General features: G+C 49.1%; 3 protein-coding genes, 1 long non-coding RNA gene and 1 pseudogene across 7 annotated transcripts; all 5 read left to right on the top strand.

Moving 5' to 3' along the window:
• Positions 1 to 11,499, top strand: part of LOC146299132 (glutamate receptor ionotropic, NMDA 3B-like) — a 49,968-nt pseudogene extending 38,469 nt beyond the window's left edge.
• A 5,539-nt stretch (positions 11,500 to 17,038) lies between these two features.
• plppr3a (phospholipid phosphatase related 3a) lies at positions 17,039 to 24,784 on the top strand. The gene is made up of 8 exons (XM_084684165.1): positions 17,039 to 17,119; positions 17,283 to 17,468; positions 18,921 to 19,050; positions 19,346 to 19,541; positions 20,389 to 20,446; positions 22,007 to 22,180; positions 23,070 to 23,942; positions 24,026 to 24,784. Exons 1-8 carry the CDS (start codon positions 17,039 to 17,041, stop codon positions 24,782 to 24,784), a joined length of 2,457 nt encoding a protein of 818 aa, XP_084540291.1.
• An 8,804-nt stretch (positions 24,785 to 33,588) lies between these two features.
• Positions 33,589 to 45,944, top strand: palm1b (paralemmin 1b). 2 transcript variants are annotated; one of them, XM_084684207.1, is made up of 6 exons: positions 33,589 to 34,021; positions 40,873 to 40,915; positions 41,205 to 41,285; positions 44,915 to 45,030; positions 45,134 to 45,204; positions 45,550 to 45,944. In XM_084684207.1, exons 2-6 carry the CDS (start codon positions 40,874 to 40,876, stop codon positions 45,942 to 45,944), a joined length of 705 nt encoding a protein of 234 aa, XP_084540333.1. In that variant the 5' UTR covers positions 33,589 to 34,021; position 40,873. The 2 variants fall into 2 exon arrangements, with proteins under 2 accessions (XP_084540333.1, XP_084540343.1); XM_084684217.1 differs by lacking the exon at positions 33,589 to 34,021 and adding an exon at positions 36,405 to 36,418.
• Positions 45,945 to 45,946: 2 nt separating this feature from the next.
• On the top strand, positions 45,947 to 48,180 carry LOC146299129 (uncharacterized). Its single transcript, XR_014734613.1, has 2 exons — positions 45,947 to 47,925; positions 48,036 to 48,180. It is a non-coding gene; the product is annotated as an uncharacterized LOC146299129 (long non-coding RNA).
• A 1,840-nt stretch (positions 48,181 to 50,020) lies between these two features.
• On the top strand, positions 50,021 to 67,002 carry ptbp1a (polypyrimidine tract binding protein 1a). Of its 3 annotated transcripts, none has more exons than XM_084684185.1 (16): positions 50,021 to 50,105; positions 51,518 to 51,571; positions 52,042 to 52,069; positions 55,562 to 55,622; positions 55,742 to 55,914; positions 56,628 to 56,774; positions 57,183 to 57,362; positions 58,105 to 58,215; positions 58,847 to 59,024; positions 59,591 to 59,671; positions 59,895 to 60,049; positions 61,594 to 61,627; positions 62,812 to 62,904; positions 63,513 to 63,729; positions 63,923 to 64,000; positions 64,132 to 67,002. In XM_084684185.1, exons 1-16 carry the CDS (start codon positions 50,098 to 50,100, stop codon positions 64,262 to 64,264), a joined length of 1,731 nt encoding a protein of 576 aa, XP_084540311.1. In that variant the 5' UTR covers positions 50,021 to 50,097; the 3' UTR covers positions 64,265 to 67,002. The 3 variants fall into 3 exon arrangements, with proteins under 3 accessions (XP_084540311.1, XP_084540321.1, XP_084540303.1); XM_084684195.1 differs by having other exon boundaries at positions 52,039 to 52,069; positions 59,600 to 59,671; XM_084684177.1 differs by having other exon boundaries at positions 52,039 to 52,069.
• The last annotated feature ends 3,537 nt before the right edge of the window (positions 67,003 to 70,539 follow it).

Below are 70,539 nucleotides of genomic sequence, written 5' to 3'. Positions count from 1 at the left end.
AAACTTCCTCTCTTTCAAACCCCGTTGTCTTCATCTCACAGGGCGGCAGAGACGCTATGCGGGCTCTGTGGCTCACATGTGAGATACAATCGCTGGGCGGATGGCGGAGATAACAAGCGCACCTCGTTGGTATGCACGCTGGGTAGCGGAGCGTGTAGACAGCCTCACAGCTGATGTATTGACTGTTGACCTGCCATGGCTATCACTTCACACAGAAGCTTGTTGAATGGAAGGATTTTTTTCTAGTAGAATAGAATGAAATAGATGAGACTAGAATGTGAAGTGTTGTGAAATGGAATGGAACAGCAAAGAATAGAATAGAATAGAAAATAAGAGAATGGAACGGAACACAATCCAACTCAGAAGAATAGAATGGGTCTTTCATCCGAGACAGAGAGGACTGTACTCTCAAAGACAGAGCGATGTGGGCCTCAAAGAAAGACAGATGTAGGAGCTTGAGGGTGGTGGAAGGCAGAAGAGGAGGAAGAGGAGGGTGAAGCGAGAAGAAGCGAGGAGATAGAGGGCTTTCATTTGCCCTCTGCCAGTTAGTGTCCTTCTGCACAGGAAGTGATAAAGGACCTCGGCGGTGGAGTCACCTAATCAAGACAAACCTTCACCCCGTCCCCGGAGAGAGGGAGCGATGGAGGGGGGGGCGAGGGCAGGAGGGGAGAGACGGAAGGAAAGTTATTCGGTGAGACAAAGAGGCACGAGGGATGTCTGAGGAGCGGGGGAAGCAGGTGGGAGGGAAAGCGAGGGAAAGGAGAGCACAGTCCAGGCACTGCAGGAAGAGGAAGCCTTCTGTCTCTCTTGGACGTCTGGAACTGAGAGAGACATAAGAAGAGGAGTTTGCTTCTATTTCCGGGCCACAGACATGTTTATGACAGCTCGGACACACCCCATTACAGTTTTGCCAATTGCTCAGACACAAAAATGTCAAATAGCACACAGTTAGTGCAACCTGACACTCAATGAGCCAAACAGCTTCCCAGATCTGCACAACTATAAGCACATTCTCAGCCTCACACTATTTACAAATCACTAAATTAGCTTTTTTTACATTAGACACAGAAATATAATTCGATGCCTTTTCAAGACACTGCCTTGTAAAATGCCTCACCTGAACGAATGGATCAAATACGGGCGTCAGGTGTACAAGCCTAAAGTGCCTACAGTTTTTTCCGATTGCTTAAGCACAATTTTGAAAACAGGGCTCACTTTGTCAAAACACAACACACGATTCACACAACAAGACACACAAGTAGCAGAAAACCTCAGATATTTTGCAAAATGAAACACTTCATTCAAAACTATACAGTCATTTATAAAAACCCATTTCTGTCACCGTATGCCACACACATGGTTCATAAAATGTGACTTTGTTTGAACCAGTTACACACCGTAGTGCAAAATGTAAAACACTTTTACACTAACTATTCTTTTCTAATGATATAACCTGCTTGATTTTGTCAGAGATATTGTTCCAGTAGAGTACGTACAAGTACATGAATATGTTGACACACAAGACCAGTACTGCACACTGATGAAAATATGTACTGTACTCTCCACATTGTCTACGTAAAGGTTGCATTTTGTTCATAAAATCTGAACATATTTCAAATTGAATCAAATCAAATGTATTTGTATAGCCCTTTTTACATGCCGGCATGTCACAGAGGGCTTCACATACGCCCATAGAACTGCCCCTCAACAACCTAAACCCTCAAGGAAGACAAGGAAAAACTCCCAGAAAAACTCCCAACAGGAGAAGAAATGGAAGAAACCTTGGGAGGGAGCAATTCAGAGAGGGATCCCCTCCTCCAGAGACGGTTGGCAAGAGAGAGGAGCAGAACACAAGCTAAACATAGTCATACAGTGTCAATGGGTTTTGAAACACCAACATCCATTGTTCAACTTGAATACCGTATAGTATTCAATTACGTAAGAGCGTCCGCTAAATGACTAAATGTAGTAGGCTACATACTGTAAACACAGCAAATACATTTGTGGAGACAAATGAAAGTATTCAGCAAATGAAATACAGTACATTGTTTCAATCATGGACTGCAGTGAATGAGTTTTTAAAAAGTACTGATGTAATGCATATGTAGTAGGCTACATTTGACTGTACTGGAGACAGTAGAGTGAAGAGGAAGAGGGAGGATGAGAGGGGGAGCTGTGGAATAACTTGGGATTTCCTGTGTGCTTACATTATTCCCTAATCAATAGAACTAGTCATTGGATACTAGATAGTATGTTCTCATGTGAGCTTGCTATTACGTAATATGTAAGAGTAGATTGTGTCTGTGTCAGACTGTTGTAACGTCATTACTGCCTGACTGTCACGTTTACACGTTTATCTATGTTTACATTCTTGTGCCCTATAAAAGATGGTACTCCGGCTTTCAGAGCTGAGAAAGACATGATTGAGACCTAAGCTTGTATGTCAAAGGTCTGGTTTTCTCTCCCAATCTGCAGATTGATAGTACTTACTGTATTAAAAGCCAGAACATTGGTTGACCATGTTGTGAACCATGAGGCAACATTGAGAACAGAGAGTTCAGCCCAACCTCAACAAATATACTGTTGCAACAGTAAGACAAGTATCAGTAACAACCATTTGGACATTTCAACAAGACCACAGATGAAAATTAATATCTACTGTCTACAGTACAGTACATTCAAATGTAGCCTACTATATGCACTACATCAGTACTTTTTATTGTACTTATTCACTGCAGTCCATGATTGAATAATGTACTGTATTTGATTTGCTGTATGCTTTCTTTTGCCTCCACAAATGCATTTGCTGTGCTTACAGTATGTAGCCTACAACAGTATTTGATTTGAAATATGTTCTGATCTTCTGCACAAAATGCAACCTTTACGTAGACAATGTGGAGAGTACAGTACATATTTTCATCAGTGTGCAGTACTGGTCTTGTGTGTTGTATTTGGTCAACATATTTGTGTACTCTACGTACTCTACTGTAACAATATCTCTGACAAAATCAAGCATGTTATATATCATATATAATTCAAAAAGAATAGTTTGTGTCAAAGTTTTTTTAATTGTGTGTAACTGGTTTAAACAAAGTCACATTTTATGAACCATGTGTGTGGCATTCGGTGACAGAAATGGGTTTTTATACATGATTGTATAGTTTTGAGCGAAGTGTTTCATTTAGCAAAAGATGGGAGGTGTTCTGCTACTTGTGTGTCTAGTTGTGTGAATCGTGTGTTGTGTTTTGACAAAGGGAGCCCTGTTTTCAAAATTGTGCTTACAGTAAGCAATCGGAAAAAATAGTAAGCAATCGGAGAAAACAGTAAGCAATTGAATTTTTTTTAAATATTACCACTGAGCTGTATGTGTTTGTGTGTGATGTTTTATATGTATGTTTTTTATGTGCGCGTGTGCTTGTGTTTGTGTGTGTGCGTATGTGTGGGGCGTGTCGGTGTGTGTGTGTTTTCCATCCCTGCCCAGCCAGGCAGAACAGAGTGTGTCTCGGAATGAGGCAGGCGGACAAAGCTGTGTTGATGCCAGGGCGGGATTGTTGTTGGCAGGGTAGTTGCTGCTTGGCAAGAGTGATAGGTCTGTGTGTACGTGTGTCCGTGTGCGTGTGTGTGTGTGTGCGTGTGTGCGTGTGTGTGTGTGTTTAGGTATGTGTTTGTTCTGGATGATAAAAGAGAGATCGAGAGTTTGAGTTGGGAGAGAGCGGAAAAACAGACCGGTTGTTTATGGATTTGGGGTGTGCGTATAAATTGGTGGCCATCAGTCGGAGAGGAAAAGAGCAAAAGAAATGACCCTGCTGCTCCTTAGTCTCTCACTGTCTGACTTGTCTACATTAGACGGGAGCTGACAGACGAATACTGTCTGTCCCTGCTCATCAGAGGAGAGTGAGCGAGAACGAGGGAGACAGAGAGAGGGAGAGAGATGTGAGAGAGAGAGAGAGAGAGAGAGAGAGAGAGAGAGAGAGAGAGAGAGAGAGAGGGAGAGAGAGAGAGAGAGAGAGAGACAGAGAGAGAGGAGAGATCAGGGCCGATCCTTCCTATAGGCGACATAGGCAGCCGACTAGGGCGGCATGAAGAGGGGGGGGGCATTTTCCGAAGTGCATCCATTACTTAACCCTCCCCTATTGCCGGCAAACGGGGCCCACCGCACCACGTCATAAGTCCATGTTGCAGTGGGGGGCGGCACCCCGGGGGGGGGGGTTGCTGGTGATAAATCATGCCTGGGCGCCAAATGTGCTAGGACCGGTACTGGGAGAGATAGATGGATAGATAGATAGAGAGAAAAGAGAAAGAGAAGGAAGAGAGAGAGATACATTGTATTGTACAGTGATCTACTGTCAGAAACAGTGTGCCAGTGTGATCTGGCCCTCAGCTGGGTCCTCTGACATCAGCACCTAGCCAGGGGAGAGCCCAGAGGACAGGAAGTGACCACAACAGCCACAGGAAGTCAGCTACGCAAAGTCACACTGTTTATTTTACCTGCTTACAAACATTTTTTTTTATTTTACCTCTTTTTATCCAAACTTTAAACACAAATCCCAAACTCCACACACAAAATGCAAAGTGCCTCGCATCTCTTGCAAAATAAAGCACTGCATTCAAATGATCACAAACACGTCGCAAACTTTATTCTCATGTTGCAAACACTTTTGCCATTATATGACATATTTGAATATATTATGTACACACAGTTATTCTAAATCTAAAGCTCTTCTTTCATGAGCTCCTTCGTACATGTATGCACAAGATTGAAAGTAAATGGCAGAGCTGATGAAAAATTCAGGGTAAACACAAAAACAATTTTGTGTTTTGAAACCAAACTCATTTTTTTACTATAAGCATTTGTGGTTGTGAATACAGTATTACACAGTACAAAAGAAAGAGTGTAGTAGTACAGAAACGAAACCTAATTTTGAAAAAGGTGATTACAGAATGGTGTGTGTGTGTGCCATGAATTGTAGCATACAGCAATATATACTATTTTCTACAATATTGTCGGAATGTTTTCTTACAGTCACTGTGCTGTTGCACGGTATGATACAGTAATCCACCAGACTGTGACCAATCATGCAGTGCACTGCAGTCAATGGATGCATGGATGCTAAAATATATGTTTGTGTGTAGTATACTGTGTTTTGTGCTGAAACAGCTATTATGTGTACATTAGAACATATGTAACATAGTCTATATTACAGTATATCGTATATACATGTTATTCTTTTCTACAGTAGAGGTTCAAATTATACCCACCACTAAATAATGGTGTTGAGTAAAGCAATAAGTGTTTGCACATGTGATGAGTTAGTGTGAGGCACTGATGAGTTAGTGTGAGGCACTGATGAGTTAGTGTGAGGCACTGATGAGTTAGTGTGAGGCACTGATGAGTTAGTGTGAGGCACTGATGAGTTAGTGTGAGGCACTGATGAGTTAGTGTGAGGCACTGATGAGTTAGTGTGAGGCACTGATGAGTTAGTGTGCCATTTTGTTTGTTTGTGTTTGAAAAAAGAAATCAAGATGCTTCCTATTAGAATGTTGTGTCTAATGTGGAGAATTGTGTTTTGCAAAAAGTGTTTTATGAAATTGAAAACTGAGTCAAGTGTATGGTTTTGCAGATTTGATGTGTGGTTCTGGTGTTTGAGTGTCAGGTTTCAGAAATTGTGTGAAAAGTAAGGAATTTGTGTGTAAGCATTTGAAAAAAAAACTGTGCACACATGCCTTTGTGTGTGCCTGTGCATTTCCATGTGTGTGTTTCTGTGTTTGTTTACATTTCTCTGTGTACGTTTACGTGTTTGTGTTGACGTGCAATGTGTGTTTATGTGTGTGTGTATGTGTATGTTTACATGTGTGTGTTTACATATGTATGCGTGTGTTTGCCTGTGTGTGTTTACGTGTGTGTGTTCCTGCAGGCTATGGGATCGGAACAGCCCAGGGCTCCCCCCTCACCAGGAATATATCAGAGTTTGTGAGTCGCTACAAGTCAGACGGCTTCATGGACATGCTACATGACAAGTGGTACAAGGTGGTGCCCTGTGGAAAACGTGTGTTTGCCGTCACCGAGGTGAGTGACTGTGTGTGTGTGTGTTGCCGGAAGGTGTGTGTGTGTGGAGAAAAAAAGGTGCATGTGTGCGCGTTTAGGAGACGATGTGTGTATCTGGTAGAAGGTGTGTGTGTATTTAGGTGTGTGTGTGTGTGTGTGGTAGTGAAAGCAGGCCTGTATCTAAGCCTCCCATTGGGACATAGAGGAACAGTCAGGTCTTGCTGCCAGCTATGCACATCCCAATATGCAGCCTATGGCTACAGGCGTAGACTGTTTGTGATTGTTTGTGTGTGCATGTGTGTTTGTGTGTGTGTGTGTTTGTGTGTGTGTGTGTGTGTGTGTGCGTGTGTGTGCGTGCGCGTGCGCAGGAGTGTTTATATTTCACTTTACTTTCTTCTTCCCTTGCAGCAAACTTGCGTCAGTGTTTTGAGTGTAACATGAGAGCATGTTAGGAGAGATTCTCATTCTCGTTTTTTTAGGGTGTCTGTGCTTGTCTCGAGTATTTCTATATCTGTCGGCGTTACTGTTTCACCCCACCACGGTTTGGAAAGAAAAGAGATGCTTCTGTTCCCATTCCCCAGGAGTCCTTCCCACACAGCTTGCTAAGGGAATCAAAACTGTCAAAATGAACTTGAAATGCAAACAGAGGGCACCTTGCCAGCTTGAACCCAGATGTCAGACAACATCTGCCACAGACAGCTAGGTTTCCTGCGTTCAAAGGGGAACCTCTCCCAGATTCTGGGTGAGCACGGTAGAACTTCCACACGGTGCCATGGGGAAGAGGGAGGGCTCCTGCAGCGAGAGGAAAAGAGGTCACAGTTTTCCCCTGGTGAACATGTCGAATCAGCAGGAGTGCGATTGCCGCGAGGGCCAGTGGAGATGTGGGGCTGTGAGGGGTGGGGATGGAAGGAGCAGGGCCCCCCTGTCTCTCTCCTGGCACTTCAAAGGCTGATGGGCCCAGATAGGAAGGGGCTGCCGTCACGAAACGGGAGACAAATAAGTCTTGGTTTAATCGTTTCTCCCTCTGCCCACTCTGGTTCCTCTTGATGTGGTTCTCCTCCCCCACTCTGTTTCTCTTTATCGTTCTCCCTCCCCTCATCCCACTCGCTTTCTCTGGCTTTGTCTCTCTCTCTCTTCCTCTCTCTCTTTCTCTCTCGTTCCCTTTTTCCACCTGTCTCTCTTCCTCGCCTCCACCACCCAGACTCTACAGATGGGGATCCAGCATTTCTCGGGCCTGTTTGTGTTGCTGTGTGTGGGTGTGGGCGGGGCCTTGCTCACCTTGGCAGGCGAACACACCTTCTATCACCTGGTTCTACCCCGACTCCGACGCACACACACTCTACAGTACTGGTTACACACCAGCCAGGTGAGGTAACACACACACACTAATCTAACCACACCTAAACACGAACACCAAGTGGGGCATCAGCATAATGAAAAGTTGCTCATCCGTTCAGACATGGTCTAGTGGCGTCCTCTGCTGTTCACTTTGCGTCATTACAGGACTGACTGACAGCAGCATCAAACGTATACTAGATGTTCCAATAGCAACTGTATTTAGTATGGTTTTTAGCACTCAGCACAGTAGTTTATTGTCAGTATAGTAGTATGGTTATCAGTTAGAACAGTGATTAGTAAAGTTAGTGATCAGTGTTGTAGTATGTATGTATAGTATAGTAGTATAGTTATCAGTTAGAACAGTGATTAGTAAAGTTAGTGATCAGTGTTGTAGTATGTAAGTATAGTATAGTAGTATAGTTATCAGTTAGAACAGTGATTAGTAAAGTTAGTGATCAGTGTTGTAGTATGTATGTATAGTATAGTAGTATAGTTATCAGTTAGAACAGTGATTAGTAAAGTTAGTGATCAGTGTTGTAGTATGTATGTATAGTATAGTAGTATAGTTATCAGTTAGAACAGTGATTAGTAAAGTTAGTGATCAGTGTTGTAGTATGTATGTATAGTATAGTAGTATGGTTATCAGTTAGAACAGTGATTAGTAAAGTTAGTGATCAGTGTTGTAGTATGTATGTATAGTATAGTAGTATAGTTATCAGTTAGAACAGTGATTAGTAAAGTTAGTGATCAGTGTTGTAGTATGTATGTATAGTATAGTAGTATGGTTATCAGTTAGAACAGTGATTAGTAAAGTTAGTGATCAGTGTTGTAGTATGTATGTATAGTATAGTAGTATAGTTATCAGTTAGAACAGTGATTAGTAAAGTTAGTGATCAGTGTTGTAGTATGTATGTATAGTATAGTAGTATAGTTATCAGTTAGAACAGTGATTAGTAAAGTTAGTGATCAGTGTTGTAGTATGTATGTATAGTATAGTAGTATAGTTATCAGTTAGAACAGTGATTAGTAAAGTTAGTGATCAGTGTTGTAGTATGTATGTATAGTATAGTAGTATGGTTATCAGTTAGAACAGTGATTAGTAAAGTTAGTGATCAGTGTTGTAGTATGTATGTATAGTATAGTAGTATAGTTATCAGTTAGAACAGTGATTAGTAAAGTTAGTGATCAGTGTTGTAGTATGTAAGTTTAGTATAGTAGTATAGTTATCAGTTAGAACAGTGATTAGTAAAGTTAGTGATCAGTGTTGTAGTATGTATGTATAGTATAGTAGTATAGTTATCAGTTAGAACAGTGATTAGTAAAGTTAGTGATCAGTGTTGTAGTATGTATGTATAGTATAGTAGTATAGTTATCAGTTAGAACAGTGATTAGTAAAGTTAGTGATCAGTGTTGTAGTATGTATGTATAGTATAGTAGTATGGTTATCAGTTAGAACAGTGATTAGTAAAGTTAGTGATCAGTGTTGTAGTATGTATGTATAGTATAGTAGTATAGTTATCAGTTAGAACAGTGATTAGTAAAGTTAGTGATCAGTGTTGTAGTATGTATGTATAGTATAGTAGTATGGTTATCAGTTAGAACAGTGATTAGTAAAGTTAGTGATCAGTGTTGTAGTATGTATGTATAGTATAGTAGTATAGTTATCAGTTAGAACAGTGATTAGTAAAGTTAGTGATCAGTGTTGTAGTATGTATGTATAGTATAGTAGTATAGTTCACGCTTGTTGTGTTTGTAGTGGTAGGTGTCTCATATGTGGCTCCTTCTGCAGAAGATCCACCGAGCTCTGAACACTACCTATGAGGATGTAGGGAAGGAGCTGAGTGGTATAGACCAGAGGTATCCCCTCACACACACCTCATACACACTTCACACACCTCACACACACCTGAAACAAACCTCACACACCTTGCACACATCTCACACGCACACAGCACACACACCTCACTTACTCACACACACCTCACACACACACCTCACACACCTTGCACACATCTCACACGCAGACAGCACACACACCTCACTTACTCACACACACCTCACACACACACCTCACACACCTTGCACACATCTCACACGCACACAGCACACACACCTCACTTACTCACACACACCTCACACACACACCTCACACACCTTACACACATCTTTTTGTAAGTATTATCAATCTGCAGAAAAAAAAGGAGAAAGTTCAATTGATTAGTCGATAACATAGGTACACAGTACATCTCATTCTCCTCCACACACCTCACACCTGTCACCTAACATACACTTCACACGCTTCTAGAACTATCTCATCTCCTTCTGGGGGAACTGAACTGTAAACTGACCTGAGCTGTTTGTAATTCTCTTTCTCTACTCCCCCCTGCCTTTCCTCCTTCTTTTTCTCTCCTTTCCCCCTCTGCTGTTCACTTGAACTCCCTTTCATCCCCCTCTCCGACCCCATGTCCTCCTTCACATCTCCACCCCTTCACTCCTCTCCATCCTCTCTGATCCCCCCCTCTTTCTACCATACTCTCTCCATCCTCCCCCCCACCCCCCTCTCCAACCAGCCCGTCCCCCTGTCTCTCTGACAGCTGCACCCTCCACAGGAAACAGCAGCCCCCTCCCCCCACCTCCCACCCCACCCCTGCCTGCCCTCCCTCCTTGCGGAGACGCCCACCGCGCCCCCTCCCCCTCCCAGGAAGCTAAGGAAAGCAAGCATGTGCACTTTGACCTGGAGACCCTCCACAGCTACCGTCTCCGCACGCACACAGCCTCCGTACGGGGCCGGCCTGGGATGGTGGGCCGGCCGGGCCTGGGGCTGGGGGGCCTGGGGCTTGGGGGCCTGGGAGGTCTGGCCTCCCCTCGGGTTAGCCTCCAGGCTAACGGCGGACCTTCCTCCGCCCTGCCCTCCCCAGGTTTGGTGCTCTGTGCCGTGGGAAATCGTGCCGCCCAGGCCTGCCTGTGGGAGGGGGAGCTCCAGGAGCTCCAAGGGAGGATCGAGATCTTCCGGACCCAACTGAGAGAAGCCCTGGCCAGGAGGGCGGAGATCCAGACCAGCCTGGAGAGAGAGAAGAGCGCCCAGGGAAGGAGAGAGACCAGTCTGGAGAGAGAGAGGGACAGGGAGAGACCACTACAAACAGGAAACACTCTGGAGAGAGGAAGTGTCAGCCAACCGAAAGCCCTGGAAAGAGACAGGACCAGCCAATTGCAAACCCTGAACAATCAACAAACAGGGAGACTCAACCAATCGGGTGTTTTGATTGGTATTGAGCGAGGGAGAAACAACCAATTAAACACCATCAACAGCTTGGATAGGGGACGAGCCAACCAATCACATACCGTCAATAGATTGACAGGGGAAAAGATAATCCACTCACGTACCTCCACTAGCCTGGAGAGAGGCTGGGTAAACCAATCAGCAGCTGTTAACAGCACAGAGAAAGGGAGAACTGTCCAATCACGTTCCACCACCAGCCTTGACAGACAGAAGGCTAACCTATCACACGCACTGAACAGCCAAGAAAGGGCAGAAGCCAACCAATCCTATGCCAGACAAGAGCTTTCAGATCCTTTATGAGAGAGACTGAGGATTCAAACGGACATGAGTGGGGTCTAGGGTGGATCCTTTAGATGGACATGATAAAATTGCCACATCCATGAACGCTGTAGAATCACAAAATAGCCAATCAGAGGATTGGTGGGAGGGGCCCAGCTAACACTTCTTGTGGGTATGACTTCTCAAGAGTTTATGGGAAGATATCGTTCAGAGAGACTTCCAAAAATATTTGTTGGACACACATGGGACTCAACACTACTGCTGTGACCCTCAAGCCCCTAGTTTCCTGTCGGGGTGTGTGTGACCATAGCCAGCCGCCTGGCTCTGAGGCCTGGATCCCAGTGTAAATGAGAGCATTTCAACTTTGCTGTGGTGTTAACTGGTTGTGTTCGCTCGCCATGGTGTCTGTAGGATATTCCTGTGTGGTGGTTTGTGAGAAGAACCCGCGTGGCTTCAGATATTTACAACCAAATGATTCTATTTGAATTTCACCCCCCCCCCCCCCTCCGCCTGCTCCTCTACTATAAAATGGTATATAGATATTATGGGATTTGATCATGTTGTTCATTCACATCTTTTGAAATAAACATTTATATGCTGTTTAGCCTGCACCAACTTACAACATTCATTTGTATCATGCGTCTTGTTTGGTATATGGAATACTTGAACCTTGAACAGGATAAACAGTAATACAGTGAGAGCAATGCTTTACTCATTTAGTAAGCAACGTCTGTTGCAGCTCCTGGTTTACCAACACCAGTGAAGCCACACGGGGGCGCTAGAGTCCTTATTCTTAATGATCTGTCAGATAACAGGATGGAGAAAGCTACAGGCCCGTGGACCTACACCAGGTCATACTGGATCACTTGTTATTTGTAACTGCAGTCAGTAATGTGGGTGTGCTTGATTTGGCTCAGACACAGCACTGAAACTGACGGGGAATACTGTAAAGGGAGTATGGTAAAGGGAATGTAAAGGGAGTACTGTAAATGGACTGTAAAGGGAATACTGTAAAGGGAGTACTGTAAAGGGAGTACTGTAAATGGACTGTAAAGGGACTGTAAAGGGAATACTGTAAATGGACTGTAAAGGGACTGTAAAGGGACTGTTAAGGGACTGTAAAGGGAATACTGTAAAGGGAGTACTGTAAAGGGACTGTAAAGGGAATACTGTAAATGGACTGTAAAGGGAGTGTAAAGGTAGTACTGTAAAGGGAGTACTGTAAAGGGACTGTTTTTTGTGCATTCGTGTAAGTGATTGCAGCAATGGGCCCTGGTGGTAATCAGACAGCCAGAACACTCTGATGAACACAGAGGAAGGGAGAAGAGAGAGTGTCATTCTAGTTTCACCATGTCACACTCGCCCAAAGTCTCATGTCTGCCGTCTGGCCGCTGAGTCTGGGGGACGTGGGAGCGTGCGTCAGGGACAGTCGTGTCTTTAGCATTTAGGGACTTCTTCACCAAGCCACTGGAACCTCACATTGCCCAAACCCACACTCTCTCTAGGAGAGAGGTGAAGGAATCCATGTGTTTGTGCCCCTGCTGTGACCTCAAGCGGTGCATGAAGTCCCGAGGACGACACTATGATCTGGTCCGTCTGTCTTTCCCATCGCCAGTCTTGTATACTGCTTGTAGTCATAAAATAAACAGCAGACTCTTTGTCTAGCAGTCAGCGAGAGCAGACGAACTGCGGAGAGCAGCCTCTGAAAAAAATCCATCAGAACCCAATCTTCGCGTGTGCGTGTTTGTGAGCTTGCGCGCCAGGCGTGTGTGTGCCCATGCAAGTGTGTATGCATGTGTGTGTATGAGTGAACATGGAGAGGGCCCGGGTCTGGAGATTCACCCGAGTAATTGGGTCAGCTGTGCGAACAGTCAGGAGACATTTTAATCAAGCCCAGAAAGCAATCGATCCCTCAGGCATTCAATTATCGTTCATGGGGTTAGGAGTTAGAGGTAAGATTAGACGACTGTTAAAAGTCCCTGTTCTAGTATTGTTTTGTAAGAACCCTGGTCCCATGTAAAAACTAAGATTCCTGTTCTAGTACTGCTCTCTGGAAAGAACTATGGTTCCTGTCCTAGCACTGTGAAGACCTTGTTATTGTACTGTTCAGTAACAACTGTAGATGTTGTTCTATACAGTAGGAACTATAGTCTCTGTTCCAGTACTGTTCTTTAAGAATAATGGTACCCTGCTTTTGTACTGTCCTGTACAAACCATAGTCCCTATTCTAGTACTGTTCTATATAAACCCTAGTCACTGTTCTAGTACTGTTCTACAAGTGTTCTGCAAGGGCTGTAGACCCCTGCTCTAGTACTGTTCTGTGAGAACTATAGACCCCATCTGGTTATGTTCTGTAGAACCCTGGTCCCTCTTCTAGAAGGCTCTGTAAGGAACCACTGCACTGGGTTGTGTGCGGCCCTCTTCTCCTCCTCCAGTGTCCAGGGGCTCAGAGGGTCACTTCTCTGCCCGGGCCCTGACACTGCAGAGTGACAACTGGAGCATTTATCAAAGGAATACACGGGGAGAGGTTGTGGATCCAAACACGAGTGTGTGTGTGTATGTGTGTGTGTGAGAAAGAGAGAGAGAGAGAGAGAGAGAGAGAGAGAGAGAGAGAGAGAGAGATAATGCATGGTGCTGTGTATTATAAAGGGATGTTAATCTGTGTGTGTGTGCATATGCATTTACCGGATAGGAAATCCATGCAGACTTGTAGACAGGCTGCAGTGTGAGTGATGAGTCTATTAGCTCCTGTGCAGCTGTGACCATGCACAGGGGTATTGAGAAAGGGGGGGGGGGGGGGAGTACCCTAGAGGCCCGGGGAGGGTTCCCTGGCAACCAATGACAGAACCTTCAATGGAGTGGCCCCATTCATTTAATGCTGCCACAAAAAGAGAGAGAGAGAGAGAGAGAGAGAGAGAGAGAGAGAGAGAGAGAGAGAGAGAGAGAGAGATGAGTGAAACAGGAGGGAGAACGACAGAGAGAGGCAGACATAGAGGAAGAGGGAGGGAGAGGAGAGGGGGGAGAAGAAGAGAGAGGAAGGGGAGCATGGAGAAATTGAGGGGGGTTATAATTGCCTGGTGTGTTGCACCTCTCCTTTTCTCCCCTTTCCTGGGGAGAGAGAGAGAGAGAGAGAGAGAGAGAGAGAGAGAGAGAGAGAGAGAGAGAGAGAGAGAGACAGGAGGAGTGGTGCTAAATGTACATTTTGCTACTTTAAGCTCCATATAAAGAATTCATAACCGTGGGAGCCAAGGTTCTTCAAAGGATACACACAGTCAATTACATATATGCTCTCTCTCTCTTGCACTAACATCCACAGCGAAGCAGTGGATTGCGTGCATGTCAATCGTGAAGCAGCGAGTCAAGATATGTGTGAATGCGCGTGTGAGTGCATGTGCGTTAACTCAAGAGCCATGCGCGCTTCACCGAATCCTCCAAGGATGTGCATCGCGGCACCGAGAGGCGCGTGGTCAGGCACCTGCCCCACCCTGCTACAGTAAACAAGGAAAATAGCTAGTTTTATCGGTGATCGGAAAGCTTTTTTCGCGACTAGAAGCTTGGCACATAAACATTTAAATATAAAATCAAGTCTGGGGCTGGACCTGACTATCAACGCTTCCAGGACCAATGTTTCTATCCAGGGACGTTCCCTGAAAAACCGCCACCTCTGGTCTACAAGCAGCAGGGTATAGGGTACCCACAGACATCCGAAATTCAGCCCTTTGTCTCGGTCAGCTCCTTGGTGCTACCCCTGGATCAGGAATTCAGTGTGTGCGTGTGTGTGTGTGTGTGTATGTGCGTCCGTGTGTGTGAAGAACAGACTGTCTCCTCCCCCATAAACACACACTCTCTCCTCCCCCTGTCTCCCCCCGCCCCCGCGCGCCCCCCAATGCCTTTGTGTGCGCGAAACTGACTGCATTCCCGACACCGCGTGACGGATGCCTTAGTGAGAAACCCGTTTATTTCTTCAACCTTACTGAGAACCGGTAGAACTGAAGGGGGAGGAACCGGTGGACGCACGTGAAAGCCAGGCTCACCGGTCATTTTTACTCACTCTCGCCTAAAAGGAGAAATAGCAGGGAAATCAGTCAGCTGTCGAAAATTGGACTTTTCACTATCAGCAACCGTCGCTGTGCTCCATCCGCATACCCCCATCTTTCTCTAAATCAGTCTATCTGTTGGTTTGTGTGTCTCCCTTGCCCACTTACCGCCGCGGTAATTTCCGCACCTGTATCGGTATTGAGGGGTCTGGAATTGTGGCGTTTTCGCCGGGAAACAACGGACTTGAGATGGATTAACGGTTCAGCGCCAAACTGGAGCAACACACACGACCGCGCCGGGGGGGAAGGGGGCGAAGGGACTCGGTGAATTCACGCACCCCGCGGGACAGAGGTGAGTACCCCCCTTGGCCTGCTTTAGTGCCCCCCCCCCCCCCCTCCCCCAACACGGAGATAAAGAGAGGGGAGGAGAAGAACCACAGAGAAGCCGCATCACGGAGCCTGGTGTAGCGTTGTCTGGGTTCCATGCCCTCGGACCATGGTGGAGGTTTTGACATAAATATGCCATATGTTGCATGGGGGGGTTTTCCACGGCGGACCATATGTCTGCTGCTTTCCGCAGTGCTCGTTCAGGACCACGCACGTCGTGGACAGCGCCGTAGTCCCTATCATCCAGGCTGTGCCGTATAACCCTGCAGGAGGGGAGGATGTATCGGACTGGGTGTCTCTCCCAAATGTGAGGTTTTCTGGAAAGCGAGAAGCAGCGGGAATGTGCTTATTCGTTAAGACTATCGACGGGTCTCCATGCAACGCCCACGCCGGGCTGTAGGTGTGCGTGGGCAGGTTCGCTTTGGCCGCTGGCCGTTCTGTTCTCTATGCTGTCTGACAGATTGTTTCTGTCTTAGTGCAGGCTTGTTACCCCCCCACCCCCGTCCCCAACACACACATGCATGCACACACACACAGACTCCTGAGGACAAATGCTGTTGAGCTAGATAAACAAACCCCTCTAAACTGCAAGAAGGACTCATTGTGTGTGTGTGTGTGTGCTATGGGGGCCATGCATGTGTATATAGGCAGAGGGGATCCACTGTTCCAGCCTGCCTGCAGTATCTCTGTTGGGTCTCTGGTGTACAATCACAGTAGTTATTGTCCCTGAGTCAGAAGGGCTGAATCCTTGCTAAGCTGCTTTCCCCCATTCTGGAGTCTCCCCCATGTCTCTCCTCTTCTTGCCTTTCCTCTCCCCCCCTCTCCGGGCCTCTTCTTCCCCCTCCTTCTCTTCTATTCTCCCCCTCCTCTCCTCTCCCTTTCTCCTCCACTCTCAATTATTCTCTCTCCCTTCCCTCCTCTCCTCCCCTCTTCTCTCATCCTCTCCTCCCCTCTCCAGTCCTCTTGTCTTTTTCCCCCATCCACACCTCCCCTCTCAGGTCCTCTCCTCTCTTCATCTTCCCTTTCCTTTCCCCCCTACCCCTCCATTTACCCTCCTTATTCTCTCCTCCCTCCCTCCATTCCGTTCCTTCTGCCATCAGGCTTTTCTCTGATAGATCTCTATCTGGGGTGGAAATTGGAAATGTTGAAAACTCTTTGATTTGTCGGCTTATTTTGCTCTCTCTGCTACACTCTCTCTCTCTCTCTCTCTCTCTCTCTCTCTCTCTCTCTCTCTCTCTCTCTCTCTCTCTCTCTCTCTCTCTCTCTCTCTCTCTCTCTCTGTCTCTCTCAGTCTGTCTCTCACTAACCCTCCACGTCTCTCTCCCCCTCTCTTTCTCCCTATCCCTCTTTTTCTCCCAGTCTCCCTTCCTTTCTCTCTCTCCCACACACACACACACACACCCTCAGGGTCGCCCCTTATCTCAGTGAACAAGGCGAGAGGGAAGCAGAGAGGAAGAGAAAGGAACAGTTAGAGAGGGAGACGTGAATATTTGGCATGCATCTAGCATGGTTGGCTTCACACCGCGTGTGGTGTGTGTGTGTGTGGTGTGTGTGTGTGTGTCCACACCACACCAACTCCCTGCCCTCTCAGGTGTGTTCCAGTTACTTCAATCACATCCTTCTCTCTTCCTGGTTTGTCTCTCTCCAGCCTGTGATTGGCCTCAGCCGAAGATGATGTCACCCAAAAACAAAGCGAAGAAGAAACCACCCAAAGACAGCATGACGCTGCTGCCTTGCTTCTACTTTGTAGAGGTGTGTGTGTGTGTGTGTCTATCTTTGTGAGAGTTTCTGTGTGTGTGTGTGTGTGTGTGTGTGTGTGTGAGAGTTTTTTTACTAAGATTTAGTGGTACTGCCATGTGAAGGTTCTCACTTCAATGTGTGTGTGTGTGTGTGTTTCTATATAATGTGTGTGCAGCTCCCCATAGTCTTGTCATCTCTAGTGTCGCTGTATTTCCTGGAGCTGACGGACGTGTTGTCCCCGGCAATGGTGGGGTTCCGTTGCCATGACCGCGATCTCTCCATGCCCTACGTAGAGACGGGAGATGAGCTGATTCCTCTACTGATGCTGCTAAGCTTGGCCTTTGCTGGGCCTGCCGCCTCGGTGGGTCTCTCACACACACATGCACACACACACACACACACACACACACACACACACACACTCACACATAAGCACACACACATACACTCACACACACAGACACGCTCCTACACACACACTCACGCACACATACGCACACACACATACACTCACACACATACACACACACACACACAAACATACACATCTACACACACGTATACTCACACACACACATGCACACACATAGTCACAAATGCACAAACTGGAAATGCTTGATTCCACTGTACATTTTAAGGGAGGATTGAAGACTGAGAAATCCAAGTATTCTTTGACATCACAAGAAGCTGTCAAATCCTGCTGGATAACTGCAGAGTTGAGTTGTATGCTGTAAGGCACATACCAAATACTACTCTAAGATGTTCTGAAATTAAAATTTTCAATGATTCAACTTTCACTCAACTTGTTAAGCTGATATTACAAATTTGACCAATTTCATTTGCAATGAAGAAATTAGTAGCCCTGTTAAAAATAAAAAAGCAAAATAGAAGTATCTCGTTGCTAGAGCCTTTGGGCACTATTGTATGTATGTACAGACATACATGTACACTTGCATATGCAAATACACACACTTTATGTTTATGCATATACAAACATACATACACACTTGCATGATACACAATAGGCACACATTCACATTATGCATGGACAACTGCCTACACAGACACACACATACCCGAACACAGCAACACACATGCATATACAAGCATGCACGCTTGCACGCAAATACGGATGCATGCACAGACGTGTACCCAAGCACACACACTCACACTGCAAACACACACACACACACACACACACACACTCACACTGAAAACACACAGACACACACTCACACTGCAAACACACACACACTCACACACACAGCTGAAGGCACTCACTCGGATGCACGCATCAAATACGCTCACAGATCAATGCACAGCAATAAACACACACCTGAACTAGAGCAACACACACTGATCACTCCAACACATTCAGCCTCTGATCAATAAGCACTGATCAATCTATATCAGGAGAGCAGACAGCAACACACACCTCTCATTCATCAACCTGATTACATGACCTCATCAATAACCCCTCAGAGCAGCTCTTCACCACACCTAGACGACCCCCTCTCTTCCTCTTCCTTCGTCGACGCTCACACTTAGTGTCGTTCTCCCTCCCTCTCTCACTGTCTCTTCCTCTCTTCCTTGCCCATCCATACCCCCACCCATCTCTCTTTCACACTGTCTGCCCATCCTTCCTCCTCATCTCTCCTTGTCCCTCCCTCCCTCCCTCCCTCCCTCCCTCCCTCCCTCCCTCCCTCCCTCCCTCCCTCCCTCCCTCCCTCCCTCCCTCCCTCCCTCCCTCCCTCCCTCCCTCCCTCCCTCCCTCCCTCCCTCCCTCCCTCCCTCCCTCCCTCCCTCCCTCTAGATCATGATAGGGGAGGGGCTGATGTACTGCATGCAGTCCAGACTGAAGCTCCGCCCCAAAACAGAGAGCAGCATCAACGCTGGCGGCTGCAACTTTAACTCTTTCCTGCGACGAACCGTTCGCTTTGTGGGTACGTTCTGACATTTGACGGCTTGTAGGTGTCAAATCACAACAGCAACTCTTGAATTGTGTGGTTTGAAAAAATCCTGTTTAAATGGAGATGAGTAAATGTTTGATCTGTGGATGTCCACAAACTGCCCGGTTGGTTCCCCTGCTTGTATCCCTGGTTGTGGGTAGCTGTGCCTCTCAACCTTTCGTCTCTTACCTCTCATCTCTCACTCTCTCTCTCTCCCCCTCTATCTCTCTCTCTCTCCCCCTCTATCTCTCTCTCTCTTTGTCCCTCTCTCCTACCCCTGGCGTCCCAGGTGTTCATGTGTTCGGTCTCCTGGCGACGGCCCTGGTGACAGATGTGATCCAGTTGGCTACTGGTTACCACGCCCCTTTCTTCCTCACCGTCTGCCAGCCCAATTACACGGCACCGGGAGTGTCCTGCGACCAGAACACTTACATCACCCAGGACATCTGCTCTGGGAAGGACCAGTACGCCATCATGTCCGCCAGGTAAGACACACACACACACACACACACATACTCACACTGACAATCGATCACATACAAACACACACATACATTCACATACACACACATCCACCCACGAACTCATACACACTAACATTCACACACATTCACAAACGTAATTGAATTGTTTGCTCTTGGCAGATATGAAATGTGAATATATTGTTATTAATATGAAAACATCACAGCATATGGGTATCACAGATGTCTTAATGTGATATAAAAGCACATGAATGTGGTAGATTATGGCTTAAAGGTGGCCCCAACAGGGATAATCTGATTGGCAGACAGTTTGATATAGCGACACAACCCAGGTCTTACTGACAGATTAGATTTGTGATTCAGTCTGTTATGACAACAGCCCCAGTGTGCCTCCACATGAGTCAGTCGCGTTTGAACTTCACACACACACACACGCACACTTGCACGCACACTCGCACAAATACAGACGCAAACACATCCACACGCACAAATACACAATGCACACATGCATTCACACACGCGCACACACACAGCTCTACTGCATTTCCTCTGATCTCCTTGTCCTCATTAATATTCACTTCAAGGACATTCGTACTCTCCTTGACTTTCACAGATACACAGACAGATCACCATTAGACTCTAGAACATGAAAAACTGAGACCAAAATAAACTATTTATGAGAGAAGACATGTGTGACTTTACTTCATAACTTCCGGGAACAGACTTTCACAGAGTTCACAAGCTAAGACACGGTCTCTGTGTTGGTTCTCTAACTTCAAAGCTAAAGTCAAACCTTTTTGTTCCCCCTTCTCCTCTCTTTCCTTTTCTTCCACTCTCTATCTCCTAACAGGAAAACGTTCCCATCCCAGCATGCAACGCTCTCTGGCTTCGCTGCTGTGTATATTTCCGTAAGAACTTCCTGTGTCTTGCTTGTGTGTTTACAGTTGTGTTTTATTTGTGTTTACTTCTCACTATTTCCCTGGCGACACGGTCATAATAATGCTTATCTGGTTGCTAGTTAGTGGGTAGCTAGTTAGCTGGTAGCTAGATAGCTGGTAGCTAGATATCTGGTAGCTAGTTAGCTGGTGGCTAGTTAGCTGTTAGCTAGTGAGCCAGTAGCCAGTCAGAGAGCTCGTCCCCCTTATTAGAATAACAGAATGAAGTATTTTATTGACTGTTCTCCTCATCCAACCAGCCCTGGTGGTCAGTCCTGTGAAGCGCAGCTATGCTTGGCTGGACTACGTTGGGCAAGCTAGAGGCGGGACGCATCACTGACGCCTCACTAAGCCCAGTGCTCATTAAGATGCTTTACCAAGGGGAGAGAAGGGTGGGAGGAGGAGAGGAAGTAGGGAGGGGGCAGAGGGAAAGTCAGAGGCGGGAAGGGAAAGGATGAGGGGTGGGGGGGGGGGAGGAGAAAAGGGGAAGCAGAGAAGGATGAGGTAAATGGAGAGGACAGGAAGATGAGTTGAGGAGGAGAGGAACTAGTCTTCTCGTTGTTAGAGCTAGATGATTCCAAGTGTCACACTCATTCTGTACGCATACTGACACTCCACCATAGGCAGCTATAGGCTAGAGTAGAACAGCTATGGTCTGGAATATAACAGCTATAGGCTAGAGTATAACAGCTACATACTAGAGTATAACAGCTACATACTAGAGTATAACAGCTACATACTAGAGTATAACAGCTACATACTAGAGTATAACAGCTACATACTAGAGTATAACAGCTACATACTAGAGTATAACAGCTACATACTAGAGTATAACAGCTATAGGCTGGAGAATGACACTGTAGGCTAGAGTAGAACAGTGTTTGGTCAAATTGAGCCGACTACCCATGATTCTTTGGGCTTGTGCATAAGCAAACTTGTCATGGACAGACTAGGCACCAGCGGAGGCTAAATGATGCATTATTGGGGATGGTCTTGGCAGCCAATCTGACTATAAAGTGAATATGTCTAGAAATGCATACAGTATAAGTATGTTCAGTCACATTTCATTGGGTTACTGTAAAGACGTTATGAACAAATGATGTGATGACATTTTTATACAATCATTCACGTTTAGTTTGAGAGACGAGTTTCATGTATGCAGTTCCTTCTGCAGCATGTCCCGCCAATCTCATGAAATCAAAATGGCCTTCACTGTGACGACGTGGTTGTCCATAAACCTGGAAGTGCTTGGCCCTCGGGCCTCTCCCCTCAAACAGACAAAGACAATGTGGTGGCGTCCCACTCTCCTCGCCCGTCTAAACCCTCTCTGCTTCCTGTCAAGCCCTCTGTCGGGTCTCTCAGGATGCAGACTCATTCAAACTCAAGTCATCTCCATAGATGTCTTATCTTTTTTTCTCCTGTATTCCAGTTTCCCATCTGTTGGATTGTGTGTTCTAACTGCAGACCGTGGGTGTGTGTATCTGCGTGTGTCTGTGTGTGTGTATCTGTGTGTGTATCTGCATGTGTCTGCAGATGTACTTCAATGCCAGTATCAGTGGCAGCACGAAGCTGTTGAAGCCGTTGCTGGTGTTTGGCTTCTGCATGGCTGCTGCCCTGTCTGGCCTCACCCAGATCACGCAGCACCGCAGTCACCCTATAGACGTATACATGGGCTACGTCATAGGGGCGGGCATCGGAGTCTATCTGGTAAGTGTGTTTATGTTGTGTGGGTGTTGTTCATGTTTACCTGTTTGTATGCGCGCGCGCGCGTGTTTTCGAGTGTATGACATGTTACCGTGTGTTGGTTGTGTAAGTGTGTGTTAGGTTTGTGTTAGTACAGTATATGCTAGTATACAGTATGTATGTGTGTGTGCTGTTCCTGTCTGTGGGCGTGCTAGCACACTATCAGTGTGTGAGTTTGACACAGTGTCGATTGATTTGAATCGCATGTTGTGTCGCTGCGACAAAACCGACGAGCTGTCTCTCATTACCTAACGCCCCCTCGGCTCTCCTCCTCCTCGAATCCCTCAGTCCTCTGAGAGCCACTACAGAGCCCCTCTTCACATTAGCTTTTAGGGAACATGCTATATATAACTTTTTCTATTACAGTGAGAGAATGAATGAATAATACTCTAAGCTTTCCGTAGATGAATTTTAGATTTTTGGGGGTGAAAAACCTGTCTCTGCAATTTCTCACGGCTCCCCCTCCCCCTCTTTGTCTTTTTCACCTCCCTTTTTTTGGAGGGGAGAACGTTTTCTTCGCTCATTAGATTGGGAAGGTTCTTAGAGAGAAAGCTGACAGAAAGTAATTCACCTTAGACTGATACAGGAAGCCCACTGTGTCTTTCCTCTCTGGGGACTTTGAAACGTAAACTTTCGTGGTCTGCTGGGTTCTGTAATATAATGGGTTGCCCTTTTCTCCCCATCAACCTCTCATCCTCCCTGTCTTCTCAAAAATTATACTCCCTTCCTCTTACTCCCCCTTCTTCCTTCTCCCCCTCCCTCTCTTCTCCTCCCTCTTTTCCTTCTCCCTCCCTCCCTCACCCTCCCTCCTTCCCCTCCTCTTCCTTCTCTCTCACCCCCCCACCCCCCCCAGGCTCTGTACGCGGTGGGGAACTTCAAGGCGTCAGAGGAGGACTGCCCCTCCCAGCCGTCGCGGGCCTCGTCCAGCCAGCAGAAGGACCCGCTGCGCCTGCTGACCCAGCGCAGCCACGACTCCCTCTACAGGAAGACCGGCCGCTCGTCCGAGAGCCGCGAGGAGCTGGGCGCGGCGCTGGGCGGCTCGGGGGGCCGCAGCAAGGTGCGGCGGGAGAAGGCGTCCCTGGCGTCCCTGAAGCGCGCGAGCGCCGACGTGGAGCTGCTGGCGCCCCGCGGCCCCATGGGGAAGGAGACCATGGTGACGTTCAGCAACACCCTGCCCCGGGTGGCCAACGGCAACAGCCCCGCCTCCCCCTCGGAGGAGCCGGCCACGCAGCGTCACATGACCTTCCACGTCCCGTTCGACCCCCAGAGGTCACGCCAGCTGGTGTCGGAGTGGAAGCAGCGCTCGCTGGAGCTGCGCAGCCAGAGCCTGAGGGACCAGGACGACGAGGATGAGGGGGGGTCGGAGGGGGGTGGGGGCGGTGAGGGGGGCCAGGAGGGGGCGGAGGGCGGGGTGGAGGGGGAGCAGGGCATGCCCACATCCCTCTACCCCACCGTCCAAGCCAGCAGGGGCCAGGCGGTCGCCACGCCGACGGTGGGCGGGACCAGGGTGGTGGTGGCCCCTCCCCTCGTCCACATCCCCGAAGAGGCGTCCCGCCCCCCGCCCGTCTCTCCGAAGAGCGCTAAGACCAGAGCGAAGTGGCTGTCGCTCACCGAGGGGGGAGGGCCCCGGGAGGGAGGGCCCAGAGAGGGGCCCATCGCCGTGACGACCCCACGGGTGCCGACCACACTCCCGAGTCAGCTGCCCAATCAGCCGCGAGTGATGCAGGTAGACACTCGGGCGCGTTTCTCTCACGCTTGTTTCGTTCCAGGAGAATGAGAGACCTGATTGGTTGTTGCTTCTTCCCGCAGGTGATCGCCATGTCCAAGCAGTCCGGCCATGGACCAATCACGTCCTCGGCCAAGACTTCGGAGACCGCCTCTTCCTGTGGGGGCGGGTCCTCGAACGGGTCGGAATCTCCGTATTACCGGATCCCCTCCGACCGGGACAGCTGCAGTGGCAGCAACCCCGGCAGCATTAGCGGCAGCGTTACCGGGAGCGGCAGCATTGTCACGATTGACGCCCATGCCCCCCACCACCCGGTGGTGCGCGTGTCGGCCAGTAACGGGAAGCCCTGGGAGTGGCGGAACACGGTGAGCGGGAGCATGATGAGCGGCGACGCCCAGGACCACCAGAGGGGGGCGCTGCAGCGGCAGGACAACATCAGCCGAGAATACCGGGAATACCGGACCCTGTCGTCCATCAAGACCGACTCCCTCGGCTCGTCCTCCTCGCCCGGCGATGGCGATCACGCCCCGCTCCCCCCGCCGCCTCACCCCTCCTCCCCGTTGCCCCCCTCTCTCCACCACATCTCCTCCCCCCTCCCTCCCCCGCCCCACCCTTCCCCCCTCCCTCCCCCGCCGCACCCCTCCTCCTCCCCCCTCCCTCCCCCGCCGCACCCCAACTCCTCCCACCTCCCTCCCCCGCCCCACCCAGACCTCCTGTTGGACAGTCACTCCCACGGCCTCTCCCGCGCCTCCACCCTCCCCCGCCGGCCCCCTGCCTCCGTCCACAGCCACGCGGAGCAGGAACACTACTACAAGACCATGCAGAGCGAGCGGAGGTTGTAACCACGACGATGACCAACGGCACATCATCCTCATAAACCGCCTGATAAGACAAAACCAGACCGAAACACGGACAGAGGTACCCGGGAGGCAGCGCAAAACCAGTTGAATGGGAAGGGTTTCTAACCGTGGGGATACTAAATGGTCAACAGTCGGGCAGCCATTTTTGTTATGTATAGTGTTGGGGGAGGGAGGGAGTTGTACATTGTCATGAGAGGTGGAGATGCAAGGCCACAAGTGGCAGTCCGCGGGGCTGGGATGAGAGTGAGAGGAGCCAGGCAGTGATAGAAGCTGTACATACTGTAGAGATGTTTATACGGGCAGGAGCTCCCTGGGATGTGTCTGTGCTCCCACACACACACACACACACGCAGACACACACACCACACACGCACAACACACACACCACACACACACAACACACACATGCACACAACATCACCTCTCCGATCTCCCGTCTACTGTGGCCTTTTTCTGCACCTCAGTGGACCTGACGACAACTGAACTGGGAAGGAAAAGAAGAAGGGAAGGGAAGAGGGTCAAAAAGAGGAAATGAGGGAAAGAGAAAGAGATTTAAAAAAAAGGGGGGGAGTTGAGGGAGAAAACGACTTGAGCACTTGGGCTCGGCACCTCCTCCTCTGCGTCTGGGAGCTGCGAAAACTGAGATGAAAGGAGTAGTTTGACAGAGGACGGAGGGAGGGCGCGATGGGAACAACGCCCAGATCATCGCGGGTTCCTTTTCCCTCCACCACAGACACCGGGCCTCCAGGACTGACTGAGGGGGCTGACAGGCTGTCCTGAATGGCAGATTGGGCCATTGAGGAGGGTTGGGGGACCAGTGGAGGTAACAGGAGCTCTTTGGCTCCGGAGCCTCAACTCTCAGCTCCTCTGACTGAGAAGGCAGAACGCTGGAGCTCTCGGAACACGCCCGGAACAGGCCAGGAACACGCCATAACACGGACACGGAAACGTCCGTAGTGTGTGAGTGTGGGAGATCCCAACTTCTAAAGGACCAAGAAGGAGTGGGGGGGAGGGGCAGAGAGCAGAGTGGGGGGGGGGGGGCACGGCGGGTGGCTTTGCGTGACCGTCTTTGAGTGGATTACCGTTGTAAACACCGGATGATGGGGTAGGGAGGGAGGTGGGGGGCAGGGGAGGGGGTGAGGGGTTAGACTCGAGGCCAGACAGAACCGGCCTGAGAGGAGACCTGGCAGACAGAACCTGCACAGAGGGGCTGACGGTGGAGTTTACCAGAACCTGATGCAACCTTCTCCTCATCCTGCTCATCCTGCTCTCCACCCAGGACCATCACGGAGAACCCCGCAGCTCCAGGAGAGCTCAGCAGGAGGCTTCACAGAGGGAATGTTCACGTGCAGCTTTCAAGAAACAAGAAAACTGCTCCTGGTTTCGTTTTTCTTCGTACAAGACCATTTGCAATAATGACATCCCAGAACATCGGGTTTATCGTTTTGTTTTTGTTTTTTTGTTATTTACAGCCGGAATCCGTACCTGTAAGGATCCTCACGCTCAGCTCTCCGTCATGTTGGAGTGTCAAAACGCAAACGTGGACCTTTCTGTCGAGACTTTGTTGGGGGTGGGTAGTTGTTCCCTAGTTTGAGGATGAGTTTAGTTTTGTAGTGGATTTCTTCCTCTGGTACGGCGTGTATTGATGCTGTTGCTTGTCTGTGTGTGCTGCATGTGTGTGTCGGGGTGGGGGGGGGGGGTGGGGGGGGCTCATTAGTGTGCTGTTACGGCTCAGCAGCCTAACCTTTAACAGACGGAAATGCTGCATTCCACATGCTGACCATCATTTGGCTTCTTTTGTATCGTGACTATAGAAAAAAGACTTGAGCCTAATATTATGAAATGACTTGATGGTTCTCTTTTTATATGGGCTGCTGTTTTATTTGAGTTCTTTTTTTAACTGTGGTCATACGTGTAACAAGTGACATCATGTTATTAAATAAAGAAACAAGTGTTTTTAAAAGCGCTGTCAAAAGTATGTTGTTGTAACCAAGCCTGCCTGTTAATGAGTTTTGGTGGCGCACTAGTCTGTACTCCCACAGATGGCTGCTTTGATGGTCAGAGTAGAGCTTCACTTTGGACCACACTGAAAATAGTCTTTATGGATTCACACAAACACAAATACAGTGAAAACACACACAAATACTGCTCAAGCACACAATATACACACACTCCTACTGTACAAACACACATTGTACATGTTTACAATGTATTCTGGGTCCCTTATGACTCACTCAGATACTCCCAGCCTAGTCTTAGGAAGAAAGCGTTTGTATTTGGGTTCACTATATGTGATATGCTAATGATGTGTGTATGTTTTAATTCAACGTGTGAGTGCGTTTTAAATGTGTGTGCGTCTTCTAACGGAAAGTCTGTGTCTCAAATGAAAGCGCGTCTGTTTTAAATAAAAGTGTGTGTGTGTGTGTGCGTACTTCTCTAGAGCATTGGTCTGTCAGATGAAGGTATGGACAGTGTGAGTGCAGATGGTGTGTTGAATCCCAAGGACAGCCAGCCAGCCAGCCAGCCAGCCAGCCAGCCTGTGACTCAGCCTCAGCAGAGACAACAGGCAAGAACGCTCTCTCTCTCTCTTTCTTTCCCTCTCTCCTTTCCCTCGTTCTCGCTCTCTCTCCTCTTTCATTCTGTCCTCTCCTGCCTCTTGTTCTCTCTCTCTCCTTTCTCTCAGTCTTTCCTCTCTCCTTTCTCTCAGTCGGTCTCTTCTCTTGTTCCCCTTCTCCTCCTCTGTTTTGCTTCATCTCCTCATGGTCCTTATTCTCTCTTTCTTTCTCTCACACTGTCTTTCTTTGGGATTTTTCAGAAATATGATTTTTCTCACCCTCTTCTCTTTCTCTCTCTGTGTCTCTCTCACACACACACTTTCCACACCACACTTGTACTTTCTCTCCACCCCTCGCCCACACTCTTGCTCTTTTTCTCACTTTCCCTTCATCGTGCTCTCCAGTGCTCTTCCTCTCTACCACTCTCCATCTCTTTCTCTCCGCTTTGTCTCTTGTTTGCTTGCTCCCTCACTCGCTATTTGTCACTCGTGTTCTCTCGCTCTGGTTTTCTAATGTGCTGTAATTCTCACCCTTCTCTTTCTCCGTCTCAGGTTCTCACACTTCTGGTGTTTTTGATCTGTTTCTCAGAGGCATTTTTTGGTATTAGTGTGAGTGTATGGAGAGATAGAAATGTAGATTTCTTGATATATGTGAGGAGAGAGAGAGAGAGAGAGAGATAGAGATAGAGACAGAGAGATGACAAGTAGCAATGGGCCCAGGCCGAATTCAAACCCAGCAGTTTGCTGTGGCCTTTGGCCTACGTGTTCTGCACATGTATCCAGTGAAGCACCCTCTGACATCTGTCCCTCTCTATCAGTCTGTCTCCCTTCAGTGTTTTCTCCAGTGCTCTTTCACTCCGCCCCTTTCAATCTTCACTCTTTGACTCTGTCTTTCGATGGCTTCCTCTTCTTGGTGGATAGACACACTGGTGTGGAGATCATGTGAAGACTGGGGGGGAAGCATAGAAACTAGCCCTACTCTACATGCAAGTAGGCACATGATGTGTGCGTGTCTGTGTCCGTGTGTGTCACAGTATTTTTCTGCGTGTGTGTCTGTGTTTGTGTGTTTGTGTGTGTCTGTGTGTGTGTGTATGCGTTTGGATGTGTGTGTGTGCGTGTGCTCTAGTGTAGCAAGTCTATCCAGAGGATTCTGTTGACCTTCTCAGGAGTGATTCAGTCTTGCAGAAGAAAACCAGGGACTGTGAAGGTCCTGAGCTGTCAGCAGTTTGGTTTGATACTCCCTCTCATCTCATGCCCACACACGCACAAACACACATGGGATCCGACAGCACAGACATATACCATTCATATGAATGCATATACCCCACATATGCATTAACGTGAAACTGAGATCTACCCCCCCACACACACACACACACCGCACATGCATTCGTGTCAACTTACAAACAGAGATCTTTCACAAACACATACACACACAAACACACACAGTTTACACACACTGGCACACACACAAACTCAGTGCCACACACCGACACACAGATCTCCCTCCATCCTGTAGCTTCCTACCACTGGATGTGTACATGTGCAGCTGTGGAGTGCTGTTTAAGCCTGACTGGGTTCGTGGGCCTGTGCTCCGACATGCATGAGTAGAACTGTACATGTCTAAATACCCTGCAGGCCTGCTACAGAGCACTAACACACTGACACAGTTATCAGACCACACTAATCATGTCTGGGACTGTGCGTGGGTGTGTGTGTGTGTGTACGTGTGTGTGTGTGTGTGTGTGTGTACGTGTGTGTGTACAGGTGCTCTCCACATGTGTGTGCCATGTGTGCCACTGTTCATCCATAAGCATCTTTTGACTTTCAGGTAGAACCCTGGCTCTCTCTATCACACACACACACACACACACACAAGCACACACACATACACACACACACAAGCACATGCACATACACGCACACACAAGTACACACACATACACACACACACAAGCACACACACATACACACACACACAAGCACACGCACGTACACACACACACAAGCACACACACACACACACACATAAGCACACATACATACATTTGCGGACGCACAGGCGCATGTGCACACAATCATGCTGATGCCTTTCACACTATCGTCTCACCACTAAGATGCAGGGGAACATGCGCCCACACGTCTTTGACATACACAAACTCTCCACTAAATCTGTCAACAATCCAGTGTGAAATTAAAAAACTGACGCCGTTTAATCCACGTTTAATCACCCACTTTGAAGACTCCATCCTAACGAGCAATTACAGCCCCAGTTCTCTTCACGATGCAGAACCAGTTCTGGGCCCGGAAGCTGGATCTGGGGCTAAAACATGACTGAACCTTCTTCTATCCTGACAAACTCAACTTCCTCTGCCAGTCCCACAGCAGCACTAGGAGTGATCCGTCTCTGCCTCAGCATCTGATTTGGACTGATTTGGTCTTGGGAATAAGGGGGGAAATGGGGGGAAAAGAAAGAAAGAAAGAGGGATGGGAGGGAGGGAGGGAGGGAGGGAGGGAGGGAGGGAGGGAGGGAGGGAGGGAGGGAGGGAGGGAGGGAGGGAGGGAGGGAGGAAGGAAGGAAGGAAGGAAGGAAGGAAGGAAGGAAGGAAGGAAGGAAGGAAGGAAGGAAGGAAGGAAGGAAGGAAGGAAGGAAGGAAGGAAGGAATCAGATGTGTCACCTCATCTCTGAAGAGGTGGAGCTTGTCTCACTGAGTGATCGTGATAGGTAGCTGGAGACAGAAATAGCACCACTCTGAGAAGAGCAGGAACAAATGCCTTGAGATAAATCAACAACAACATCAATTCACAGAATAACACCACCGAAACAAATGAACTCATCTACCAATTGCCTGGATCAAGTACAAACAGAGAGGGAGAGATGAGGGGGCGATGGCGACGAGAGATGAACAAGAGAGAGGGTGGAGAGAGAGCGATGGGGAGGAGAAAGAGAGAGAGAGGAGGGGGGAGAGAAAGAGGGAGGGAGGGAGGGAGGGAGGGAGGGAGGGAGGGAGGGAGGGAGGGAGGGAGGGAGGGAGGGAGGGAGGGAGGGAGGGAGGGAGGGAGGGAGGGAGGGAGGGAGGGAGGGAGGGAGGGAGGGAGGGAGGGAGGGAGGGAGCTGGTGATGGTAGGTGTTTCTCGAATGATGCTGCTTCATAATGTGACGGTCTCAGCTGTAGACACAGACAAGCTGCCATGACACCACCTTCATTATGGCTCCATAGCAACTGTACATGTGTGTGTGTTTGTGTAGGTGTGTGTAGGTGTGTGTATGAAAGAAGAAGAGACAGAGTGAGAGCGACAAATAGAGAGAGAGGGGGGGGGGAGGGAGGGGATAGAGAGAGTGAGTGAGAGAGAGAGAGAGAGAGAGAGAGAGAGAGAGAGAGAGAGAGAGGGGGGAGAGACAGAGAGAGAGAGACAAAGAGAGAGACAAGAGAGAGAGAGAGAGAGAGAGAGAGAGAGAGAGAGAGAGAGAGAGAGAGAGAGAGAGAGACCCATCAATCAAGCCCACATCAAAATAAAAGATGGGTTTGTGTTTGACATCACTGTGTGAGCGGTAATCTAGTAGAGCCACACGTTCCTAGAGTGCTGGTTCAGATGAAGACTAGCAGGAAGGTACCAACTCTTGTTCAGTGACATCACACCGCTCATGTTTATTCAGTGTTCCTGAGATAACGCTGCTGAGCTGGGCCACAGGCAGAATGAGCTGCAAGCATAGGTCTATCACACAGACACATACACACACCCACACACCCACACACCATATACAAGCACACAAACACATATGGGAACACATGTTCACGCATCATGTACACACATTGGCACACAAACACAAACCATGTACACGCACCCAAACACATATGGGAACGCATACACACACTCGGGCACCATGTTCAAACACTGACACATACCCACTCGAACACACACACACACATATGCCCACACATGCTGAGGTAAGTATTTATATCTTGGTAGGTATAAAAGTATACTGGAAACTACAGTCGGACCAGTATTTCTCTCCTCAGACAGAAACAGCAGTGACCCTCATCTGTCAGCCATGGTTATGATGATGTCATGACAGACATACAGGAATACAGGAAGGCTGTTTTGTTCATCATTATCTGTCATTTGTATCTTTGTACAAGACAGAAGAAATGAGTGTATGCATGTGTGTATGTGTGTGTGAGTGTTTGTTAAAGTGTGAGAAACAGAGACAGAGAGAGACAGAGAGAGAGAGAGAGAGAGAGAGAGAGAGAGAGAGTGTGTATGTGTGTATGTGTGTGTGTGTGTGTGTGTGTGTGTGTGTGTGTGTGTGTGTGTGTGTGTGACTGTGTCTGTGTGTGTGTGTGTGTGTGTGTGTGTGTGTGTGTGTGTGAGAGGGAGAGATAGTGTGTGTGTGAGTGTGTGCGCCCCAGTGAGTCATAAGAGGCAGAAGATGTGCAGAACCCCCATCCACTTGGCAGTGTGTTTGGATGCATGTGTACTTTGGGGAAATGCACGTGGGGATGTGTGAGTGGGTTTGCAACACACACAGAGAGAGAGAGAGAGAGAGAGAGAGAGAGAGAGAGAGAGAGAGAGAGAGAGAGAGAGAGAGAGAGAGAGAGAGAGAGAGAGAGAGAGAGAGAGAGAGAGAGAGAGAGAGAGAGAGAGAGAGAGAGAGAGAGAGAGAGAGAGAGAGAGAGAGAGAGAGAAAAAAAGAGAGAGAGAAAAAGAGAGAGAGAGTAAGAGACAGAGAGAGTAAGAGACTGAAGACTTAGAGACTTGCAGTCTTAGAGATAAGCTCCTTTCATTCTCTCCAACTTCTATATTCAGACGCCCCCCTCCCTCCCCCATCCAGTCTGTTCCCCTCCATACAGCCCCCTAGCAACCCCATGCACCCCCCTCCTCCAGCCTCCTAACATTCTTTACACAGGAAGATCAGTTCTCATCTCCCTTATACCCCTCCTAGCCCAGTGGGCAACTAGCCCATGTAGTCTAGCTGGGTCCTGGAACAGTCCTAGACTTGGTTCTAGATCAGTGCTTGATTGGTTCAAACCCATTCCTAGCCTGGTCACAGCGCCCTCCAAACATCTTAATAGTCTTCCTAGCCTGGTTCAAAAACAGTCATAGTCTGGTTCTAACCCAGTCCAAACCCAATCCTAGCCTGATTGGTAGTAGCGTAATACTAGCCTGGTTCAGTCTTAGACAAGTTTCCACCGAGTCCTAGCTCTGCCCCTGCTCTTCTCTAGCAACTGTTCAAATTTAGGAGACTGTCTGTTTCCAAGGTGAAGCCTGAAAACATCTCTATTGTGAGACTGCTCTCCTTTCCACTCTTACTTCGTAGAGACGTCAACCCTGCCACTACAACTTTACAAAATACAGAGTCCTACTATATTATATACATAAACAATATATAGTAGACATCAGTGGGCACCTTCTGAACAAATGCCTGCCAGTGTTTTTTTTTGCCAACTCAACACATGGACAAACAACACCAATTCTATGAACCGAGTTTCCAATTTCATAAAATGTGCATACGCTGAACCAGCTGGAATGAAGAATGGAGTACACACGCCCTCTGGTGGGAAAAGGAGAAAGGTGCAGCATGACATTAATAAAACGACAAGGAACCAAATAACAATGGCAACCACCCTCCTCGCTACACCACGTGCGAGTCCAGGCCAACACAGCCGCGAGGCTTTATATGTCAGAGGGTGACATATTAATTATGCCTAGCTAATCAACCCAATACCCATATTACGGGAATACTCATATTACGGGGATTGCGATAAATATTTTGATACTTCAAAAAAGTACCCACAGAGAATGGCTGTACACAGAATATGCTGATCAATTATTTAACGTCTTTTTTATTGTCGCGAGATTGAACCCATGAGGATGCTAGACATTTTGGTGCAGACAGGAATAAATACCAAAAACAAACACTAGGTGGAAAGCACGAGCAACCAGCCCACCAATTCTGCAAGCACCCAGGAATACGCTGTGATTTGCCTGTTATTTCAATACATTAGTGGCCCCGCCGTCTTATTATTATCCCACCACAGACTCAGGTATGAGCTGATCACGTCATACGTTTTAGCAGAGGCCCACAATATGTGGGAGGAAGCGTATCTGTCAACGCTAGCGGGGCCCCCTTTATCTTCTATAGGAAGGCGTAGCCTATCCCTTTCCCTCTCTCTCCATTCCTCTCTCTCTCCTACACTCACCCTAACACACACGCATTATAAGTCTACTATAGCGGTGCAATAGTGAGCCAGAGGTCGTCCTTCGCATTTCAAACTGTAGGCCATTGGGGCGAGACCTCAGAGCGCATCGCAGCAATCAGACCCAAACCGCGCCGATTTAACCAATCCAAGCAAAGTACGCGCTTTGCCGGACGCACATTCACGCCAATGGTTCTCTGACGGGTCGAGCGCACGAGCTCCCCGCAATCCGCGTTATCGGCAGCTCAGTAGCCAAGGAACGGGGTGGCAGCCAGGAGAGGAGGAGAGAAGCGGAGGACAGAGAAGAGGAGGGGAGGTGGCTGAGCTTACTGAGGACCGACGACGAGAATAAACAAACACGCCACATTATAGGGTAGTCTGTGAGGACGGAGCATACAAACCGTGAACTGCTGATATTCTGAGTGGAGAGAACTGACGCCCGAGGTGACAAGGATCTTCGACTGAGTAAGTACTGTTTTAAATGAACTCGTAGTCACTGTATGTATAGAGCTGCAGCAGGGTACTCGAACTGATTTCATAAAACGGTCTAGTGTTGACATAGAAACGAAGCTGTATGGAAAAAAAGGTTCAAGCGAGCCTCCCCCGGCGCTGCGGAGGGATGGAGAGGAGATGACTCGGGCCCGGGCGAAGCCATCGAGATAATGAAGCCTTTCCTGTGCGACAGTCAAATTAAGTGACTACATTGTGAACCTGTTGTTTACAATAACATTGCATAAACCCGCTATGATGGCGACGCATCTTTTTTTAATTTGGGGGGGAAAACATGTCTATTACCTCGTGATACCAAAATCACCCAAACAGATGTTTTCATTCATTTTAAATGGTGGCAATAGCTCGTAATTTGATAAGAATATGATTCAGCGCTGATTGTGCTGTTTGTTGGCCGTCCCCGTGCAGGTTATTCAGGTAGGCAAACCCTATTCTGTTAAGTGGACAGGTGCAACACCGCGACATGTTTACGCAAACACAAGGATGATCCATCATGTATATTGATCTGTTCGCCAGGCGAGTGTTTAGGGGTGAAGGGCAGTCTGGGTTTTTGCCTCGGCGGGCATTACCAGTGGCGCCACAAACCAGACATAGCCAGAGAAGAGATGCTGGCGGTGTGTTTTTGCTTTTTCTTTTTTCCCCCGTTTGAATGCGATTGAGTGCGAGGGGATTTCAATGCTGTGTTGTGGTGTGCGGGGTCCGTTTCAACATGGCGCGTTTGAGCCGATAACCATGGATATTACATACTCTTGTCTGGAATTTTCACTCTAGACTGCTCCTGCTGCAGCATTTTACTACTCTGGGTTCAGTAGTCCAGGGAGAATACATTTATTCAGCTTTATTCGGCACAAAAACTCGCAGTCGCTTCTCACGCATCTTCCCACACCTTCGTAAATCAAGGCCAAGACACCCAACGTCTCAGATTTTTCTTTCAATCTTTGTAACAATAACGATATTTTGCGAACTTGCGGAAGCCTATTTGTTTGGTCTTTATTCTCGAAGGTTTCCATTGTATGTTCACTGAGTTCCTGTGAGACTCATGGGTGTCCAGGGAAGGGAAGAGACGGGGGACAACATCTTTGTTGACTTGGCCCAGGTTGCCGACCAACAATAGGAGACGTGCATCTGAGCACACCGCACCCAACTTTTTGATGGATTTCATGGAGACCCAGACAGACAGAGACATCAAAGTAGATCTCCATACTAAGACAAGTATATTTGGAACGTGGTCGGTTGCTTAAAAAAAGCATATAAGACACGTCAATAACAAAGAACATTCTATTCTAACTTTCAGATTATGTCTGGGACATGAATATCAACTGGAATATTTGATTAGATCCATCTAGCCTGTATATCCACCACAGAACAGCTATTGCTGAGCCGGCATATAATTGACATTATCTACACATTAACACTTTTAATCTCTAGACATGTTTAGTGATTGGTTTGATGGCCTGTCTGAACTCTATTTGCATCCGGTGTTGAAGTCCCAGTTCCCCAGCCCCCGGGCCATAGGGTGAGGGTCGGGCTGCGCACTGGGCAGGGGGTTGGGACCGCCAGGCGAGGCTGTGGATCTATATCCGGCCTCCAGATATAGGTAGTGTCAGACAGACAGAAGAGATAACTCTGGTGTGACCAGCCATGGTCAGACACCCTCACTGGCGAGGAGTGTCTGAGGAGAGGGCTGCTGTGACTCTTTCTCTCTTGCTCACACAGTGTATCTGTCTCTATCTCTCTCACACTCAATTTCTCCCCCTTCTTCCTCCCTACCTCCATCCGTCACCCCGTTCTCCTTCTCTCTAACCACATCCCTCCCTCTCTCTTCCCCCTCCTTTCTCTATCTCTTTCCCTCTCTCCCACTCTCTCCCCCCACCCCCTCTCTACCATAGATGAAGGACATACTGGAGTGTAGCTCTTCCATGTAGTGACACTTATTATAATTATTATTGTTATAAAAAAATGATACATCTATCAAGGCACGATGATGGTTGGTTAGTATAAGGCTTAGACAATCATCCAGATGGGGGAATGTGGTAGAGAGGGAAAAGCAGAGAGACAGAGAGACAGAGAAGGAAGAAAAGAGAGAGTTAACTTCATTTCTGCACACAAATCGACAGCTGGCTGCATGACCCAGGTCTCTGTCTCCACGGAAACTATTCATGTTATAACCTTCTAATATCTCTCTCTCTCTCTCTCTCTCTCTCTCTCTCTTTCATCCTTCTCATGTCTTGCCTCTAATTCTCTTCCTCCTCACTTTAATTCACTTTCTCTCCCTTCCCTTTGCTCTTCTCTTTCTCCCCTTTCTCTCCTCTGCCACACTATATAAGACAGACAGAAAGAAAGAAAGGATTTGTGTGTTTTTTCCCCAGTCAATTTTCTGTTGTTTTCTTATAAACTGTCATTTTTAGCCTCTAAATCCTTTTAATCTCAGATGACAACACAAAGACCAGAGCTCATACACACACATACAGACGGATACACACACGCTCACCACACTCACCACACATACTCATATGATAGTCAGCAGTTGGGTGGTAGATGGATCATATCTAAAGCACTATTGATAACTAGTTAAAGAGGACTCAATTTCTCTATGTGTTCATTGTGAAACCAACCTAACCCAGAACCCAGTCCCCAGGCTAGCATGCCACACACACTCACATATTGTCTCTCTCTCTCTCTCTCTCTCTCTCTCTCTCTCTCTCTCTCTCTCTCTCTCTCTCTCTCTCTCTCTCTCTCTCTCTCTCTCTCTCTCTCTCTCTCTCTCTCTCTCACACACACACACACCATCTTTCTATCTCTTTCACACACACACACACACATTCTTGTTATCTCCTACACACATACGCAGAAGTACTGTATCAAAGGAGAGTTACCGGTACCAGGGATTAGGACTGTTATAACATCAGCATCTGATTATGCAATTCATAGTATAAGGGAATACCAGGAATACCAACTGAACTGGGCCTAATTAAGTTCTAGTAGCATGTGTAATAGAGACTGTAAAGCCAGGTTAAAGTGTTGAGCTACACTTCCTGTTCCTCTGACCAGAAAGAGAACGAGAAACAGCAGTGGTAATGCGTAAACTGCTACCAGGTTATCAACACTGCCCATGCTAATGCTGTTAGCATGCTAAATCTATTAACCCTGCCCAAGCTAATGCTATTAGCATGCTAATGCCATTAACCCTGCCCATGCTAATGCTCTTAGCATGCTAATGCTGTTAGCATGTGTGCACAATGGAAAGCCTGGAGACAGAAGGTTCTGTTCAGGGGACTGTTTCCTCTCTGCTGACACATCACTCTGCTTCTTGTTCAAGCTGACGTCCTTCATTGATTGAACAAAACACGCGCACACACACACCTGTTTGAGTTTGTTCTTTGTCAGAATTGAATTACATTCCCTGATGGTCCTGCAGACTCTTTCTAGCTCTGTCAGGAAAGTCACACATGTACACACACACGAGACACGAATCATGACGGTGAGCTCACTCAAACATGTGACATAAGTGATGGACGTGTGTGTGATGTCACACGCACGCACACACCATTCCAAGGCCCTTCCCAGTGTCCTCCTCATGTCTCTCAATGGGATTCCTCTTCAGTTTCCCTGGATTTTTGTCCATCTCGACGCAGTATGTTTTGGAGTGTTTCGCTTCCCTTTCTCTCCAGTGTTGGGGTGTTTCGGAGTGTTTCGCTTCCCTTTCTCTCCAGTGTTGGGGTGTTTCGGAGTGTTTCGCTTCCCTTTCGCATCCCTCTCTACTCTGGTTGGTCTCATATCTGGGTTTCCTCTCCAGGAGCCTCAAGCTTCCACTTCACAACCTTTTGGGGTTTGTTTTGGCCCAAGATTCTTTAGCATGGCAGACTTACTATCAGTTCTAGCCAGATACAGCTGTGTGTGTGTGTTTAAGGGAGGGAGTTTTTGAGAGAAAGGAGTGAGGTAGTGTGAGGGTTTGCTCGTGAGAGAGAATGTGAGTGTGAGAGAGATAGACAGAGAATGTGTGTGTGTGTGTGTTTGAGAAAAAGAGAGAGAATGTGGTTGTGTGTGTGTGCGAGAGGGCATTTTTGGAGTGAAAGAGAACGTGTGTGTGGGTGTGGGTGTGTGTGAACGAGTGACAGAGAAAGAGAATGTGTGTGAGAGTGATATATAGAGATAGAGACCATGAGTGCGTGGTCACAGGAGGGAAGAGTATTATTGTCCCTCTGACCTCCTGGCCTCAAGGAAGGAACAGGAGGAAGTTGAGAGGAGGAGGAGAAGGGGAGAGGAGGAGAGAGGATGGGAAAGGAGGGGAGAGGGGAGAGGAGAGAGAAGGGAGACGAGGAGAGAAGGGAGGAGGAGAGAGCACGGCAGAGGAAGGGGGAGACACTCCAGATGTGTGTAGTAGAAGGATATGACACTGGCTTCCTCTTCCCTTGCGTTCAAGTGCACAGGCTGGTCATTAGGTTCATGATAGATGGTCGTTCTTCAGTCAGAGATGTGCACCGCCAGCAGTGTGTGTTGATAAGGCCTCCAGCAGTGTGTGTGCTGGTATCCGATGTCCGTATGCTGTTGTCTCCTAATCCAGGGTATTGGGTGTCTGTTTAACATAATCCCAGATTAGCAGTTCTCAGACCTGGTCTAATCTGACGATGTGTCACCCCTAGCCACGACTCTCAAGCCTGCACATGCTTCACTGAGAACACATCTAGAATCACAGATTAATCATCACAGGTCGAAAACTACTGTTCTAGAATCACCGATCAATAATCACCGTTGTAGAATACTAGATGAACCATCACAGTTCTCAAAATACAGATCTAATATCCTAGATTGATGACCAGAGTTCTAGATTTAGAGTTCTAGAATCCCCGATCTGGTCCCCACACCCAAGTCCTGGGTATAGCTGGTGGGATTTGATAAATGTGTGACATGTTAGGTAGACGCGAATGTGTGCAGGTTTCAGGGGCTCCGGAGAGATACATTTACATTTATATGTAGTCATTTAGCAGACGCTCTTATCCAGAGCGACTTACAGTAAGTACAGGGACATTCCTCCTGAGGCAAGTAGGGTGAAATGTCTTGCCCAAGGACACAACGTCATTTCCTTAACGGCTCAGCCACATGACTCCCTAGATAGGCAGTCTATAGGTGGTGTATTCCATCCCCAGGGCGCTTGACTGCACTGGTTGAGTGGAGGCCATTAGGAAGACAGGAAGCACGTTTAAGGCTTGGTACTCAACACAAGCGACTAATGTCTTACTGGAAAATGCTGCTCCAGCAATATGTCTGTCTGCCTGTTTTCTTGTCTGTCTGCCTGTCTAACTGATTGTTTTTTTTGCCTGCATGCTAGTCTGTCTGCCTGCCTGTTCTCTCTAACTTGCCTGTCTGTGTGCTCTGTATGGCTGTCCTCCGTTGATCGGATCAGCCCAGACGTTATCCAAGCGAGCTCTGCTCTGGTCTGACTTCAGCTGTCCAGTGTCTTGGGGGTCTAGTGTGGTTAGGGTTAGTGACAGCTGGAGGTCTGATGAGGTTAGGGTTAGTCTATAGAGCTGGGGTCTGCTGAGGGTAAGGTTAGTCTATAGAGCTGGGGTCTGCTGAGGGTAAGGTTAGTCTATAGAGCTGGGGTCTGCTGAGGGTAAGGTTAGTCTATAGAGCTGGGGTCTGGTGAGGGTAAGGTTAGTCTATAGAGCTGGGGTCTGGTGAGGGTAGGCTTAGTCTATAGAACTGTGGTCTGGTGAGGGTAGGGTTAGTCTATAGAGCTGGGGTCTGGTGAGGGTAGGGTTAGTCTATAGAGCTGGGGTCTGGTGAGGGTAGGGTTAGTCTATAGAGCTGGGGTCTGCTGAGGGTAGGGTTAGTCTATAGAACTGTGGTCTGATGAGGTTAGGGTTAGTCTATAGAGCTGGGGTCTGCTGAGGGTAAGGTTAGTCTATAGAGCTGGGGTCTGCTGAGGGTAAGGTTAGTCTATAGAACTGGGGTCTGCTGAGGGTAAGGTTAGTCTATAGAGCTGGGGTCTGGTGAGGGTAAGGTTAGTCTATAGAGCTGGGGTCTGGTGAGGGTAAGGTTAGTCTATAGAGCTGGGGTCTGGTGAGGGTAGGCTTAGTCTATAGAACTGTGGTCTGGTGAGGGTAGGGTTAGTCTATAGAGCTGGGGTCTGGTGAGGGTAGGGTTAGTCTATAGAGCTGGCGTCTGGTGACGGTAGGGTTAGTCTATAGAGCTGGGGTCTGCTGAGGGTAGGGTTAGTCTATAGAACTGTGGTCTGGTGAGGGTAGGGTTAGTCTATAGAGCTGGGGTCTGGTGAGGGTAGGGTTAGTCTATAGAACTGGGAGTCTAGTGCAATGAGATGAAGAAAGGGAGTGGGAAGGGAAGAGAGGAGGGGGAGATCAGATGATGTTCTGTGAGGGCTCTCTATCCATGTGATGCTAATGTGGTTGGGTGTAAAATAGTTTTACTGTAGCACTCCATATGTCATTGCCAGGGCAACATGCTCGAAGACTCTGAAACAATAAACAAACAGGCAGAGGATACAAATAACAACAAAATAATGTCACGTTTTCTCAAGCTTTGTAACACAAGGTGTTGTTGCCATGCACCCAGCCAGTTGCCATAGCAGCCAACGATTCCAGGCTCTCTCTATGATTCACGCTCTGACAGGTTGAGGGAAAGGGGCGTGGCTACTGGGAATCTGTTGAAAATCAACTCAGGCATATTCTCTCTCTGGCTCTTTCTCTCTCTCTTTGTGTCGCTCTTTCTCTCTGGTTCTCTCTCTCTTTGTGTGTGTATCTCTCTCTGTATCCCTGTGCATCTCTCCCTTTCTCTCTTTCTCTCAGAATGGCTGAGGTGTCACAGGAGGAGAGACTTCAGGCAATTGCTGTAAGTCTAGTACATCACACACACATCACACACACACACACACACACATACACACACACACTCACACACACACACACATAATCAATATAATGTTAGCAGGTTTTAGAAACAACATCATCATTGCATCCTGTTCAGTGGTCAGCCCTCTGCTGAAATGGCTCTCTGGCCTGTTAGACCTTTTAGACCCCATATACTACCCCATTAGTTCCCACATAAAGGACACACAAGCAGCACACGCAACATTCTCCTCACTAACTTTATAATTAGAGCCGTGTGTGTGTGTGTGCAGGAGAAGAGGAAGAAGCAGACAGAGATTGAGAGCAAGAGGAGGCAGCTGGATGATGACCGAAGGCAGCTCCAGCATCTCAAGGTAAACAAATACACACACACACACACACACACACACATACAGTATATACTGTACAGTATACACAGATACACACACGCATAAACACACATACAATATATAATGCACAGTATACACACATAAACACACATACAGTATATACTGTACAGTGTACACACGCACACATACATACACATGCACACACACCCATGTATATGATACAATTTACAAACAAATACACACGCATACGCACGGATAAGCGCAGCCACACACACACGCGGGCGCGCAAGTGAACCGTTGGATGTCTGTGTTTGCCATCACCTCTCTGTCACCTCTGCTCTGACACAACCGCAGAGATGGAAATACTCCCTATCTCCACGGTAACGGAATGTTCTGTATGGCCAGCAGATAACGCCTGGACCAAGAGCTGCCTCACGCACTCGATATATCCACACACACACGCAAAACACACGACGCACACACGCACGCAAAACACACGACGCACACATTCAGCACACACCTATAATACACACGCCTTGTGTCAGAGCTGGCTTCTGAGTGTGTATCACAGGACTGTACAGGGCTTCTGGAGCTGGCATAGATGAAGGGCTTCTATGAGAGTCAGCGGAGTGCACTTATGACCTTGCGTGCACCCAGATCTCTATTTTGGTGCTAGTGTGTGTGTGTGTGTGTGTGTGTGTGTGTGTGTGTGTGTGTGTGTGTGTATGTGAAATGTTTGATTGTACTGTGTAAGCCAGTCAGAGTGGGGTGCGGTGTGTGTGGGAGCTGTTTCCTGTTTAGTGGGAGTGGGTCACAAATGTGTTTCCTCTGGCTAAGCCGTCTCTGCATTGTCACAGGCTTCTGTATTCTTCAGACCAGAGGAACACACACAGGCACACACATGAACACATGCATACACACACTCATGCATACTTGTGTGAAAAGCTGAATCCTGATTTTGGTGTTTAAGGATTTCGGTAAAACCTTTTATAGGTTTATGTAAGTATACAGGTTTGTATAAGTGTGTTGGTTTATATAACTATGCACATCCCAACGGTGAACAACTATACACACGCACACATACACGCACATACCTACACACACGTGTGAAGGTGAAGCTGTAAACACTGAAATACCAGGTCTGTTGTTAATTAGCAAATTAGCATATGTGATGATGCAAACACTGGCCTTAAGCTACCACCCAGTGTGACGCCTACAAATGGACCCTAGCCTAACTTTAACACCATGACTAACTCTAACACCATGCCTAACTCTAACACCATGCCTGACTCTAACACCATGAGTAACTCTATCACCATGACTAACTCTATCACCATGACTAACTCAAACACCATGACTAACTCGAACCCCATGACTAACTCTAACACCATGATTAACTCGAACACCATGACTAACTCTATCACCATGACTAACTCTAACACCATGACTAACTCTAACACCATGACTAACTGTAAAACCATGACTAACTCTAACACCATGACTAACTGTAATGACTAACTCTAACACCATGACTAACTCTAACACCATGACTACCTCAGATGGCGGGGTCAGGTGGCTGAGCGGTTAGGGAATCGGGCTATTAATTGGAAGGTTTCTGGTTCAATTTCTGGTCGTGCAAATTGACGTTGTGTCCTTGGGCAAGGCACTTCACCCTACTTGCCTCAGGGGAATGTCCCTGTACTTACTGTAAGTTGCTCTGGATAAACGTAACTCTAACACCCTGACTAACCATGACTAACTCTAACACCTTGACTAATTCTAGCACCATATGCCAAACACCATGACTAACCCCAACACACTTACTAACCCCAACACTTGGACAATCCCTAACCCTAGGTGGAACACACACTGACCCTTTCCCCAGAAAGAAAAGATCCACCATTATTTTTTTCCTGTTTCTGAATTACAGTCATATTTGTCATGCTTTGTTTCAAAGCATGACAAGCAAAGTTTGTATTTCTGTGTGTGAGAGAGAGTGGAACTGAGAGAAAGAGAGACAGCAAGAGCGACAAAGAGCAGCGAGAGAGAGATTATGGCTAGGGCCAGTGTGTGCAGAGTTAGCAGGTTTCACTCCAGAGAACAATGTGGCAGACGTGAGCTATGGACCTATGCTGCTTTGGCTGCTGTTTTCTGCTGTATGTGTGTGTGGATGTGCGTGTGTGTGTGAGTGTGTTTCTATGTGTGTGTTTGTGTGTGTGCATCTGTGAGTATGGTATGGGTGTGTCTATGGATGAGGATATCCAGTGACGTCAGCCAGCCGGCCTGCATGTGGGAGGTGGAGGAGAGAGGGAGGGATGGAGAGAGAGAAAGGGAGGTAGAATGAGAATGGGAGAGAGAGAGAGAGAGAGAGAGAGAAAGGTAGCGAGCATGAGAGGGGTAGGGAGAGAGGGAGAGAGAAAGGGGGGGAGGGTTAGGGTTGGGTCTGATACTCCAGAGACAGATAAAGAGCTGGAGTATGTAGCTGGAGTGTAGGATTACAGCCATAGAGCAGAAATAGAGAGAAATCAATGTTAGTGAGCGTGCAGGGTAAAGACCAGTAAAAGCTTCCATCGCGGTGGGCAGGGGAACGACCGAACAGACAGGAGAGAAAGAAAAAGACATACCGATGGACAGACAAAAGAAGGAATGATATCGTGAAGGGATGGAGGGGAAGTGGGGGCAGAGGAAGGGGAGGGAAGGGTGGGGTGAGGGGAGCGAAACAGGGAGTTTTGCTTTGGAAATTCTTGTTGCATCACTGGAGAGGAATCCACATAAAGCTGGCTACCAGAGCTGCAGTCAGTCCGTGGGTCCCCATACAGAGTAGAGAGTCTGGCTGAACCATAGACACACCCAGGGAGACTTAAAACAAGGGTCTTTTCACTCTGAAAAGTCTCATTGGCACACCGTGAAAATTCATCAGGCGTGATAGGGGAGAGAATGTGAGCACTAGAGAATAAGAAAGATGGAGACGGATCGACGGGATGGGAGAAAGGTGGCGAGAAGTAGAGGGCGGAAAAGAGAGATTGGAGAAGATGGGAGCAGTCAAGGGGAAGGGAGAAGGCAGGATTAAGACAGGAAGGAGAGGGAGAAGTGGAGGGGAAAGAGAGAAGGAGCAGTGTAGTCAAGGCGGTAGGGAGAAGTGGAGGGGAAAGAGAGAACATATTTAGACAGGGTGGGAGAATGAGAGGGAGAAGTGGAGGGCGAGAGAGCAGGAGAGGTCTAGACAGGGTAGAAGAGAGGACGAGGTCTCCAGTGGTGCCAGGCAGTGGATCTCTGGAGGGGGCAGTTCCCTAGCACGGTCCCTGGTCCAGTTGGCAGCAGAACCTGGAGCTGGTCTGTCAGAGAGAGGACAGATGGGTGGTGGACGGGCGGTGACTGTGACCTGTAGTGACCACAAGGGGCAGTGTGTGTGTGACTAATACTCTTAACTGTCCTTTTGGTGTTGCTGCTATGATACTCTGGTACACATATACAAATACACACAGGTACACACATATATATTAAATATATGTAATATAAGGGGCAGTGTGTGTGTGACAAATACTCTTAACTGTCCTTTTGGTGTTCCTGCTATGATACTCTGGTACACATATACAAATACACACAGGTTCAAGTACACACCCATCCTGAGTCCTTGCTGTGTGTGTGTTCAGTCTAAAGCCCTGCGGGAGCGCTGGTTGCTGGACGGCGCGCCAGAGGAGGAGGAGACGCAGAGGCGTCTCCATGACGACGAGGTGAAGACCAAACTGCTGGAGCAAAACATCACCAGGTCAGGATGCAACTGGGGAACCGAACCCGGGTCATCACCACCTCCACAGACATCTCAACTCACGTTACCCCTGTGTGTGCGTGCTTGTGTGTGTGCGTGTCAGGCTGGAGCAGGAAATCGAGGACCTGGAGACAGGCGTGGCAGATGATGGGGGCGTGGCCAAAGAGAATGGAGGTGACACTAAAAGCATCTATATGGATCACATGGTCTCGTATCCCTCTCCTCCTCCTATAACTCTTTTTCTCTGTCTCTCTGCCTCTCTCCCTCAGTCCCCCTATTTCTCTTTCTCTGTTTCTCACATTTTTGTCTATCCCTCTCTGTCTCTTCCCTCCTCCAACATTCTCTCTCTCTCTCTCTCTCTCTCTCTCTCTCTCTCTCTCTCTCTCTGTCTCTCTTATTTCTGCCTCTCTTTTTCTCTCAATGTCAGCGTCTCTCTCTTAAACTTACTCCCTTTCTATCTCTCTCTACCCCCCCCCCCTCCATCTAATTCCCTGTGCTGTGCCACTGCGCCCCCTGCAGGTGAGAACGGCGTGGTGCAAGGCAGCAAGGTGGCGGGCCAGACCCCCAGGAGGGAGGTGGGGGGCATGGAGGCCAAGCTGCTGGGGCCGAGCCCGGACCAGGCCAGCGCCGAGAACCCCGTCACCCTGGTCTTCATGGGCTACAAGACGGTGGAGGAGGAGCAGGAGAGCCGCGCCGCTCTGGGCATGGAGGGCGTGGACGGAAACGTCAAGGCTGAGTTTGTGGTCATCGAAGACGGGGAGGGAAAGATGGGGGGGGAGGGCGGAGCCACGGGGGAGGCGGGGCCCCCCAACGGGAGCATGGCAGAGAAAGGGGAGGCCAATGGAGGTGGGGAGGAAGGAGAGAAGAAGGAGGATGAGAAGAAACAGCCCTGCAAGTGTTGCACGATTATGTGAGTGTGTGTGTGTGTGTGTGGAGTGGAGTGTCTGTGTGTGCGATTGCGTGTGTATACGTGTGTGCTTGGGCATGAGTGTTCCTGCGTGGGTGGGCTTGAAGGGTGTGTGTGTGTGTGTGTGTGTGCATATGCATGTGTGTGGAAGAGAGTGTGTTCTAATAGGACTGGAAAAAAAACTACAGTTCAACACCAGAAAAAACTACAGCCAAGATGGCAACCGCTGAAGCCAATTGGACATCTGCAGCCACCCTAACAAACATGGAGACGCAACACTCTCAAGTATTCTCCTTTCTCTGATATGTATTTAGTTTTTATTTCTATTGATATTTTTCTATTTTTCTGTCTTGACATTTATAATGTATTCAGTATGTATATCTTTATTATTGAACTGTATGTAATTTTGTTGTTATTGTTGAATAGAACATGTGACAGCTCTCTAGGTTGTACTGTTACATCTGGGGAGGTCTGGAAACTTCTAATCTATGTCATTTAGTCACTACAAAGAAATATGAAGGACACAGGCGCATATGTATATTCCTCTGTGTATCTAACTATTTATCAATCTATTTCATAATACGATTATGTCTCCAAGATATAATTTTGAATAGTATTTTAATATATTGATATCAAATTATGTTTTTTACAGTGTGTATTTATTTGTTTTGGGTTTTATTTTGAATCATCTCCAACCACTATCTGCATGAAAGCTTGTAAGCGTACCATATTCAGTTAAAATCACGAGGATATAAAAAATAAGTGCTGTCTAAACTCCTGTCCTCACCTATAGTTGTCATAAGCCTTTACACAGTGATATGATTAACTGTTGACGGTTGTCACAAATACGGAGCTGACCCAGAGGCTCATCACAATGACACTTCATTACAACATAACATGTACCTGTAAGCCTGTGCTTGGGCCCTGTTCAGAAGAGAGAACCACACTGCATCAAAGATCACTGCGAGTCAACTCATCCCTGCAATGCTTCTTAACGCTTAGCAGTTTGGTTGTGTCAGCAATAATGTCAATGTTGCGTCGAAAGAGGACCACTGCATGAACAGGTCGGACAGGTCCATTCACCATCATGTTTCCCTTGTTTTCTCATGAATGTAATCTCGGGTTTAACTGGGACGCCGTGGAGGGTGGAGCTGGCCCCCCTGCATCTTTCATTTCCATACGAATCAAACCAACCCAGTCCCAGACAGTCCTCATGACTCACTGCTGGTTCCTGCTGACCAACCAGGGAGGTCATCTAGCTTTGACACCCTGTGTGTCCCTCTGGTGTTCTAGATTTAGAGGCTGTGGCTGCAGAGCACGCTAGCCAGCCAGCCAATCAGTCAGCCAGTCTGTAAAACAGTCAGTCAGTAAGACAGTCAGTCGGTCAGTAAGACAGGCTGAGTGTCCCTCCATGGTGGGCCGTGTGTGGACCCAGAGCCAACAGAACCCCCCCGAGGTTGGTGCTAATTCTCGCTCTCCGCTCGCTTTCTCCCTCCTCCGGCTTGAGGGACTTTCTATGACCGAGTTGTTGTCCTTCTTCTCATGGACCCTACTGTTGCTCTACTGCCCTGTGGTTAACACCAGAGAAAAATTGCCTTGTGTCTAAAAGAGCAGGAGACCTCCACACACAGCCGTGTGTTTCCGGTGTACAGTTCCAACCTTTGTGTAACTGACTTGTTCCCTGTCATGGTTTCTATTTGGCCCCCTGTGTTAAAAGGGGCAGCATTGTATTTGATGTGATTACTACATCTGTGTATTGTCGGTGCCTTTTGTCAGGTTCAATTGGTTGGGCCAGTGAGCCCTGGGTTTCCCAGCTCTGGGCCCGCCCCACCATCACCCCTCCTCAAACCCAAACACTAGGATCCACACCAGATGGCAGACTACGTGAAACTCAGGCATACGCCCTACTGCCCGCGAGGATTTCCTGTATGCCCTGTAGAATGAGCAGTAAATGGGTGGGGGACAGCATTGGAAGGAGAGGAGGCTTGGTACATTGACGATATGCCCACTACTTCATACCCAACGACACCACTTACTCACCTCCGGTTGTTAGTTTCGTCCACACATTCATCCCAGGGTCTTGTGTCTCTTTCTCCAGAGTGTTCTGCCCAAGCAGTTGGGGGTGTCACTGGTCCCGGAGCTGAGAAGCCCTGTGTCAGACCAACGGCCTGTTCATCTATTCTGTGGTCGTCCAAATGTTTCATCTCTAATAAAATTACTGTTTGTTTTCAGCTCTGCATAAACTGTTGTCTTATTTGATGAAATAATGCTGAGAAGACAGAAAAAAGACTCAAACACACACACACAGATAGCAGCCATCCCAGGCAGTGCTAATGGTGAGAGTGGGTTAATGTCCTTTGCCTCCTAAGGGGTTAAAAGCATTACTGTGGGGCTAATGGAGCCACTCTGTCTCTGTGTCTGGGGTCTCCTTGGGAGGGCTGCAGGGGAGCACACCCTTCTATAGTACTAGAAGGATGTAACGAGAGAGGCAGTATGCAGAGCAAGACTGAAACATAGAAAACCAGGTTGCTATTTTTTTTACAATGCAAACTATGTCAGACAAAATAGTATTACATTATATTTATAGCTTATCCAGTATGTTTAATAAGGCTTGCTGGTGCTTAGAAGGATGATTGGCAAATCCATTGGCAGACAACAGTGTGATTAAGCATGTTGAACAGTGTTGAATATTGTCCCCACCCCACCACACACACACACTTTTAAAATCTCTCATTGGCTCGGCCCTATGACCATTTTCCCATGTTATGAGCTTTTCTCTGTGCATAATGCACTGGTGCGCACCACCTACCGTACTTAAGTGAGAAAGAAATATAAACTAACAAAAATAAGAAAATACAAGACATGCATAAGGAGAAGGGGGATTGAGTGATGGCGTTTCCACAAACAGAATTCTCTCCTCTCCTGCGGAGGTCCACTTGCTGAAATTAAGTTGACTGATGCCCCAGTCTGACGGCGGAAGCTCTACGTCTTTGAGTTGGGGTTGATCACGGGTCACGCACATAGGTCAACACACACAAAGCTTATATGTTTCGTACATGCACATTAAATGCTCTTCATACATAAGTTGCACCTTAGGCGTAGGTTTCATTATACATGGGGACATGTGGGTGGGTGGGTGGGGGGGGTTGGTTTACACAAGTTCGAGTGTTATTGGTCAATTGGGGGAGATGTCTAGCCTGGAATGGGTATTGGTGGAAAGGTTAAAAGGGGAGGGTTAATGTACGGGGCTTTTTGGACCTGAGCGGTTAAGCAGACAGGTTTTTCTGGTGCTGGACGGGTCTCACCAACCTGGTTTATTGTTTTGGCGGACATCTCAACCCCGGGGTAGCTGTCGTGTTCGCACGAGAACATATAGGCCTATCTGGCCTCTTGAGCTATCAAACTGACAACGTGGTCTCTGCCTCTTGTGTCCTGAGTCCTGTCTGTTTCCCCCGCCGCATCCTCAGACCTACATTTTAAAAAGCTGTCCACTCACATTTGAAAACAAACCTATGCCCCTCAGTATCACACGTGTCCATTGGACATAAACTATTTATATGGCTACTGACTGCTTGTTCAAATCAAATGAATGTGGAGAATACCATTTTTTAAGCAGACTGGAGGTTTACTTAACAGTAAAATACTACCACCTGCTGGCAAATTAGGTGTACTTTATCCTAAAAATGCGGTAGGAATTCTGTTCTACTCGTCATCCACCTCTTATCCGGGTGTCGGGTCGCGGGGGCAGCAAACAAATAGCATGTAGCTGCAGTAGTAACACTACACTTGGATCATTGAATGCAATGCGAGTCCCAAACTTTAAATACATTCTCACTGAAAACTCTTTAAACGGATTAAACAAGTGTTTGTAAATAAAGTGACATTTCCTAGTGAAAAAGCAGTTCCAAGTTTCGCTTGGAGTACTCCCCCCCCCCCCTTTTTCAGTCGCTTCCTATAGAAATTCCTGCTAAACTGATGTGCGTATTACCCAATCAAATCCACTAAAAGTGTCAAGGCCCGCCTTTTGGGGTCTCTTGGACGTAGGTGGACCAATCAGGGTCCGCCTCCGTGTTTGCAGCCATTTTGTACGTCCTGAGAAAGCCAAGCAAAACTGGCGCTCTGGTACCTTCCTTCCCCAGACCTGCAGATTGTATTGTGCAATGGACGGGTAAGTGAGAAAGAACCAGTCTTAAGATAACAAAGACAGCAATTTTCGACTTTAGATCAAAGTAATCTGCATGCAAGCATTCGGTCATTTATGTCAGTGTGTGGTTTATGTTTTTAAAAAAAATGGAGATGAAGAATGTAGAGTTGGAGCTCTAACTGTTTCGATGGATTCAACAGTTGGTGGAAGGGTTCTTGTTTTCACGGGCTCGGAGTATTCCCTGGATCGTGGTCATAACTACTTTGTGGTTGTCTTGTGAGGGTTTCAAATGTGTTTTCTCGATTCACTCGCTGATCCCCGTTTATGTTATTAAATGATAATTAGTTAGAGGAACGAATGTGAAGTTTGTTGTATACGTTTCACCGCTTTCCGATGAGTTCCCTTGTGTAGCTAGGGTGTGCTAGCAAGGATGTCGTTAGTGCTACCACTAGCTAGCATCCAACGAAAGTTAATGTCTTGCGGGTTCTTCCACGTCGTGAAAAGCTCCCAAGTTGTTTAACCAGTTGATGTACTTCAGTGACTTTACTGTTAGTCTACTTATTATATTATTGGGCACGATCAATGTAACCGATCAGGCCATATTTAGATTAATTAAAGACATTTGTGGAACAGGGGGAAATATTAACTATCTTCAGTGGTACCCCGCGGTTGCCTCGGTAAAGTCGCGTTGTACGCATGTATCTAAAAAAAATCTTATCGTTAGATCAATGAGATTCTATCACAATTTTAGTAAGTCGAAAATGTGTACGAATGTGTTAGTTATAGAGCAATGTCTGTCTAAAGTTAACACCGTCCACCCAACAATGAGTAGATCTGCGGAGCTTTTTAGGATGTGGAGAGATGCGTAGCCACACGACACTGAGATCAAGTCCAAGTGACTCCCATCCAGGAAATAGACCGATCCACAACGCGTGAAATACTCTTCTAAAATATTCACGTCAATTCAGTTTCACTTCAGTTTTTGAGTAAAATTGACACGGAAAGGCCATTGAAAAATGTATCGCAAGGATGCTTTGTAAAGATCGTGCACATAAACCGGAGTAAACTTTTTTTGAGTTTCAATCTCACAAAGGAGAATTTGCTGGATCGACGTCTCATTTCCGCATTCTGGCCCCCCGAGTGTTTCGCGAAGGGCTGGAGATCACTGTTCTCTGCCAATTTAATCTACAAAACCATGACTGGGTGAACGAGTTGTTAATGTTCACACATACCCTTTTTAAAGCTAGTTGGGTAACACACTTTATTTGACAAAAGTGAAAATCAACCAGCCAGGTCGGTCTTTTACGCCCACACCTGTTGGTTTGCTAGCTGTTTTTTTATGTAGATTAAAAAGGGACGCAACTCAATTATTTAGGCGGGTGTTGTGTTGAGCCGATCGTGTTTCTCACTATTTTGACTTCCATGTCTCCCTACAGCCGACTAGACACTGATCTGTACCCTCTGGGAGCCGGTTACGTCACTGAGATTGAGTAAGTTTTTCTTTCTTTGTTTTTATGGAACACCGTAGCAAAATAATACATTTGGTCATGTTTGAACTCCTTTCTGTTGAGAAACTGTTCAAAGTCATTCAGATGCTCCTTGGTGTCTGGCCATGTTTTCCCAGGCTCCTGTCTGATGTCCCCCAGATAGGTAGTCCTAAACAAGGAAATGAGTGTAGGAGAGGTTGATAAGTGCTGTTACAACAGTGCTTACTTCCTGTCTGAACGGTAGTTTTTTTTATTTTTATGTGTAGCTTCCTGGTTGCTCAGGGTTGATGACCAAGCATTTGCAGCTCAGTCAGATAAAGTCTCAGTCAGTCAAACCTGTTTGAACTGTTTGTCTGTACCTTCTTTATGTCATGTCTCCTGGTTTTGGAAGTGCATAGAAAGCATGAACTGGTGTACGTTCTCCTGATGTCGCACGTGAAATAATAATGAACCGTCTCTCTTTTTCACAGCAGTGTTCATGACATATCAGTTGGCACCAAGGTAAGCAGTCATTTATTTACTGTGCGTCTTAAATGTAATGCACGCGGGAGTCCACAATAGGCCAGCTAGTATAAACGGACTATTGCACGCGGAAAAACAGGAATGAACCTCAAGTAAACATTTTCGCAAAGGGACTTTCTCTAAAAAGGAGGAGGGAGTGGGAGTCAGGTGGCTGAGCGGGTAGAGCATCGGGCTAGTAATCTGAAGGTTGCCAGTTCGATTCCCGGCCGAGGCACATGATGTTGTGTCCTTGGGCAGGGCACTTTGCCCTACTTGCCTCGGGGAGAATGTCCCTGTACTTACTGTAAGTCGCTCTGGCTAAGAGCGTCTGCTAAATGACTAAATGTAGATGTAAGTCTTCTTTGGTGCGGAGGGAGGCTCCCTGGTCTGATCGCCACCGGCCGGGATGTTAAACCAGGCGCTGCGGACGGCGAAACATGGTGTTCCGGGCGACCCCCTTCCTGGGGAAGTGTGGGATCGAGCGCTCACTCAACGCGTCCGGATCCACACTGTGCACAGAGCAAAAGGGCTCTGTGCAGACAGAACAAGATTACTTTTGGGGGTTTGAAGGCGTTTTTCCGGATGAATAATTCCGTTTGGCGTCTGGAAATGAGGGCCCTGTAGCCGGCCAGACGTTGTGTAATACCACTTCCTGTTGTTGACGGTTCCTGTTCACTTTTATGACCTGTCGAGTCAAATCACACTGAAAGGGACTATGACAACAAAACGTTACTGTTTCAACATGAACAACAGAGTATCCTTTTCCATTGAGACGCATCACTAATTGTATATAGAGATATTCCTTCGGTTACGCTCAGTTAATCATCTTAAGTTAATGAACAAAAGTAGTTTGTGTGTGCGGGCACGCTATAGCCTTGTCCCGCACACACAACAGGCTTCTTGGCCGTAACTCAACACTCTGCGTCATCCTCCCGGTCAAAGGTCTCTGTTCTCTAATGTAAACACACGCCCAGAGGAATAACACGCCCCCCCCCCGCCTATCGTTACACTGCAACAGTCGAGCGCTTCACCCAGAACCCAAACGGCAGCTCTTTCTGACCGTGGTGTCTTCAGAGTGGAGGCAGCGATAATGTAGGTCACCCCCGCGAGGCCGGCCCGAGACGAGCGCTCTCTGCGTTTGGCCTCTCCCGCTTTTCCTGCTTTCGGTTGTTATTGTCGTCGGCTGAGCGAGAGTTTTTTTGCGTGTGATGCGTTGACGGCCGGGGCCTGGCGTTCCGGAGCTCTGCCTCTCTGGAATCTGTAATTATTCCGTCTGGGCGGAGTGTCTGGAATGCCGCGGTCACATTCCAGACCCCCTCCCACCTCTAAGCCCCCACCGATCCGCCCCACGAGTCCCTCTCCCATCCCCCCCCTTTAGCTACGGCTGTGCGACCCAGCAGAACATGTCTCCACCTGCAAACTCCCCCGGGCTTCTCTTTACCAGAGAGCTGTGCTGGAGGATACATTAAACCTCTTCTTTTCCCCCGTAACAGTGGCATGTGGAGCTCTTCGAACCACAGCGAGGTGATTAACTCAAACAAGGCCCTGTGGGCAATACCTCAGCCCCACAGTATCAAGTACCAGGATAGACGAGATCAATGGTTTTCAATGAAAGGAAGGTGTTTGTTTGTCCTGGGCGGGGGAGCAGCCATTGTGCCCATGGTTCCTGTAGGATCCAGAGCTATTGAGCGTCCTGCCGGCTCTCTGTTCAAACAAAGGATCCGGGGGGGAGTGAGTACTTGTAAGACAGGTTTATAGGGCCAGGCCTGTTCTGGTTGTCATGTCTTTTAACGATGGCATCTCTCTCCCACTCACTGCTCCCCCCCCCCCCTACCCCACCCCTCTCTCCCCAGGTTTAGTCATCAGTATTGGCTCAAAGTCTTCCTTTCCACCTCGAACCCCACCATTTTCAAACCACAACTGCTTGTCGTGCTTTGCTATGCCATGCCCCCCTTCCTCTCCCTGCCCTGGCCGGGCCCCTGTGGTAGATATAATTAGAACCAGGAAGTGAGGGGGGATGGTGGAGTGCTGATGTGGAACAATGGCCTGCAGTCTTGGGGAGGAAGCAGGCCCAAGTCCAGACGATAGACCGGTCCCAAAGCTTCCACTTAAGGACGCGGGCTCGTGTCCAGATGATGGACCCACCGAGAGAGCAGCTGCTAGTCTTATGGTCCCCTGTCTTCATCGGCACTTTAGAAAAGGACCACGCCCACCGGGAGCTTGGCGAGGGGGAGAATAGACCCATCACCTGGACCAGCTCTCCTGGCTTTGCAGCCAAGATTGCAGTGTTGGGTTATTGGCCAAGCTGCCGAATTGTTTTCCTGTAGACTTTGTTAAGCTGGCTGCCTCTCTTGAGGCAGAAATCTGGACTCCAATAGAGGTTTTATATAGACCTACCGCTGTTCCAGTCAATGTTATGTCCCCATGGCAACTCTGTGTTATTATCACACAACGCACATGCCCGTTCCCCCCCGGCGCCAGGGCACCTCGCAGCACAATAGAGTCGCGGCAGCAGCAGGCGTTCTCACCTGGCGCCGCTAGAGCGCGCAGAGTGGGAATGGCCCGCCAGGGCTGCACTCACTCGGTCTCGAGCAAGCGGAAGGTTCCAGAGTCCCGGCAGAGGGTCTCCATATGGCCCGCGTGCGCTCGCGCCTCTCCCGGGTAACAATGGGCCCCCAGTCTCGGGGCAAACAGGACCTCCATTGTGGGAGGCAGTCGAGGGCTTCCGCTGCCGAGCTTTGGTCCTTGTGACTGCATCCCCCCCCCCCCACTCCTGCAGACAGACTGCTGCACTCCCAGCCGCTCTATAAACCCTGCTGCTGTCCACTGTAGGGAGGGAGGGAGGGAGAGGGGACGGGGGGGAGATATCTGCCTCACGGATAGCTGACTTGTCTCTCTCGCGGTCTTCTGTCACTCCCTCCCTCGTCACGTTCTTTCCCCTCCTCCCCCGTATCTCTCGTTCTGGTTTTTGTTTTCCTCTCTCGCCTTCCGTCCCCCCCCCCCACTCCTCCCAGCCAAAGGCTAGCGCAGCATTGCCTGGCTCTCTATCACAGGACAGGGCTGTTGCTTTTGGGCCGGTCTCGTGGGCCTCGCGGCTCCCGGTGTCCCGCCGACCGGGCCGGCCCACACGTGATAGGCCGACGGGGGACGCCTGCCTTGTGAGAGGCCCCCGTGACGAGGGAGGGAGTCGGCCCTGTGTCCGAGTGGGCCTCAGTAAAAGCCCGGCAGCCAGCTGGAGCAGGGGCGGGCCGTGGGCATTGTCCTGTACTCTACACCCACCTGCTGTTCCACGGCTGTGTGTGTGTGTGTGTGTCCTACATCTTGTGTGTGTGTCCTACATCTTGTGTGTGTCGTCCCATCTTCCCTGTGTGTGTGTAATGGAACCCCCCCGTGCTTGTTATACAAGCCCTGTGTAATTGGAGAACCCTGTCCCCCTCCTGAACCACTCTTTTAATCATGAGTCACTTTGACGTTGTTTTTTTCTCTCTGCAGAGGGGATCGGACGAGCTGTTTTCTTCCTGCATATCCAACGGGCCCTATATCATGAGCTCAGGTATGCGATGGGTCATTTCCCTGTCTGCGCCGTGTTTGTGTGAGACGGAGAAACACGGTGAGACATGTACCTTCCGTGCGTCCGTTATTGACTGTGTGTGACTGTTCCCCTCTCCCCAGCCAATGGCAACGACAGCAAAAAGTTCAAAGGCGACACCCGGAGCCCCGGGGTCCCGTCGCGCGTCATCCACGTGCGCAAGCTGCCCAACGACATCAACGAGGCCGAGGTCATCAGCCTGGGCCTGCCCTTCGGCAAGGTCACCAACCTGCTGATGCTGAAGGGGAAGAACCAGGTAGGCAGCACGTCTACTGGAGGGTGACGGAGGGAGAGACGAGCAGGTAGACAGGACGGAGGGAGAGACGAGCAGGTAGACAGGACGGAGGGAGAGACGAGCAGGTAGACAGGACGGAGGGAGAGACGAGCAGGTAGACAGGACGGAGGGAGAGACGAGCAGGTAGACAGGACGGAGGGAGAGACGAGCAGGTAGACAGGACGGAGGGAGAGACGAGCAGGTAGACAGGAGAGACGAGCAGGTAGACAGGACGGAGGGAGAGACGAGCAGGTAGACAGGACGGAGGGAGAGACGAGCAGGTAGACAGGACGGAGGGAGAGACGAGCAGGTAGACAGGAGAGACGAGCAGGTAGACAGGAGAGACGAGCAGGTAGACAGGACGGAGGGAGAGACGAGCAGGTAGACAGGACGGAGGGAGAGACGAGCAGGTAGACAGGACGGAGGGAGAGACGAGCAGGTAGACAGGAGAGACGAGCAGGTAGACAGGAGAGACGAGCAGGTAGACAGGACGGAGGGAGAGACGAGCAGGTAGACAGGACGGAGGGAGAGACGAGCAGGTAGACAGGACGGAGGGAGAGACGAGCAGGTAGACGGGTCTCCCTGGGCTGTTGGGTGATGATGCTTTTCCATGACATTTTAACAGAAGGGAATTACGGGTCTAATGCTGAGTTTTTTGCCGTGCTGACGTGTGTGTGTGTGTTGTGTGTGTGAAGGCCTTCCTGGAGCTGAACAGCGAGGAGTGTGCCCAGACCATGGTTAGTTACTATTCATCAGTGACTCCAGTCATCAGGAACCACCCTGTCTACATGCAGTACTCCACTCACAAGGAGCTGAAGACCGACAACTCCCCCAACCAAGTGGTATGTTCTCACACACACACACACACACACACAGAGAGAACATCCACTGCCAAGACCGCCGTCTCTGACACACCCCACCTCCTGCCCACCTCCACATCAAACAGAGACATGACACTGAATACCCACCCGCACATCACACACAATACCCAAGACGACCACCTTCAAACACACGTAATACCCGATATCACTGTCAGACACAGCTTCTGCTGGTGGTGAACTCTCAGCTTGGACCCCTGCTGAAGTCTCAGGGCAGGCCCGAAGCTGCGCTGCTTAAACAAGCTCCCGTGACTTCATACGGGTGGACTGTTCACAGAAAGCTGCAAGGCTGGATCATTCTGGAAAGGCTAAAGTCGCTTTGGAATGATGTCGTGCTAAGGTGTTTGTGTGCGTGCGTTTGGTCTGTCCCAGCGGGCCCAGGCAGCGCTGCAGGCCGTCAACGCGGTGCAGAGCGGGGGCATGGGGGGAATGCCCATGCCGGGGGAGGCGGTGGCCATGGGGGGGATGGGGGCCATGGGCTCCCAGAGCCCCGTGCTGAGGGTCATCGTGGAGAACCTCTTCTACCCCGTCACCCTGGACGTGCTGCATCAGGTACGCACACACCCTGTCACTGAGTGTCTCTCAGGCACACACTGTCCCTGTCACACACATACTGTCCCTCAGTCTGTCACACACACACACTGTCCCTGTCACACACATACACTGTCCCTCAGTCTGTCACACACACACTGTCCCTCAGTCTGTCACACACATACACTGTCCCTCAGTCTGTCACACACACACACTGTCCCTCAGTCTGTCACACACACACACTGTCCCTCAGTCTGTCACACACACACACTGTCCCTGTCACACACACACTGTCCCTGTCACACACACACTGTCCCTCAGTCTGTCACACACACACACTGTCCCTGTCACACACACACTGTCCCTGTCACACACACACTGTCCCTCAGTCTGTCACACACACACACACACTGTCCGTCACACAACCTCACACACACTGTCCCTGAGTCTGACGCACACACACACACACACACACACACACACACTGTCCCTGTCACACAACCTCACGCACACTGTCCCTCAGTCTGACGCACACACACACACACACACACACACACTGTCCCTGTCACACACACTCACACGCACTGTCACTCAGTCTGTCACATGCTTATGGACTGTCGCTCTGTCACGCTCTCTCTCTCTCTCTTTGTCTGTTTCTTTCACCATGTCACTCAGTGTCTACTTCATTCTCACACACACACACCAACACTGTAACAATTGTTCTTCGTCTCTCACGGCCACGCCAACGTTTTCTTCACTTCAGATCTTCTCCAAGTTTGGCACCGTTCTGAAGATCATCACCTTCACCAAGAACAACCAGTTCCAGGCCCTGGTCCAGTACGCTGATGGCATGACTGCACAGCACTCCAAACTGGTATGAACGCTAACTGAGACACTTGTCTAAACATGCCTACTGCTCTCTGCTCAAAGGGGAAAGTTTCCCCACAAAATACATCTTTTTCCTTTCGCCTGTCGTGCGGTTTCTCGAGCGAGCTTGTTTTGGTGTGAGATTCTGCATTTGGGAGTTTTCATGGGGAAGCCTTCTCTAGAATAAAGAACCCGATGGACCTGTGGTCCACAAAGCACAAAAAGATGCACGTGCTAAACTGAACTGCAATGTCTCCATCATGATACTCAAGATAATCCACCAGACCTTGTTGTGACCAGTTTACGTAGGAACTATTTTCTGTCCACTGAACTCCGACCCGCCAGCCGTATGACCGCAGTCTGGTTCATGAAGAGAGGCATGCTTCTCTTCTGTGCCGTGATACGGTTGGTGGGTGCAGTTCGGCAAGAGGGAAAATGTGTTTGGGATTTGAGGCGAACTGTCCCTTTAACTCGCACTCAAATGAACACGTGCACACCCGTAAAGACATGTGTACACACACACCCACTAACTGTCACACCCACTCCTCACTGTCACTATATAACTCCACACAAACATTCACAATATAACTTGCGTACTAAATGTGCCTGTGTGTGTGTGTGTGTGTGTGTGTCTCCAGTCTCTGGACGGCCAGAACATCTACAACGCGTGTTGCACCCTGAGGATCAGCTTCTCCAAGCTCACCAGCCTCAACGTGCGCTACAACAACGACAAGAGCCGGGACTACACCAGACCAGACCTGCCAACAGGAGACACCCAGCCCTCCATAGACCACCAGGCCATGGCTGCTGCCTTCGGTACCACACACACACACACTGGCTCGCAGACGTACACACACACACACACACTGGCTCGCAGACGTACACACACACACACACACACTGGCTCGCAGACGTACACACACACACACTGGCTCGCAGACGTACACACACACACACACACTGGCTCGCAGACGTACACACACACACACACACTGGCTCGCAGACGTACACACACACACACTGGCTCGCAGACGTACACACACACACACACACTGGCTCCCAGATGTACACACACACACACAGTGGCTCCCAGACGTACACACACACACTGGCTCCCAGACGTACACACACACACACACAGTGGCTCCCAGACGTACATACACACACACTGGCTCCCAGACGTACACACACAAACACCCCTTCTCTCACACACATTGCCCACAGTGGAAAGCCTGTTGATGTTGATAAGTTCTTTTCTTTCTCCTTTTTGAATCTGTCTCCCTCCTCCCGTCTCCCTCCACCCTCCTCCCGTCTCCCCTGTTCCTTCATGTTGTCCCTGTCTCTCTCTCCTTGGCGCCCTCCTCCCTCCCATCTTTTCCCAGGTGCTCCAGGTATTATCTCAGCCTCTCCCTATGGAGGAGCCCATTTCCCTCCAGCCTTCGCCATCCAGCAGGCAGCAGCAGGTCAGTCCCCGCCCCCATCCTGCACCAGCCCCGCCCCCTTCTCACAGCGGCCCCGCCCCTTCTCACACTAGCCCCGCCCCATTCCCACCCCCTAGTGATACAACTATTTATAACGCATCATTTTTTGTATTTAAGGTTGAATGAATGTGTTTTAGCTAAGTCTAAGTCTATCTAGATGTGCTCTAGAATGTATTGTGATACTGTGTGTGTGTGTGTGTGTCAGGTCTGTCCATGCCTGGGATGCCCGGAGCCCTGGCCCAGCTGGGCGTCGGCCACGGGGGCGTGGCGGCTGCCGCAGCGGCTGCCAGTCGCCTCGGCCTCTCAGGGCTGGGCGCTGGGGGCCACAGCGTCCTATTGGTCAGCAACCTGAACCCAGAGGTCAGTATCGCGACTGCGCCCACGTGACTTAGTCACACAGGACGACAGTGTAGTCCCACACTGTAACCCCACAGCATCATCCACCTCCTGTGTCGAGCCCAGTGTGGCCTCCTGGTCCCCTCCTGTCCACCCCCCCCCCCCCCTCTCTCTCTCAGCTACAGGCCGTGTGACGGAGGTAGAGACGAGCAGAGCGAGAGTCCTCCTGTGTGTCCTCTGTTTAAGCTGAGGGCCCCTCTAGACCTGCCCCCTCCCTCTCTCAGATCTCCTCGTGTTTGACCGAGCCTGCTGCATTTTCCTCACTGCCACTTCGTTCACTGTGAATTTTTACCAACCCCCCCCCCCCCCCCCAAAAAAAATGTTTTAAATCCAGAAACTAACTTCTTTTTTTATCTGCCATTTTCATATCTTCATTTTTGTCCCATTTAGTTCAATCATTCTTGAGTTGCTGGAGAGACAATATTACTTTTCTTAGTCAACTTAATGCCTAGTTTACAGTGTTATTATTGTAGTCATCATTTACATATATATATTTTTTATTAAGATGAATCTTCTATTTTATTATGTAGATGTAATTAATGGAACTCATTACACTTGATGTACGGGATGATTTTGAGTTATGTTTTACGGTGGGGTGGGGAGGGGGGGTTTTGATGAGTTAAAAACTACGAACTAGATGAAGCATTCGAGTATAACTTTAGTTAAGGGAATGTCTAAATCCAAAGTACATATTGTCTCTGCCTTTTCTGTTATTTCATTGTTAATCTTCTCTTTTCTGTTTCTCTTAGCGTTCCCATAGTGACAGTGCATTTTAATTTAGCCAGTTCTACTGTCTGAAGCACTACATTTCTTTGTGTATACTGACCTTGTTTTTTTACTTCCTTTTTTCTTTTTCTCTCTCCTTCTCTCCCTCTCTCTCTCTCTCCCCCTCTCCTCTTTCTCCCACTCCTCCCCCCTCTCTCTTTTTTTTGTTTTTAATCCCCTCACCTGGACTCTTGCCAACTGACTGCACGCCCCATGACCAATTGTACTCCTCCCCTCCCTCCATTCCTTCTCTCCCCATCTCTCCATCCTTCTTTCTACTCCCCCCCCCCCCCCCTCCTACCACCCCCACCCGTTGACCCCGATTTTGGACACGCCCTTCAAAACGACAATGTCAAAACACGACCAATCACAACACATTTGGCACACCCCACCCCACCTCTCTCTCTCTCTTTTCTTCTCATTCATCCAATCCTTTTTCTACCTCCTCCTTTTCCCTCCCTCTCTGTCTCTCTCTCTGTCTCTTTATATTTCCCTCTCTCTCACCCTGTTGGTTCCCCCTCTCTCTCTCTCTCTCTCTCTCTCTCTCTCTCTCCATCCTCCCTCTGTCCTTCACACCTCTCTCCTCCCTCCATGGTACTGTGGCCTTCCTGTGGACCTCGCTGCCTGTGGCCTGCGGACATGTCCCGACTCCACTCCACTGTCCTCCACTCCGTCTCTTTCCCCTCTCCCCCCTCCCCCCCCCCCCCTCCACTGCCCTGCTGCTCCCCCTGCTGTCTCTAAAGAGCGTTACGCCCCACTGCCTCTTTATTCTTTTCGGTATGTTATCATTCCTTCATCTTCTTTATTACCACTGTGCCTTCTGACCAGGTGGGCGGGGCTTGTGTTGTTGTTGTTGTTGTTGTTGTTGTCGTTGTTGTTTACGGATCAGAACACAGAGCTGTGAGGGGGTTTGTATGGCCCCTTTTCTGCTTGACGTGGGGTTTGTGTGTGTGTGTGTGTGTGTGTGTGTGTGTGTGAGGGGGGAGAGAGTGCGATTTTTAGCTTGATGAGAGTTTGAGGGAAATGACGGAAAGCTGCAGCATTGAATTGATTTCCGAAAGCGGTTCCGTGTCCCCGGGCCACAGCACGAGCACACGTCAGGCCACTTCAAAGCCAAGAGAAACTCCACTCCACGAAATACGAGCATCCTCACGAAAACGAGATCATCTCAATTGGGTTTTACAGCCGTACCCGAGAATAATGAGTTTTTTTACGGCGAGAGGCATGACGGATCAAAGCCCCAAGCTTGTTCTTCTTCTCTCACCCTCATTAAAGCATGGGTGCTCATCGTGGTGTCACCCTGTCATTGCTTAATGGAAATATCCCACCAGCTGCCCCCTAGTCATTCAGAGAGTGGGTCGGCAGTGTAAATGTTGCATCTTTCTGGTCATTTGGAGAAGGACATGGCTGTGGGAGGATGTTGTATCATGTTCTCGTTGCAGTATCTGTTTGCTGTCCTCCCATTGGCTCAGGGTCCCTGCATGTTTAGCCAATTGCATGTCTTTTTAGCTTAGAACGCCCCTGTCTGTCTTCCAATCAGAAACTAGCCTTTTTTTTCCCTTCACATTCTTTTGATTGAAGACTGTCAGCTAACCCAAAATCCAAACAAGCGACTCACATTTCATCCTTTTCCTATCGAGTCCTGCTTTCCAAATCATCCTCCACCAGTCATGTATTTCTTTTCCTCGCTGTTTTTTCTCCTGATTGATAGAGGCCATTTTGTAGGAGTCCTGTAGGTACAGTACTTTTGGGCGTGTCTTCATATCACCGTAGACATTAGCGTAGCTCCAATCAGAACTGCCTCTTCACACAGATCTCCCCCCCCCCCCCCCCCCCCCCTAGTCCCTTATTTGATAGGGTTAGTTTGTGTTCTTTGCTGTGATTGGCTGTGTGGCTCGTGGCTGTGTTGTCATTGGTTGCCCGCGTGCGTGTGTGTGACCCCGCCTCCTCTCTCCTTCTAGGTGTGTACGGCGACGTGATGAGAGTGAAGATCCTGTTCAACAAGAAGGAGAACGCTCTGATCCAGATGGCTGATGGGACACAGGCTCAGCTAGGTACTTCCACTCTTCAGTCAACTAGCAACTGACCCGTCACCTGCTGCACTTATAGACCTGTTATCATGTAGACTAAGACCTGTTATCATGCAGACTAAGACCTGTTATCATGCAGACTAAGACCTGTTATCATGCAGACTAAGACCTGTTATCATGCAGACTAAGACCTGTTATCATGCAGACTAAGACCTGTTATCATGCAGACTAAGACCTGTTATCATGTAGACTAAGACCGGTTCACATGTAGATTAAGACCTGTTATCATGTAGACTAGATCTGTTATCATGTAGACTAGATATGTTATCATGTAGACTAAGACCTGATGTCATGCAGACTAAGCAGCAAAGATGTTTAAAAAATGGCGTCCCATTGGTTTCTCTGGCAAGTGCTCAGCGACTCACTGAGTCACATTTGAGCGGGGGATGGGGGGGGGTTGTTAACCCTCAGTTAGCTCTCAGGTGGTCGGCACCATCCCCACTCCCCCCCCCCAGGGCCCAGGCCTCGTTCTTCTCCACTCAGCCAGAACCCACGACAATATCACCCTACCCCCCATGTTGTCCTCCCACCAGCACTATTCTGAAGGCTGTCCCCTCTTCTTCCCCCCCAAGCTATGAGCCACCTGAACGGCCAGCGGCTCCACGGGAGGGCCATGCGGGTGACCCTGTCCAAGCACACCACGGTGCAGCTGCCCCGCGAGGGCCACGAGGACCAGGGCCTCACCAAGGACTTCAGCAACTCCCCGCTGCACCGCTTCAAGAAGCCCGGCTCCAAGAACTACTCCAACATCTTCCCCCCGTCGGCCACGCTGCACCTGTCCAACATCCCGTGAGGAACACGCGCACAAGCGCTCTCTCGTTTTGGACTGCTGTTGTCTGGTTTGGTGCTGTAAGCAAGGCGTGTTTTTGTTTTTCCTTCTCTAATACGCTCTCGCTTTTGTCACTTTGTTTGTCTCCTGTATTTCTTCCTCTCTCTCCCCCACCTTCTCCCTCTCTCTCCTCCTCTCTTTCCCGCCGCCCAGGCCATCTGTGGTGGAGGAGGATCTCCGCGGTCTGTTCGTCACCTCAGGAGCCATCGTCAAGGGTTTCAAGTTCTTCCAGTAAGTTCCACGCGCTAACCTCCGTGCCTCTGTCTGGTGCTGGGGTACGACCAGTCGTTATCCTAACCCCAAACGCTGTGTGTTGGTTGGTAAATGCTGCCGTCTCAAGCCGTGTGTGTGTGTGTGTGTAGGAAGGACCGCAAGATGGCTCTGATCCAGATGGGTTCCGTGGAGGAGGCCATCGAGTCGCTCATCGAGTTCCACAACCACGACCTCGGGGAGAACCACCACCTGAGGGTGTCCTTCTCCAAGTCCACCATCTAGAACCTGCCGGACCCCGGCACCCTCCACCCCGCTCCCCCTGAGGGAGGCACTCCCCCAGAACCACGCCCCACCCTCCTCCCACTCCTCTCGGCCAAGTTTCATTCCACAACCCCCACCCCCCAAATCCTCACCAGTCCCCCCACCCCCCTCACAATTTTGATTGGCCGTAGTCACAGTCCTGTGTTGATGTCACGCCCCTGTCATCAGGCTTGTGAGAGGACGGGATGGACGTTTCTGTGGGAGGACAGAGCCCCCCCCCCTCACCCGTTCCCCCCCCCCCCCTTTCCCCCTACCCCTCTCCCCCCAAGAGAGCGGGGGGAGCAGATGACATAGGATGACACCTTTTTAGACCCAACCTTACGACAACACCCTCCACCATGGCTGTACCCAACCGTGGATGTATCCGGTCCACACCAGACACACTTCAGCATTCCTTTTACCATTACCGTGATATGTGTCTGGATATATGAATATATATGTGTGTGTGTGTGTGCGCGCGCATGAGTGTGCCTCCAGAGAAGTCACTTTGAACCTAAGGGCCAGTCGCTAGGCGGAAACGGAGACTAATTGTCATTTTCTTTTGGTTGAGTTTTTTTCTGGTTTGTAGGGAGTGTCGTTGGTATCTCCTCGTGGGCGTGCACACCTGTGTGTCGTCATTTTCGGTGTTTCTATATTTCTATATCCATATCGTTTTCTAGGCTTGATCGTAATCTCAGTCCACTTTTGGCCTTCGGGGATCCATGCCACTAGCAAACGCGCTGCGCAAACGTTTGTAACTCCTTTCACTACAATCTTGTGCCTTACTCAAATCAGGTCAGTTTGCCATAAACTAACATCAACAAGGACGGGAAAAGAAAAGGCGTTTTTAGTTCCTTTTTGCCTTTGAGCAAACGCGCTGACATTCTGAAGGGGGAAAACAAACTTAAAATCATCAAATTTTTCTCTCAGGTTCCAGATTTGTCTGTGATGGTTTTATGGACTTTTCCAGTGTGACTACCCCCTCACCCCGCCCTTATTTAGTAGAAGCTCTGAATGTAAAGTGTGTAGAGGCTGTGCTGTCCTGCCTAGGTGCTCCAGCAGTTCTGGAGGGGCAGGAGCCGGACTGTCTTCAGTCCTCCTGCCCTCAGATCCCCCCCCCCCCCGTTCCTCTTATCTACTCTTCGTCGCATAAGACACCACTGTACACGGTGTTCCAGGAGAACTATACTATATTCCTTTTTATAGCTCAACTCTTCTTCTTTTTTTCTTTTTTTTGTCATTCCTTTTCTCGTGCCGTTGACATGTTTCGAATTTATACGTGTATATCAAATTCTATTACTGTATTGCTTTGTGTGATCTTAAGGGGGGAAGCAGAACAATCACTGTGCCTTGACTTTGTGAAACTGAAAACATTCTCTGGCCTCGCCAGGCGACCCGCCGTTTACCAGCTTCTCTCCCCGACAAATACCTGTCTGGGAAGATGTCCCCCGGGTCCTAAACCCTACCCCATCCCCCCCCCCATCCACCACACTTGTTGCCTTGAGAGAAGGCAGGTAAGAAAGAATGACTGATTTGTTTTGGTCCTGGTCTGACTCCGAGAGCTCTCTCCCTGTTCAAGTTCTGGCCTGGGCTGTTTGCCTGTCACAACCCTGTATTGTGTTTTCTCGAACTGCAGCAGCGTTTTATAAGTTAGGACAACGGGGGGAATCGTTGAGTTGTCTGTTTTGTTTGTTTTTGCTCTGTGCCCCCCCTCCCCCCCCCCCCCCCTCTTGTCCCCCCCAGGTTAGTGCACTTTTGTCTCCTTATGGGGGGGTGTCACTGGGGATTATCACTTGAGTCTTAATTCTGTCACATTCCCTTGTGCCTGCCACACCCAAGTTTAGAGCCTTCACCTCTGTTGGACCAGATACAGACACACTGTCTCTAGATCTATTTTTGTAAAGATTCTTATGCATGGTCGGGCAGTTTTCATGTAGCTACATAAGACGGTTAATGCTGTTAAGGACCAAAGTACCTTCCACAAAGCCTGTGTCTTTGTTTTGGTGTTGTTTTTAGAATCCCTGTCCGTTCCAGGGCCCTTCTGATGTTCAAAATTCTATTTTTCCCTCGATGGGAGAGGCCAGGTCCTCCTGCAGAGTGTGTTTTCCTGCCCCACAGGACTTCAAAGGAGTACCCAGAAAACGGACTCCCTTTCTGAGGCCGGGGTTCCAGGCTCCTTATGATTGGGTGTGTCGACCTTGCCCTTTCTCCGCATCCCTCCCCACCCCGTTCTCATTTAGCTGAAGTTACAAGCCGATGTTAGTAGAGATGATCGTTTAGGAAGGATACTTAATTGATACACAGGTCTAGCTGTGATACGTTGGCTTACGCGTGCCTGTCCTTTGTTTGCGAAGAGCTTTTGTTTGTAAAAGTTTTTTTTTTTATATATATGGGAAAGAGGGTTGGATAGCGCACAGTGTAACCAGACCAGGAGAGGGGTTTTTGGTTGTATATATTCATGTTTTTGTACCACAATGATTTGGATGATATCCACTTACATTCAGACATGTATATTTTGATATAAAGTTAACACAAGTGCAAACCTGTAAGCTCGTCATCGAGCTGCGAATTCTTTTTTTTTTTTTTGTACCACAAAGATATTAAACATATTGGAACACCGCTGTGTCTTAGTATGTGGCCCCTCTGCGACCAACAACCATGTTAACCCTTCTCCAGCCTCCTCCTGCCTTTTCAATAAATCTTTAGTTTGTTCCTTCTTCCATCTGGTCCTGTCTGGTTTCTCCTGCTTCTCTGCTCTGTGTGCTTGTCCTGTGCCAGGGAGCGTTTCTCCATGCCTGTCCTGTTGACAGTGTCAGCAGTCTCTCACTCCAGCTTGATGTTTCCACCTCCTCATGACACTCCTGCGTACCTGTGCTTCTCTCGGCGCTCTGTCTCTCCTGCTAGCCAGCTAGTCAGGGTGGACCGGGGCTGGGGCCCCCCCCAAAGTTTCATTAGCCCCCCCCAAAAAAAAATATATTCAAAAAAATAAATACTTTTCTTTCATATTTTAAATCAAAATTAGTTAATTTCTCCTCCTAAACCCCACTAGAGGAGACGATTTAAAAGGATATTTTCAAAAATGTCTTCTGGGGGAACGTGCCCCCAGACCCCCCTAGTTTTGCTGGGTCACAGGAAAAGTAATAGCTTTTATCTAGGGGCTTAGCCCCCCCAGAGTGGGAACCTCGATTTGCCCCTGCCAGCTAGTTAGGGTGGACCCTCTGGAACCAGAACAGCTAGTCAGGGTGGACCCTCTGGAACCAGACCCTCTGGAACCAGACCAGCTAGTCAGGGTGGACCCTCTGGAACCAGACCAGCTAGTCAGGGTGGACCATCTGGAACCAGACCAGCTAGTCAGGGTGGACCCTCTGGAACCAGACCCTCTGGAACCAGACCAGCTAGTCAGGGTGGACCCTCTGGAACCAGACCCTCTGGAACCAGACCAGCTAGTCAGGGTGGACCCTCTGGAACCAGACCCTCTGGAACCAGACCAGCTAGTCAGGGTGGACCATCTGGAACCAGACCAGTTAGTCAGGGTGGACCCTCTGGAACCAGACCAGTTAGTCAGGGTGGACCCTCTGGAACCAGACCAGGTAGTCAGGGTGGACCCTCTGGAACCAGACCAGCTAGTCAGGGTGGACCCTCTGGAACCAGACTCTCTGGAACCAGACCAGCTAGTCAGGGTGGACCCTCTGGAACCAGACCAGGTAGTCAGGGTGGACCCTCTGGAACCAGACCAGGTAGTCAGGGTGGACCCTCTGGAACCAGACCAGCTAGTCAGGGTGGACCCTCTGGAACCAGACCAGGTAGTCAGGGTGGACCCTCTGGAACCAGACCAGCTAGTCAGGGTGGACCCTCTGGAACCAGACCCTCTGGAACCAGACCAGGTAGTCAGGGTGGACCCTCTGGAACCAGACCCTCTGGAACCAGACCCTCTGGAACCAGACCAGCTAGTCAGGGTGGACCCTCTGGAACCAGACCCTCTGGAACCAGACCAGCTAGTCAGGGTGGACCCTCTGGAACCAGACCAGGTAGTCAGGGTGGACCCTCTGGAACCAGACCAGGTAGTCAGGGTGGACCCTCTGGAACCAGACCAGGTAGTCAGGGTGGACCCTCTGGAACCAGACCAGCTAGTCAGGGTGGACCCTCTGGAACCAGACCCTCTGGAACCAGACCAGCTAGTCAGGGTGGACCCTCTGGAACCAGACCAGGTAGTCAGGGTGGACCCTCTGGAACCAGACCAGGTAGTCAGGGTGGACCCTCTGGAACCAGACCAGGTAGTCAGGGTGGACCCTCTGGAACCAGACCAGCTAGTCAGGGTGGACCCTCTGGAACCAGACTCTCTGGAACCAGACCAGCTAGTCAGGGTGGACCCTCTGGAACCAGACCAGGTAGTCAGGGTGGACCCTCTGGAACCAGACCAGGTAGTCAGGGTGGACCCTCTGGAACCAGACCAGCTAGTCAGGGTGGACCCTCTGGAACCAGACCAGGTAGTCAGGGTGGACCCTCTGGAACCAGACCAGCTAGTCAGGGTGGACCCTCTGGAACCAGACCCTCTGGAACCAGACCAGGTAGTCAGGGTGGACCCTCTGGAACCAGACCCTCTGGAACCAGACCAGCTAGTCAGGGTGGACCCTCTGGAACCAGACCCTCTGGAACCAGACCAGCTAGTCAGGGTGGACCCTCTGGAACCAGACCAGGTAGTCAGGGTGGACCCTCTGGAACCAGACCAGGTAGTCAGGGTGGACCCTCTGGAACCAGACCAGCTAGTCAGGGTGGACCCTCTGGAACCAGACCCTCTGGAACCAGACCAGCTAGTCAGGGTGGACCCTCTGGAACCAGACCAGGTAGTCAGGGTGGACCCTCTGGAACCAGACCAGGTAGTCAGGGTGGACCCTCTGGAACCAGACCAGGTAGTCAGGGTGGACCCTCTGGAACCAGACCAGCTAGTCAGGGTGGACCCTCTGGAACCAGACCAGCTAGTCAGGGTGGACCCTCTGGAACCAGACCCTCTGGAACCAGACCCTCTGAGGCTGGGTTTACCATCACACAGTAGGAGCAGGTCACAATACACTACCTGTTACACTACTGCATACATTATAAAACAAGGTATTATGTTCTATGAAAACAACGATATACACACTAACATGAATGGGAGATTGCTTGAACCAATCTTTAATCATACTGAGGGGAGATTGAGCTGGTACTGCAACACTGGACAAGAAATGTAGTGAACATCCAGCAAGCTTGGTGATCTTTACAACCTACACAAACCGTAGTAAGCCTTCCAACTTGTGGCTTCATCTTGATTTGCGTCACTTGTGTTCAGGAGAGATGGGTAAAACAATATTGAAAGTAGCCTCACTTTTGGCCACTAGGTGGAGCCCTACCTCTCCATTATCAGAAACCAATCAGACACACTTGAGTTTTAGAGGTGACTTTACCCGCCAATCAGACCAGTCAGCAGGGAGAAGTGGTGAAGGGGGGAGGGTGGGCTCCAGCTCAGATTGTACCACTCCACCAGGGGGAGCTGGAGCTGTCTGTGTTCCAGCACCAGGAGACTCCTCATTCTGATCCCACACCTGTCAGTGATTAAACCAGGCCCCTTTTACACATCTGGGAGCTGTTATTTACATCAGCGTCTAATCAGGCAGGAGAACGATGCAGATTACTGGGGTCACACACTGTCACACACGCACTCCATCCTCCGCATGACTGGGTCCTGCAGGGGGTGGGGTCTCTCAATGTCAACCTGTCTGCGGACGCGCCTGTCTCTGTCGACGTGACGACGCACCTGTCTCTGTCGACCTGACGACGCGCCTGTCTCTGTAGACGTGACGACGCGCCTGTCTCTGTAGACCTGACGACGCGCCTGTCTCTGTAGACGTGACGACGCGCCTGTCTCTGTAGACGTGACGACGCGCCTGTCTCTGTCGACCTGGCGACGCGCCTGTCTCTGTCGACGTGACGACGCGCCTGTCTGTCGACCTGACGACGCGCCTGTCTCTGTCGGCGTGACGACGCGCCTGTCTCTGTCGACGTGACGACGCGCCTGTCTCTGTCGACGTGACGACGCGCCTGTCTCTGTCGACGTGACGACGCGCCTGTCTCTGTCGACCTGACGACGCGCCTGTCTCTGTCGACCTGACGACGCGCCTGTCTCTGTCGACGTGACGACGCGCCTGTCTCTGTCGGCGTGACGACGCGCCTGTCTCTGTCGACGCGACGACGCGCCTGTCTCTGTCGACGTGACGACGTTC

The sequence above is a fragment of the Hypomesus nipponensis genome, chromosome 3 (genome assembly GCF_054491055.1).
Source record: "Hypomesus nipponensis isolate SF chromosome 3, ASM5449105v1, whole genome shotgun sequence".
Classification (NCBI taxonomy): Eukaryota; Metazoa; Chordata; class Actinopteri; order Osmeriformes; family Osmeridae; genus Hypomesus; species Hypomesus nipponensis.
Note: the sequence above shows the minus strand (reverse complement) of the source record. Positions and strands in the feature narration are given on the sequence as shown.

Excerpts from the sequence above, each read along its gene's own strand:
- plppr3a (XM_084684165.1), top strand. The coding sequence starts at position 17,039 with ATGATGTCACCCAAAAACAAAGCGAAGAAGAAACCACCCAAAGACAGC. Across the intron at positions 19,542-20,388 it reads TACGCCATCATGTCCGCCAG|GAAAACGTTCCCATCCCAGC; the intron begins GTAAGACACACA and ends ATCTCCTAACAG. Across the intron at positions 23,943-24,025 it reads ATCAGCCGCGAGTGATGCAG|GTGATCGCCATGTCCAAGCA; the intron begins GTAGACACTCGG and ends TTCTTCCCGCAG.
- palm1b (XM_084684207.1), top strand. The coding sequence starts at position 40,874 with ATGGCTGAGGTGTCACAGGAGGAGAGACTTCAGGCAATTGCT. Across the intron at positions 45,031-45,133 it reads CTGGAGCAAAACATCACCAG|GCTGGAGCAGGAAATCGAGG; the intron begins GTCAGGATGCAA and ends TGTGCGTGTCAG. Across the intron at positions 45,205-45,549 it reads CGTGGCCAAAGAGAATGGAG|GTGAGAACGGCGTGGTGCAA; the intron begins GTGACACTAAAA and ends CGCCCCCTGCAG.
- ptbp1a (XM_084684177.1), top strand. Across the intron at positions 58,216-58,846 it reads CTGCACAGCACTCCAAACTG|TCTCTGGACGGCCAGAACAT; the intron begins GTATGAACGCTA and ends GTGTGTCTCCAG. Across the intron at positions 61,628-62,811 it reads CTGCCTCTTTATTCTTTTCG|GTGTGTACGGCGACGTGATG; the intron begins GTATGTTATCAT and ends CTCTCCTTCTAG.